Source organism: Pongo pygmaeus, chromosome 7, assembly GCF_028885625.2.
Source record: "Pongo pygmaeus isolate AG05252 chromosome 7, NHGRI_mPonPyg2-v2.0_pri, whole genome shotgun sequence".
Classification (NCBI taxonomy): domain Eukaryota; kingdom Metazoa; phylum Chordata; class Mammalia; order Primates; family Hominidae; genus Pongo; species Pongo pygmaeus.
The window spans coordinates 72,371,402-72,443,490 of NC_072380.2; the positions used below are offsets into that span (position 1 = coordinate 72,371,402).

At 41.9% G+C, this 72,089-nt stretch overlaps 1 pseudogene; it reads right to left on the reverse strand.

The window, feature by feature from the left end:
* Nucleotides 1-35,799: 35,799 nt before the first annotated feature.
* On the reverse strand, nt 35,800-36,886 carry LOC129042352 (uncharacterized; annotated as a pseudogene).
* Nucleotides 36,887-72,089: the final 35,203 nt, after the last annotated feature.

Sequence of the window (72,089 nt, forward strand, 5' to 3'; positions counted from 1 at the left end):
TCCAACACTATTCCAGGCCCTGGGCATACAGTGATGAGAAAAACAACCCAGGACCCTGCCCTGTGGATCTTACCATTGAGAGGGAGAGGCAGACATTGACCAAATTATCAAGTAAATCCTTAATTGCAATGTCTGAGAAGTGCTATGAAGGAAAAGTACAGGAGGAAATGACAGCACACATTGGGGTCCTGCTCTACAGGGAGGGTCACTAGGAAGTCTTTGAACTGAATTTTTCATCATGAGTCAGAGTTCACCAGACAAGGAAAGGGCAGGTTCCAGGCAGAGGGAGCAGCATGTTCCAGTACCCTGCAGCATGGAAGATTGGCCCTGGGGCATCTGGAACATCCCAGCCACATGCTGAAGTTTGAATCAGTTTGGAAAAACGATGAATGCAGTAGGGTTCATGCCAACATCTTTTATAGATTCTTTGTCTTTCTGACCAAAAATATATGTTTAAGTCTTATCTACATTTTTCTTCCCATCATAATTATAAATTCAAGGAGAAAGTAAGGGAGGATAAAAAAGAAGAAAAGACAAAGTCATGCATGTCTTGGATGTTAAAGGGTAAGTCATAATTTGTCTGCTTCCTGCCTGGTAGAAAGAAGTCCATACAGTTAATTGTGGTCATGTGATTTAGAGAGGTCAGAAGTGTCCATTTTTAATGACTTCTTAATATGTATAATTCTGGCATAGTCTGTAATCTTCCACAGTGGAATAATACTTAAGACTTCTATTTGTTTTCTTTCCATTAGTTGCAGCTGTTTTCTACTGTTATTTTATTCAAGTAATTAACACACTGATTTATTTTGTCTTGGCAGCCTGGAGCAACAATGCTAAGAGTACACATTTTTATGTCAAACAAACACACAGACCTTTTGAAAATGAATCACACTGGATTCCTTCTTTCCAGATTCTCCTGAAGTCAAGTAATAAGAATTCTGGGGAATTCATACACTATTGGCCAAAAAGGTTTTACAAACAACAATAATCTGCATAAACTCTTCACTCTTTAAGACCATTTGTCTTAGTCAGCTGATTTTCCTCAGAACACAGCCAGTGTTCTGAGGCACACATAAATGTGTGCATGTTCATATTTCAGCCAGTGAGGAAGCCTGAAAAGCCATGGTGCTGAAAGTGCATTTCCCATAGTTCCTTGTTGTGAGATCATAAGGGGAAGATGTTGTATTGTGGATAAAATGCTCTGGATCTTAGCTGAGACTAAGTTGCTAAGCAAGCCAGACTTTAAGGTTCAGAAAATTTACTCTGGACAGCAAATCTTAAACTTACAATGGTCTTAATTAAGGAGCAGTGAGTTAAATTGAGTGTTTAGAGGCCAATTTTTTTTAATTTTAAATAAAGAACATTTGTTCGGTGTGATACTGCCAACAGGACTTTATTCATTGTACTGGTCTGTCTTTACAAATCTGCCCAAGTAAACCAGCCAAATCCCCTTAGTCCATTCCAGAATCACACTGGGAACACCAGCATGAATTAATAGTAAGTCTGAGTTCCACAATAATTTGTGAATAGCACCCCCTTAACTGCCAATAAAAATTTGCAAAAACGCTAATGGCTAACCAGGTGTGGCCTAGAAAAAAAATGTTGATGACTTTTAATGCAAAAATTCAGGTCCAGCCAAACCAAAGGAACCTTTTTCAGGAGTCATGTGGCCTGGCTTCTCAACTCCGTTTTGTGGCTTATTCTGTGTGGGCTTGCATAAATCAGTTGACCTTTTTATTCCTCTATTTTCTCATCTTTAAAATGAGGGGGCTGTGCTAATCATCTATATTCTTTTTCACTCCAAAATTCTAATTTCACATCTCTACATCATTTCAAGTAGCACATGGTCTCTACATAAATGGATCCTGCTAAATTGATTCTCACAAAACGTTAAAAAGTTTACTTGTTTAAGTAGGTTAAACATCCCCACATTAGGAACTCTGAATCACATTCTCCCTATTAATTTTCTCATAAATAGCACAAAAGTAAGTTGCAACCCAGTTTTGCCTGCAATATCATAAAATCTAAATTAGTTGAATTTAAACCAGTGAAATGTTAAGTGTCATTTAAAATTGAAATTAATTGTGCATGTTCTGTCTTGGGTCCTTGTCTCTTTCTCTACACCATCTGCCCGGGAAATTGTAAATTGCCCAAGTTTCCACAGATATTCACAACTCCTGAGAGTCTAATTCCAGACAATTTCTCCCCTGAGCTCCAAACTAATATTTAATACTAATAGTTTCCACTCCTTGAGTGCCTGTTACAAGTACTGAGTGTGATTCTAACCACTTCGCCTCTACCTTTATAATACTCCCACTAAGTAAACATTGCTATCTCCATCGTCAAGATGGAGATCAGAGAGTGATCAAGGCACACTTTCATCCCTTGTCACTTGTCAAAGCCATCATTGTAATGCAAGTCTTCCTGGCTCAGACAGCCATGCTCTTTTTTTTTTTTTTTGATGGAGTCTCACTGTCACCTAGGCTGGAGTGCAGTGGTGTGATCTCAGCTCACTGCAACCTCCACCTCCTGGATTCAAGTGATTCTCCTGCCTCAGCCTCCCAAGTACCTGGGACTACAAGCGTGTGCCACCACACTCAGCTAACTTTTGTATTTTTAGTAGACATGGGGTTTCACTATGTTAGTCAGGCTGGTCTCGAACTCCAGACCCCATGATCCACCCGCCTCAGCCTCCCAAAGTGCTGGGATTACAGGCGTGAGCCACTGTGCCCACCCCAGACATCCATGCTCTTTCCACTGTTCCACAAAGGTGAACGACATCAGTAGAAAGGCAGGATATTAAACCAAGATTACTGTTCCCGAGGACAGTCTTCTTCTGGGCATAGAGAAGTGGGGGTTGGAGGAAAGCCACCGTCCAGTGGGGACGAGGTATGGAATCTGAGGTCAAGAGCCATGGCAGGCAGACTGGGAAGGCAGTTCTGAGCAGGGAGGGAACAGCTTTGTGGGCCAGGACAGGGAAAGTCAGCTGCCATAATACATCATGGGGTTGGCTGGTTGCAGCGGCTCACGCCTGTAATCCCAGCACTTTGGAAGGCCGAGGCAGGTAGATCACCTGAGGTCAGGAGTTCGAGACCAGCCTGACCAACATGGTGGAACCCTGTCTCTACTAAAAATACAAAATTAGCCAGGTGTGGTGGTGCATGCCTGTAATCCCAGCTACTCAGGAGGCTGAGGAAGGAGAATTGCGTGAACCCAGGAGGCGGAGATTGCAGTGAGCCGAGATCGTGCCACTGCACTCCAGTCTGAGGAACAAGAGTGAAACTCCATCTCAAAAAAAAAAAAAAAGAAATCATGTGGTTGTCAAGAATGAGCAGGAGGTGATGCCTATCATCTGATAAGAATCTATGGAATAGATTTCATATTTTAAGAGAAGCATTTTGGAAGTTACTTTAAAATTGTTTTGGGAGATTTTTTTAGGGGTCTTACTCTGTTGCCTAAGCTGGTGTGCAGTGACACTACAGCCTCAAACTCCTGGGCTCAAGCAATCCTCCCAACTCAGCCTTCGGAATAGCCAGGACTACAGGTGCATGCCACCACACCCAGCTAATTAAACAAAATTTTTTTTTGTAGAGATGGAGTCCCACCATGTTGCCCAGGCTGGTCTTGAACTCCTGGGCTCAAGCAATCCTCCCACCTCAGCCTCCCAAATTGCTGGGATTGCAGGTGTGGGGCACCATGCCACACCTGAAAAGCTTTTAATGCTGAAATTGGATTATCTCACTCTTCTGTGCCATACTACTCCCCGACTAGGGTCAAAGTCTTCCCAGTGGTGGTAAGACCCTGCCTGCCCCTGCTGCCCATGATCACTGACCTCATCTCCTAATAAGGCCTTCTTCTTACCCTGCTCCAGCCTCACCAGTCTCCTCCCCTCTCACATCCAGCAGGCACACTCTAACTCAAGGCCTTTGCACTGCTTTTCCCTCTGCCAAGAACACTCGTTCCCCAGGCATTTGTGAACCTCACTCCCTCGCCTCCCTCTGGATGTTGTTCAAATGTCTCCTCTGCAGTGAACCATATCCTAGACCACCTTATTGAAATCTGCAAACCTCCTCCTTTCCTGTGCCACACACAGATGCCCTCCTCAATACACTGTTGCTCTTTCATGTTTCTCCAAAGCCTCATTACACGCTCACAGACTGCTGTGGGTTGAATTGAGTCTCTCCAAAAAATGTTGCAGTCGTAACCCCCAGAGCCTGTGAAGGTGACATTATTTGGAAAGAGGATCTGCTATGGTTTGGTTGTTTGTCCCCTAAACCTCATGTTGAAGTTTGATCCCAGTATTGGGGACGAAGCCTGGCAGGAAACGTTTGTTTCGTGGGGACAGGTCCCTCATGAACGTTTGGTGCTGTCCTCCCAGTGTTGAGTTCTAGCTCTACTAGTTCCCATGAGCACTAATTGTTAAGAAGAGCCTGGCACCTCCTCCCCTCCCTCTCTTGCTTCCGCTCTGGCCATGTGACCTCTGCAAGGCTCCATTTTGCTTCCTGAGGCCTCACCAGAAGGAGATGCTGACACCAGGCTTCTTGCACAACCTGCAGAACTGTGAACCAAATAAATCTTTTTTCTTTATGAATTACCCAGCTCAGTATTCCTTGTAGCAACACAAAAGTGGACTAAGACAGGATCTTTGTAGATTATCAACTAAAGATAGGGTCATTAGATTGAGCCCTAATCCAATACAATTAGTGTCCTTATATAAAAAGAAATTTGGATACAGGGACACACAGGAAGAACACCACACAAAGATGAAGGCAGAGATCTAGGTGATGCTCCTACAAGCCAAGGAACACCAAAGATTGCCAGCAAACCACCAGCAGCTGGGGACAAGACCTGGAACAGATCCTCCCTCACCGCCCCCAGAAGGAACCAACCCTGCTGACACCTCAATCTTGGACTTTCAGCTTCGAGAATTATGAGACAATAAACTTCTGTTGCCTAAACAACACAGTTTGTGGTACTTTGTTATGGCAACCTTAGCAAACTGAAACATATACTAAATCATTTGCCTGGGTTTTTTATTTATTACCTGTCTTCATCCCACTCCACCTGCTGAGCTCTACATAGGTAGGGATTTGTTTGTTTCTTTTTGCTCTTATATCCCAGCAGTACATATGTGTTGAATGAACAAATAATTTGTTGAATGAACAGACAATTGCCCCTCAGACCACATTTCTAGTCTTTTCTCCCACCTTTCCCCAAGACAAAGTAATTTCAACTTTTACCCTAAATACCATGGACTTTGACACCTCCTTAACTTTGCTGAGATTTTCTCTGCCTCGGACGGCCACTTGCCCTTCTCTCCCTGTCAAGGTCTCCTTATCATTTAAGACACATCCATGTCATTCCTTCAGTGACAAACTCCCTTCCATCCCCTTTTCTGTTTTATTATCCACTGTGGATGTGGCTCTTTGCCTGTAAACAGTGGCCTCCTTGAGTTCTGGGACCATATCCTATTAATCTTTGTAGCCCCAGAACCTGGCCCTGGTCTGGCACACCAGAGGTGCTCAGTCAATGTTTGCTAGATTGAATTAAATCTGTATCCTGCAGCTTTCCCTCTTGCTGCCCTTCCCTAGACTGCTAGCCACAGCAGGGTACAAGAGGATTAGAAGGAACTTTGCAGAGCAGAACTCAGATTAGGGCATTCGAGAGCTACAGGGCTGCGCCTCTCTGCAGAGTCTTTGTCTTCGTGCAATCTCATGAGAGTTTCCTAAATTGGAACAGTCGGCAATGTTGTATCCAAATCACTCAGCTAAGCCTTCAGAGGCATTTGCCAGAAATCACACCAACATAAACAGCTCAATCAAAGATGGGGTGCAAATCCTCCTCCTTTTTATAAAGTGGAGCAAGTATCCTGTTGGAAAAAAAAAAAAAAAAAAAGAAAGAAAAGAAAAAGACGGTCATTTGAGACACCACTTCCCAGGTTGCTGGGCAAGAATATGCTGGCTTGGATTACAGGTAATAGTCCTGTCTGTTTTCCTTTCTGCCCTAGTTCTTTCTAGTTGGTGGGATAAAGACCCAGTGTTTTCACCCATCTTTGCAAAAAGGATAAACCTGAGCCACCTCCAGAAATGAAACAGGCATTGTGGGATTTTTTGGGTTTTGATTTTTTTTTAAAAGATGGGGTGTTGCTATGTTGCCCAGGCTGGAGTGCAGTGGCTATTCACAGCTTCTATCATGGTGCACTGCACCCTCAAACTCCTGGGTTCAAGCGATCCTCCTGCCTCAGCCTCCAGAGTAGCTGACATGACACTACAGGCACATGCCACCAAGAAGGTGAAGGGTGTGTTTGGTCAACATTCATTTAGACTATTTGAATATTCCTGTGGGTGTGATCTGAAAAGCCTAGAACAGGCTCAGCTTCCCAGAAATTCTAACTGAATGGGACTAAAATATTGAACATGCATTCTAAGGACTCACTATTTGTTGTCAGAGGGTTATCTGCCCCTGTCTGCTTTCCAAGAGGCATTAGCTCTCAGAGTCTTGCAGTCATTACTAGAACAACAGAATAGACCCTAAGAGACACAGAAAATGCCAAATAACATAATTTATATCTTCACTCCTTGTGGGTACTGTCATAGCTAGGTTAGCTTCAAATTCATAAGAATAAATAACTTCATTAACTCTCATTGTATGCATTTAATTGTAACCTGTTTTAAAATGCCCAGTTAATCATATTCAATGGGTCATTCAGTTATAGACACAAACTATGAGCATATTCAGTGCTCAGGTCTGTGCTTTTCTTTAAATCCATCAAAAAAGAGTGCCCCTGCCAAGCATGGTGGCTCATGCTTGTAATCTTAGCACTTAGGGAGGCCAAGGTGGGAGAATTCCTTGAGGCCAGGAGTTCAAGACCAGCCTGGGCAACATAACAAGACCCTGTCTCTACAAAAAATTTAAAAATTAGACAGACGTGGTGGTTCATGCTTGTAGTCCCAGGTACTCAGGAGGCTGAGGCAGAAACATCACTTGAGCCCACGAGTTCAAGGTTGCAATGAGCTGTGATCATGCTAGCCTGGGAGAGAGAGTGAGACCCTGTCTCAAAAAGGGTGGGGGAGTAACTCCTGTTTTTGACTTATTCAGTAGAAACTGTACTTTGAGTACACATACAACCATTCTATTTTTCACTTTCAATAAAAATTCAATAAATTACATGAGATCTTCAACACTTTATTTAAAATATGCTTTGTGTTAGATGAGTTTGCCCAACTGTAGGATAATATAAGCGCTCTGAGAGTGTTGAAGGCAGGCAAGGCTAAGCTGTGATGTTCAGTAGGTGAGGAGTATTAGATGCATTTTCAACTTAAACAGTGTGTTCAACATATGATGGGCTTATTGGGAGATAACCCATCAAAGATTGAGGAGCATCTGTATATTTTGTGTTTCTGGCTAAAGAACTGTCCTCAAATTCTTAATAATTCAATTCAGCCCTCCACTTGGTCCCCTAAATTCACTGTGGAGACAGATATTGGCATGCATGATCAATCTTTGTGTATTGGCCCCATAATACTTCAAGCTACTACTACTATTACCATTATTATTATTATTATTTCTACTATGGCATGGACAGGCCTTTGTCCAGTGGGACTGGTGGTTCTTAACAAGTAGTTAATCACAGTCACCTTTCAGATCAAAGAAAGGCAGTACCTTCTCCCCAGAAACGCTTCACATGCTTCACACACTATTTTATCTGTAATTTTAGGAGGTGCAAAAAGTTAATATCCTTCTAAAGCAGCTGTCAGCAAACTTTTTTCGTAAAAGCCAGAGAGTAACTATTTTAGACTCTGTAGGTCAAGAGGTAAAATCTTGGACATTATGTATGTACTTATATAATAAGAGAGAAAATAAATTCCCACACACTTTAATTGATAAAATTCAAAATATAGTAATAATAATTGAGTATAATCTTTCTGTAGTACAAATCTACTAATGGGAAGAATGGACGTGGCGGGGAAGGAAAAACAGTTCACCTAATTGTGATTGGAAGTTAGCATTCCCTATCCCCTAATCCATGGCAGATGTTTGCTTGTAGGAGTGATTCTTAGCTTGAGGGCCTTAGGAGTGCAGGCAGTGGGCTGGATTTGGCCTAAGGGCTGGTTTGCTAACCCCTGCTCTAAAGAGCTAGAGACCGAGATCTAGGCTATTTTCAGGAGACCCTGCTGTGACGGTGCTTAGGGCTGACCCTAACTAGATGCTGCTCTTGGCTCTGGACCCTGGTGACAGGAAACAGGCCTACACAGCAGCAGCCTCCAGAGCCAGCAAGGATTCCTGGTACAATGTTCTCGCAGCAGGGCTGGCTGGCTGCTAAATCGGGGCCACATTCCCACTGCTTGGAGCTGCAACCAGGAACGCGCGGTATACTAAACTCTATTAACCTACACTCTATGACCTCCATAAAACTTTCTCCATAATCAGCAAGAATAACAATGCATAGGGAAAGAAATTCCTTTGCCCGGTGTTTGAAAATTGAAATGTTAAAAGCACATCAATGGATAAGGCTTTTTAATGAATAAAATTGTTTTCTTAATCTTCAGTTATCTTTCGATCAATAGTCACTTTCAGAAAAAAAAGACCATCTTGAAAATTTTTTAAAGCTTAGAATAAATCACAATAAACTAATCAAGAGGCAGTGTTCAGCAAAAACGATTATGTGAAGATGTTAGTCTTGTCCTCACATAGTTCATCTCTTCCTACTTAAAATATTCCATGGTAAGTCAATCACAAGAGAAATGTATAATTCTGTATAATGTTTTCAGGCCTAAAATGTATGAAAAGCTTAGGCCACAAAGAAGAATCATAAATGCATTTCATTGTCGGCTGGAACCTATCATTTTATTTCAGTAATGGTTAAATAAATAAATAAATAAATAAATAAATAAATAAATAAATGCAACTCCCTTGATTGTAGATGGGCAGCACGGTTTGTGGCAAACTTGGTGCAAGTTCTCCACCTAGTGGATATTTTGAAAAGTGTAATAAAATGTAAATGTGCATGCCTGTTTGTGATAACAGACACAGAGATAAAGACACCAAGAATAGTGGCGACCAGACTCCATATCAGTCAGTGACATCCTATCAGGTGTTCATCTTTTTTCTTTCCTATTTTTTCTCTTCCACCCAGGCGCTACAGAGTTCAATGCGATCCACCTGCCCCAGGAGGTCGCTTAGAGGGATTGCGCCGTGCCGGAGTCTCCAGAATGGGTCCATGCCTTTCCTGGAATCCGGCACCAGGGCTATTCCATCTGCAGTGTTGCCATGCCACCAGCACTGGGATGGCCAATGACAAGGCTGGCTGGCTTCTGCGGAGTGAGCCCTTCTCTCTTCCTGCTTGTTCAGTGCCTCAGGCATGGTGGATGCTCTCTGGCAGGCTCCGATGAGAGAAACCAAGACCTTCATGCCAGTGCCCAGCCACTCGCTTCTACACCAGACCTGCTTGTCTCTGATGGTCCAGGCTTTCTCCTTGCAGGCCCAGCCGTCTGCCCCAGTTCAGGAATCCCTGCCACTCTCCTTAGCGCTCAGTTGATGATGAGGCTTGCTGCCCAACTCACCACCCCTTGGCGTTCCTATCACCTCTGTGTTTCAGGACCAGCCTGAGAGAAGCTGCTGTGCAGCAGCAGTCCAGTGTCGGCTTCCATCTTATCCCACGCTGACCCATCCACAAACTAAGCTTGGCATTTCTCCTCCTCCACCAGCGATCAAGAAGGACCCCCACCATGCAGACAGAGTAAAAAGAGGAAGAACCAGTATGCCTGTGGTGGAAGAATGGGGGTCCGAAATCCCGCCGTTGGGTTTTTTTTCCTGCTCTTTATTTTTCTCAAAACTTTAAAAATGAAATCTCAGCTTTTGTACCTCAAACTGATTCTAGTACTAGAACTCCTATTTTAGGTAATGAAATGGGGAAGAGCGTGAGTGTAGGAAGAACAGGAGAGGGATACGAAATGATTGAAAGGAAGAAATAGCTGCGTTGGAGGATGTGCGTGGGCCATATCTGGAGAGAGGATGAATGAGTAGAAAATCGAGAACTTTCTCCACTTGCCTTCCACGCTTCATGCTTTTTAATTTTTTTGTTTGTTTGTTTTTAGAGACAAAGCCTTGCTTTGTCACCCAGACTGGAGGGCAATGGCGCAATCATAGCTCACTACAGTCTCCACCTCCCAGGCTCAAGCCATCCTCCCGCCTCAGCCTCTTAGTAGCTGAGACTTCAGGTGCACGCCACCATGCCTGGCTATTTTAAAATATATATATATTACTTGCAGAGACAGAGTCTCACTGTATTGCCCAGGCTGGTCCTGAACTGCTAAGCTCAAGCAATCCTCCCACCTCTGCTTCCCAAAGTGTTGGGGTTATGTGTGAGAGCCACCGGGCTCGGCCCACCATGCTGTCCTTTTTTTTTTTTTTTTTTTTTTGAGAGTCTCACTCTCTGTCGCAATCTCCACCTCCTGGATTCAAGCAATTCTGCTGTCTCAGCCTCCCAAGTAGGTGGGACTACAGGTGCATGCCACCACGTCTGGCTAATTTTTTGTATTTTTAGTAGAGATGGGGTTTCACCATATTGGTCAGGCTGGTCTCAAACACCTGACCTCAGCTGATCCACCCACCTCGGCCTCCCAAAGTGCTGGGATTACAGGCGTGAGCCACCACGTCTGGCCTACACTGTGCTTTCTGATTTTCTACCTGCCCCTTCTTCTCAGATTCCTTTGGTTCCTCAGGACCCCAAGGGCTGGAGTATCCCAGAGCACAGTTCCCGGCACACTTCTCTTTCCTTTCCACACTTGGTGGTGTCACCCCATATCGTGGCTTTAAGTATCTTCTCTAGGCTTGTAAGTCCCAAATTTACATCTCCAGCTCAGACCTCCCCTGTCCCGCAGACTTGCATACCCCACTCCCTCCTCGTCATGTCATCTGGATGGCCTGCAGGCACCTCACAACGCAGTTGTCTACAACTAAGCTTCTGATGCCCCCAGTCTTCCACGTCTCAGTAATGACTTTATTTTTTCCAGTTGCTTAGGCCAAAAACGTGGAGTCATCCTTGACTCCTCTTTTCCTTTCACCCCCACATTTGATCAATAAGCAAATCCTGTCAACAGTGTCTTTAAAACACAGGCAGTATCCAACCATTTCTGCAGTGACTCTTGTGGTTCAAGCCACCATCCACTCCTGTGTGACTATTGCATCTGAACAGATCTTCTTGCCTCTCTCTTTGCCTTTTCTGTCTGTTCTTCACACAGCAGCCAGCACTGTGCTGTTAAGCAGAAGTCAGGTCATGTCAGCCTGGAGTGTTGGTGCATGCCTGTACTCTCAGCTACTCAGGAGGCTGAGGCAGGAGGGTCTCTTGAGCATGGGAGTTCAAGGCTAAATTAGCTGTGACTGCACTTTGAATAGCCACTGCAAGGCCGGGCCCAGTAGCTCACTCCTGTAATCCCAGCACTTGGGGAGGCCAAGGCAGGCAGATCACTTGAGGTCAGGAGTTTGAGACCAGCCTGGCCAACAAGATAAAACCCCGTCTCTATTAGAAATACAAAAAAAGAAAAAATAGCCACTGCACTCCAGCCTGGGCAACATAGCAAGACCCCATCTCTGAAATATAAAAGAAAAATAATGAAAATATATATATGACATTCAAAAAAAATTGTTGAGAGAGGGTCTCACTCTGTCATTCAGACTGGAGTGCAGTGGCACGATTATGGCTCAGGGCAGCCTCAACCTCCTAGGCTCCTAACCTCAACCTCCTAGTGATCTTCCTGCCTGAGCCTCCAGAGTAGCTGAGACTATGGTGCATACCACCACATTCAGCTAATTTTTTTATTTTTATTTTTTGTAGAGATGAGTTCTTGCTATGTTGCCAAGGCTGGTCTCAAACTCCTGAGCTCAAGCAATTCTCCTGCCTCGGCCTCCCAAAATGCTGGGATTATAGGTGTGAGCCACTGTGCCTGGTTTAAAATAATTTTTTTTTAATCCTATGTTGTTACCTGGGCCTGTGATGCACCCAACCTGACCTCTTTGTTCCTGAGCAACGCAGGCAAGTCCTTTACACCTGCCCTTCCTGCCACCTGCATGATCTGCCTCAGGAGCCTGCAGCTCCTTTGCTCCTTTCAGGTTTTTATTCAGATTTCACCTTCTCTGAAAGGCCTCCCCAATAATCTAATCTAATAAAATTAGATTGGATCTAATAAAATAACCTAATAAAATTAGACCCAATTAAGGTCTAATTTTAAATTGAAAAAAAAAATGTCCCATTGTTCTTCTTTGTAGTGGATTGGATGGTGGCTCCCGCAAAAATATATCTACATCTTAACACCTGGAATCTATGATTGTGCCCTTATTTGGGAAGATGGTCGTTGTAGATTAAATTAAGTTATGGGTCTTGAGATGAGATCATCTCAGATTATCCAGGTGGACCCTAAATCCGATGTGTCCCAATAAAAGACAGAAGAGAAGACACAGAGACCCAGAAGGAGACGCCATGTGAAGATATATCAGTATCCAATATAAAATTTATTTATCAAGTGTATTCACTTTCTACCCTACTAATCTATAAGCTAAAGAAAGCAGAAATGAACGGTTTTGGTCACTGCTGTATTCCCAGCATCTAGAACAATATCTGGGACCTGATAAGTGTTCCATAAATATTCATTGATTAAGAAAACAAATAGATGAACAAATGAATGAGTGACAGGTCCCCAAATATAGTGTCTGAGTAAATAGGAGAATTGTGGATCTATTGATAAACACATAGAAGGAAATCATAAACAGGATTGAGATGGGGCTAGCTACACAAGGTCCACTTGGTAGTTGGTCAGTTTGCTGTGACAGCAGTACCAGTCGAAATATATCTGCTTTCCCTAATTTAGGATTCATCTGTCCAGCCAGCTCTAAAAGAATTTTGAAAGATTTACACTGTTACCTTAATAAGGTAATTAATAAGACAAAAACAGAAGAAACATGACAGGTATTGGAAATATTGAACGGATGTTTGGGTGAAATGTCAGTGTCAAAGATACATAGATTAATAATTAAATTTCAAGTATAACTCCTTCAAAATCCTGTTTTAGCCAGCCTCTCCTGCACCAGACATTTTATTCTCTGAGTTCAAAATTGATTTGTTGATTGACTGATGGATTGATTTCACCTCCAGTGCTTTCCTCCTTCTATATGCCATGGCAATTCTTGTGTTCAGGAAGGCAGCAAAGACTCAAATTTTATAAAGGACAAGGGAAGTCCAATGGATCTAGAAGGTCAGCAAATCCAGAGGAGACACTGAAGCTGCAGAACTTCCCCCAGCAGCACTGGCCTTGGAGCACATGTCCTCATCAAGAGATGCCCTTAGCCTGAGCCCTGCAGCAGGAGGGAGACTCTGAGGGGCCTGCACACACTTCAGGACATATAAGACTGGATGTGGTGTCAGGATGCAATTCCAACCTTGGCCCACCTAAATTCCCCACCCTTTGCACTTCTATTTAATGAGGTACTTCTACTAGTGAGGATGCTTTCCAAAATAATTTTTTCCCATTTTATAAATGCTCCCCTCACTTGTTGAACAAAAAGAATCTCATAATAGTTCATAGGTCTTAAAGGTAGAATAGATCTCACCTGCCTGCATGTGTTTGAAGTTTTAGGACATCTTTCAAATGGTACAGTGGCAGTGAGAGAGATACATATGGGAGTTCATTTTCCTTGTTTACTTTGTGGGGTCTGTAGAGTCTCAGTGATCTTACAGAAGCCAAAAAGCCCTCATGGTTAGCATTTGGTCCTACCCCTTTCACAGAAGTGCAGTTATGCAGGAGGCACTGGCCTTGGGCTGGGCTCAGAACACCGCGTCTTCTTGCCAGCCAGTAGGAGGCAGCCCATCTTCACCACACAGCTTCCACCTGAGCCTCAAAGTGTTTTTGAAACCATCAAAGCTGAAAAACAGCCCTCATAAAATCTGAGAAAATATTAGCTTCATGGATGAAATCTGTATTTGGTATTGATTTTTTAATGGGCATTGAGTGATGAGATGAAACATTTTCTTGCAGTATCTGGTATATACTTTGTATCTCAATACTCTGACATGTAATAAAACAATTTTTTAATTTTTTTAATTTTGAGTTTATTTTAATTCCAAAGTTAAACCAAAACAAAAAAAACTTGAATTGCTCTTAATTACTGTATTTTTCACCATGAGTATTAGATTGTACTTGTATATTTCGCATAGCTTTAAGGTTATTAACATCTTTATGACAGAAACGTTTTTGCTTTATTTAAATAAAATGCCTAGCACTTATTATGGAAGGAAAGTGACTTCTGAATTCTCAAAACATTTACAGGTAAAAGCAGTCAGTGCAGACTGTTCCTGTACCCTTCTCGAAAGAAAGAAGCACTCCTTTATAAGACATTTAGCCACAGACCTGATGACACATTAAGACCCCCTTGAGACCAAATTGGAGGAGTAATTTTCCACAAAAAAAAGGAAATAGACGTATTTTATTATTATATTTTCCTTTCTGTGGAAAATATATTATTTATATATTACATAGTCGTATTAAACCTGACTTCTCAGACATTTTAAAAATAGATTGCGGTCGTTTTATTGCATGTGTTCTGTATTCACACAAGTCAGAATTTTGAGTATTTGCTTCTCATAAACATCATGCTTTGACCCACTGGAAAGCAAGACTGTGAAGTGACACATGACTCCTGAGCAGGGGCTGCATGCGAGGCATTGAGAAACTTCTCAGAGCTCCCCGTGAGCTGAGCTGGCTGCCTGCTCCAGGAGTAATCAGGACCTACCCTACGGAGCTAGAGTTTCATCCCTCTGGGCATGTGCTAAATCACACTAATTCACACAATGCTCCTAAGGGGTGACAATGCACTGTCTCTTCGGGGGGGGGGGGGTGGGCATTTGTATTGCTTACAATGAGTGGATCTCTAACTGGCATGACAAGAATCCTAGGGCTATCCCTAAGCCTAGAGGAGAAATTCATAGACAGGACATCTCTAGCTCTTGTTGAGGGTTTTCTTGCCTGACTTCAAAACTGCATCTGACCACAGAATCATTACTCACCACCCTGAGAGCTGGAGCCATGAGCTAATCTCAATCGAGGGCAACCACAATGTAGCTACTTTTTTTTTTTTTTTTGAGATGGAGTCTGTCTTTGTTGCCCAGGCTGGAGTGCAGTGGAACCATCACAGCTCACAGCAGCCTCGACCTCCTAGGCTCAAGCAATCCTCCCATCTCTCAGCCTCCCGAGTAGCTGGAACTACAGGCAGACACCACCTCACCTGGCTAATTTTTGTATTTTTCGTAGATACAGGTTTCACCATGTTGCCCAAGTTGCTCTCAAACTCCTGGGCTTAAGGGACATGCCTGGCTTCCCAAAGTGCTAGGATTACAGGCATGAGCCACAGCAAGCAGCCCTAAATTTCATTCTGGTTAAATTGCAGGTTTAGAGTGTCAAATTAGAATAATCTGTAATCCATTTCCACGTGGCCATCAGTTGCTAAATCTTAAATCTGTGTCACTGGACAAGTTTTTGATTTCCCTAAACCCATTTGTTCTTGTGTAAAATGAGGATAATATTGGCAGAGATTTTGTAATTAGAGTAATGTTAAGATCTTAGCACAGAGCCTGGAACACAGAAAAAGCCCACCAAATGGTAGCTAGTATCATTTCATGTTATGAGATGAAACTAATTAGTTCTAGAGTCATAACATCTCAGACTAGAAGGGACCTTCCTGGTCTTCCAGTCCAACCACGACTCTCCAACACGCAGCCAAGCAGTCGTGTCTGTGCAGGACAGCTTCCAAGATACTCAACATTTGACATAAAACTCTTCCATTGGGACTACTGCCAATAGTGGTGAGGAGGAGGGAAAGTGGTGTGAAGGCATATTTGCCAAAATGGGCTGTATGAAAATATAACCTGACTTTTCTTGCACAGTTGGATTTCTGAGCACAGAAGTGTTGCAAGTTATCCTACTGGAATGGAATGTAAACTACAATCTAAGGTGTTACTTTGTGAAAGGCACTTTGAAAACAAACTCCCTCTCAAATCTCTTATAAACCACAGCTGTTAAAATCCAGAGGTACCCAGTTAGGTAGTACAGATTTCTTTCCAACACAACTAATAAATGAGAGACTGCTCTGAAAACCTCGGCATGCATCACTTAAGCCTGGGAGCTGCACAGTGACACTCAGCTGGTGCCTGGCACCAGCAGAGATTATCATTGAAGCGTTGAAGGTTACGCCAGGAATCACAACATTGCCACCTGCATTCTGGCTGGGAATCACAAGCCTGCCAGGAAAAGTCGATGCAAGCCCTCCATGTCCTTCCTCAGTGCCAGGGGCTGGAGGACGCTGTTAGGGATCAGCTTCACCCCCTACCTGCAATTCGACCTTGTTCCTGAGTCATTGCCCTCCCCGAGCCTCAGTGTGTTCACTCACCAAGAGGTGACAATTGTGAGCACCTGCCTTCCCTAACTGATTATTAAGGGCTTTAATGAATTTCATTTTCATAAAGTGCTTTCATATCCTTGACAGAACATTTCTATCCCAGTGTAGGGGAAAAACCATTATCATTATTGACCTCAGAGTCAAAAGAGAGATATTTTTTCAGGCTTCCTTCCTAATAAAATGGTAGTATCAAATGTTTATATAATACTTTTCACCATAGACACACAGAATTTTAAAGTTCACAATTTTGGAATATGAATTTGCTGCATTATTCAATGTTGCCAGTTACAGTAGAGTTGCTCTAATGATTCTAAGTGCAGATGGCCAGAGCTGGCCTCAGATTCTCAGTTCATTAAACAGTCCTTCCTTTGACCAACAGGCCTCTCATTGTAAGGCCGCCTGGGTCTCAGCTGATGTCAAAAGCCCCATTCTACCCTGGGTGGATTGTTCACATAAAGGATTCCCGTACGTATTCTGCTGCAGATAGGGATGGGGCTGGCTCTGCAGATGTCACTGCCACTAGCACTGTCACTTTTGCTCATCACACGATCTTGGGTCTCTTTCCAGAGACTTGCACAAAGCTCAATTCAGAGTTTGCCTGTGACTGATGCACACTTGGCCTGCAGATGGACAGAGGAAGAGGAAAAGGCATCCCAGTGTTCTTCCCCGCTTGCCTGGGAAAGCTTGGGAATTCTTGGCCTCTTTACCAGCTTTGACTCAGGCTGAAAAACAAATCAAAAAGTTGCCAATGGTTTCATTCAGTCTACAAAACTGGGTTAATGTGACTCTGTGAGTGAAGCCATCAATGCACAAAAGTCAGGAAACCCAAGATTGCCATTCCCACCGCCCACGGAGGCTGTCTGCACAGGTGACCCTGTGTCCCTGCTGGGGCCGCCAAACAGAATCCTTGGCAAAGCACAGAGCCACGGGGCCAGTCATCCTAGGAGTACATCAGCCTTTGGGGACTTAGTCATGGGGAAAACGGTCTCTGCATTTATGGTACTATAATTTCAACTCTTAAATATATTCATTTGTTTTTAAATTGACTTTTAAATGCAGTATCATATATTTACTGAAAACTGCACAAATGCTCAATGAGCACCTCACTGAATTTTTAAAACATGAATACACCCATGGAATCAATAACCAGGCAAGAAATCAAGCATTGCCAACACCCAAGGAGGCCCCCATCAGCCTCTTCCCCATCTCTAATATGATGATAAAACCTGACTATAAACATTAACAAAGGAATGGGATGTAAACAGACTCTGGAACTCTAGAAGAGATTAGAAAATCTTATTTGAAAGTATCTTCTGAAATTGAGATTCCTGGGAACACTGACAGACGTTGCTATCATTAGAATTCTCACCCAGCTAGCAGAATAAAGGGTGTGGTTACCCTGAAAAATTCCACAGGCACTATCTCCAGAGATGGTTGTATAGCACCTGTGCCCTTTCTTCCGATAGGCAGATACTCCCAGTAGAGGAAACACACGTGACACGTGTTCCCAACCAAGGACACCATGAAAAGCTCTGCAGAGCTGGTCAGTGCTGGCTCCACCCTGGGCCTCTGAGTCAGATGTCAGGCCTGGCCATGTAAATTTCAAAAACTTCCCAAAGAGATTCTGAAGTGCATCCCTGGGTGAGAACAACTCTCTCAAAGTGTTATTCATTTTGTTCTTCCATTACACACTTTTGAAGCCCATTCCCTCTGACAACAAAAGAATGAAACCCAGCAAAGGCACAGGAAGGGGGTTAGGTGAGTTTCTTCTCCCCCTTCCTTACTTCATCTGGGCTGATTTTGCCTAATCAAAATGGCTCCAATTACCTAAAGAACTGGTCAAAATCCCAACCTCCAGGGATCAGCTCCTTTTTGTATGCAACTCCAGGCCTTTGCCTGCGTCTAAAATGCTCTCTTCCTCTTCTACACATAGCAAACTCCTACATGTTCTGCAAAATCCAGGCTAATTGTCTCCACTCTGTGTTTCCTGACTTAGTCCTTCTGTGCTCCCTAATATCCCATTAAAGTCCTCTTTACAGTTATCAATGGCTTTTTTTTTTTTTTTTTTTTTTGAGACAGAGTCTCACTCTGTCACCCAGGCTGGAGTGCAGTGGTGCGATCTCGGCTCACTGCAACCTCCTCAGCCTCCCGAGTAGCTGGAGTTACAGGCTAGCACCACCACGCCCGGCTAATTTTTGTATTTTTAGTGGAGACAGGGTTTCACCATGTTGGTCAGGCTGGTCTCAAACACCTGACCTCATGATCCAACTGCCTTGGCCTCCCAAAGTGGTGGGATTACAGGCATGAGCCACTGTGCCCAGCCATCAATGGCCTCTTTACGATTCTTGGCATATCACATTGTAATGACCTTTTGTGCTGCTTGTACCACCAAATAGACTGAGATTTTCTTCTTTCCACCTCTGCATTCCCATGGCCTAGAATGAACCCTGGAATATGCTAAATAAATAAATGATGGATGTATGCATGGATGGATGGATACTTAGAAGTGCTTTGTAAAGTGCAAACCATTCCATGTCCATCCACTCTATAACTCTCATACAAAAATGGCTATCTGGAACTCAAACATCCCTTCTTCCCTAGACTCCATCCTTCTCACCCTCCAAGTAGAGATACAATTCTTTTCTATTTCAACAGGAACTAGAAACTCTACACCTTCACTATGTATTATAATTGTCAGCAAAATTTTATCTTTCTTTTCAGCATCATTATTCTCTGAGACTTACTTCCAAAGTCTAATATTACCATGGGCTTTTTGCCTCTCTCTTTTACCCTAAAAAGCAAACATGGAGCAAATAGGCCCCTTGGGTTGGGGGTGGGAGGGGGTGGGGTTCCACCTAGGGAACAATGGCATCAAGGCCAATGCAAGCCTGCATTGTGGCTCAGCAGGTGGTTCAGCGGCTGCAGGGTGTATATACACAGCAGTGGATTTCTTGGGAAGACTAAGCTACAGCCAGCCCCAGAGGTGACAGTGAGCTGAGAGTTCTACACATAGAACTGCCCCACAGTGGCTGGTGGTTTCCTTTATGGAGGAAATGTTTTGGAATCCCAGTCCTAGCATGTGATGGTTTTGCTACATTCCAAGAGCAGCCATGTGGCAGAAGCATGCTCAGAATAAGGCATTCGAGTAAAAATGGAGTAAAAACTGTAAAGTTAGAGGGAGAGGGAATTGAACAGCTGGAGATACGGGATATCAACTAAGATGTGTCTTAAAGTGATATGAATTAGGGTGTTCCTTACCATGGGAAACCAGTGTGGGAAGGTTTAAACAGCCATGGTGGCTCACACCTGTAATCCCAGCACTTTGGGAGGCTGAGGCAGGTGGATCACTTGAGATCAGGAGTTCAAGAGTAGAATGGCCAACATGGCAAAACCCTGTCTCTACTAAAAACAAAAAATTAGCTGGGCATGTTGGTGGGTGCCTGTAATCCCAGCTTCTTGGGAGGCTGAGGCAGAAGAATCGCTTGAACCCAGGAGGAGGAGAGTGCAGTGAGCCAAAATCGTGCCACTGCCCTCCAGCCCAGGTGACAGAGACTCTGTCTCAAAAACATAAAAAATAAAACGAACAAACAAACAAAAAAGAAAGCATGTAAACAGCATCATTAACAATATGTCAGAATTTCACATTAGAATAATGCCAGAGCTTGACAAAATATTAGAGACCACATACATGAAACCCATAATTTTATATAAGGCAACTGAATTACCAAGACAAAACATGAACAACTTTCATAGCAGGGTCAATCATGATATCCATTTTATAGTCCAATTTGAATGTTATTCAGACCTACCCAACCTCAAAAATTCCCACCTGGTATCTGTTATGATGTCTTATGTATTTGCAACATTTTATTCATTTCTTTGAGGAACAATATCGTGTTTCCAGAAAGTGCACATTAAAAATAAATCTGTTGTCAAATTGAATGGCAGTCCACAAAGTAAATGTCCTGTACTCTAAAAGTCAAGGTCATAAAAGTTAAAAACAAAAAGGCTGATGAATTGTTCCAGACAGAAGAAAGACAGAGAGACATGACAGCAAAATGAAATGTGAAACCCCAGGTTGGATATTGGCTCCTGGACCAGGAAAAGAACCATTTTCTTTTCCTAAAAAGTACATAAGAGAAACAGTTAATACAATTCAAATAAGATCTATAGATTAAATGCATCAATTTCCTGATTTTATCATTATAGAGGAGAATGACCTTGTTTTTGGAGAAGACACACTGAAGTACCGGGGGTAAGAGCGTGGGCCACACTTTTTTTTTTTTTTTTTTTTTTTTTTTGAGACAGAGTCTTGTTCTGTCGCCCAGGCTGGAGTGCAGTGGCACAATCGTGACTCACTGCAACCTCCATCTACTGGGCTCAAGCAATTCTCCTGCCTCAGCTTCCCAAGTAGCTGGGATTACAGGCACCTGCTGCCATGCTCAGTTAATTTTTGTATTTTTAGTAGAGACAAGGTTTCACCATATTGGTCAGGCTGTCTTGAACTCCTGACCTTAGGTGATCCACCTGCCTCGGCCTCCCAAAGTGCTGGGATTACAGGCATGAGCCACCACCGCACCCAGCCGGGCCGTGCATATTAAAGTCATCTTCATGCATCTCAGCAGGAATAAGGAGACAAGTACCTGCAAAGATAGCAAGCCCAACAGGGAGGCGGTGCAGAGCCTCAGTGATGCAGCCTCTTGTGCTGCCAGATTCCCCCCTCGTGATGGCATAGAAGTGGTTACACACATTGCTTAACACCTCCACTGCCCTTCATTTCCTCAGCTGAGGGTGTGAAGAAAAATACTAGTGGTCAACACTTACGAAAACCTTCGTCAGTGCCAGGCACTGCTTCAAGCGCCTCACCTGCATTACCAACAACCTTTTACAAATGAGAAGACCGAGGCACAGAGAGTGAAGCAATTTGCTCAAGGTCACATAGCTGAGTGTAACCAAAACTGAACCACTCCCTTATACCATGTCTCAGGTCCTAGCATTTCTGTGAAACATAAATGAAATATGTCAAGCACTGAATTTAGAGCCCATGGGCAGGAAGTGCTTGGTAGAGGTTAGCTTAATCATCAGTGTCAACTTCACCACCACCGTGAGTGAAAGATATGCTGCAGTACCCAGGCCATCGGCTGGACCCTCAGCGCTAAGGTTCCTTTCCTCCCTAACTGTTGTGTAGAGTTTCATCAAATCATGCAATCCACAAGCTAAACTCCAGATATATCAGAAGAGCGAAAACAAAACTAGGAGTAACGGAAGTGAATATCTTCTTTCTTCTTTCTTGTAACAATCGATAACTTTGTATGTTGGTTTCATAAAACTTGGCTGCATTATTCATTTAGACTTGAGGATATTTTCCAAACTATCTGGATTCCTTTTTAGGACACCACAAAACTGGGGTGTGGGGGGGAAGATTTATATTCAGTCATAACTGTGGTATAGATATTTCAGACATGTATTTGGGCTTTTCTCTAGAAATCATGCTAATATATCTTGTCTAGTAAAAGATACTGGATGCCATTCACACAAGTCGCTTTTCTGTTTTTTAAGATTTTTGGTTCCTTACAGAGTGGACTTTAATGTTGTATTAGTCCATTTTCACACTGCTATAAAGAACTATCTGGGACTGGGCAATTTATGAAGAAGAGGTTTAACTGACTCACTGTTCCAAAGGCTTAACAGCAAGCATGACTGGGCGGCCTCAGGAAGCTTACAATCATGGTGGAAGATGAGGGGGAAGCAAGCACATCTCACAGGGCAGAGCAGGAGAGAGAGGAAAAGCAAAGAGGAAACTGCCACACACTTTCAAACTACCAGATCTCATGAGAACTCACTCACTATCATGAGAACAGAAAGGGGAAAGTCCACCCCCAGGATCCAATCACTTCCCACCCGGTCCCTCCCCCAACACATGGGGATTAAAATTTAAGATGAGATTTGGGTGGGGATACAGAGCCAAACCATATCAGATGGGTTTTTTGGTTGTTTTTGTTTGTTTGGTTGGTTTGGGGTTTGGGTTTGTTGTTTGTTTTTTGTTTTCTTGAGACAGGATCTGACTCTGTCACCCAGGCTGGAGTGCAATGATACAGTCTGGGCTCACTGCAACCTCCACCTCCCAGGCTCAAAACATCCTCCCATCTCAGCCTCCTGAGTAGCTGAGACTACAGGCACGCCCCACCACATCCAGCTAATTTGTGTGTGTGTGTATTTTTGGTAGAGACGGGGTTTTGCCATATTGCCCAGCCTTGTCTCTAACTCCTGGGCTCAATCAACCATCAGCCTCAGCCTCCCAAAGTGCTGGGATTACAGGCATGAGCCATTGCCCCCACCTGTTTTTGTTTTTTGAGGCAGGATCTCACTCTGTGGCCCAGGTTGGAGTGCAGTAGCAGTGGTCTTGGCTCACTGCAACCTCGACCTCTTAGGTTCAAGCAATTCTCCCACCTCAGCCTCCCAAGTAGCTGAGACAACAGGTGCATGCCACCACACCCAGCTAATTTTTAAATTTTTTTAGAGACAGGGTCTCCCTATGTTGCCCAGGCTGGTCTCAAACTCCTGGGCTCAAGTGATCCTCCCACCTTGGTCTCCCAAAGTGCTGGGATTAGAGGCCTGAGCCACTGTGCCCAGTTGCTTTGATGGTTTCTACTTGGTTGGTGCTGATACTGAATGGATGGGTCATCCAGTCATGCTCCTCAAATTCAAAATGACACTGGATTCATCAGCTAGGGCTACTGTAACAAAGCTCCACAGATCAGGTGGCTTAAACAACAGAAATATATATTCTCCAAGTTTTGGAGGCTAGATACCAAAAATCAAGGCATCAGCCGGGTTGTTTCTTCTGAGGCCTCTCTGCTTGGGTCTTCATATGATCTTTCCCCCTCCGTGTGTGTCTGTGTTCTTATCTCCTCTCCGTATAAAGACACCAGTCATGTGGGATTGCAGCCTACCCTAACAGCCTCATTTCAAATTAATCACCTTTGTAAAAACATCTCTAAATGCAATAAACATTCTGAGGTACTGGGGTTAGGACTTCAACATGTGGATTTGGGGTGGGGACCCAATTTCCCCCAAAACAGAGACTGAGACAGCGGGGAAGACAGAATCCATACACATGTGTCTTCAATTCTAGGAATGAATATTCCCTGGAAGCTCATAGTTTGTGAAACACTATTTCTAGCTTCTGATGCCACCTGTCTCCTCCAAATCAGCCTCCCTGGGAACTAATTCAACAAAGGGTCCATCCTAGCAAAGTTTTCAGAACCTTCTCTTGCATCTCCATAAACTCCTTCTTGAAGTCCACTGTACACCCCTTGACATCCCCACCCAGCTGACCCTGTGCCACCATCTTCTAGGGAACTTCCAGTATCCAGGAATACAAGATTCTTCTGCTTAATATGTTGGCACCATTGCTGCATTCAACGCTCAACCAATATGGCTAAGCAACTTGGAAATAATCCATCCTCTTAATAGCTGATATAATTTTAGTACTTTATTTACTACAAACATTGAATTTTTCCTTCAGGCCTCATAGAGAACAGCACTGACAACTTCCAGAAACATATTTGAAATGCCTGACATAGTGTACACAGCTGATGAGAAATGTTCTGAGTGTGCTGTGACAAAAACGAGGAAAAGTCGACAGGAAATCACTAATCCAAAATGAAAGCTCTCCAAAGCTCCCTGCCTCACATCCCGCTTCTGATTGAGGGACCCGTAGCCTGCACACCTGCGTCGGCCACTAATCCCCCAAGGGACCGCAGGCCTCTGTCTCCACTTCAGTTACACAGGAGTGAAAAATAGACTGTTCTCTGCTCCCCAAACTATGTAAGGAGGGAAAAATGAGATGGAACTGTAAGAAAAACTTGGGTAAAAGTCAAAATAGATTAAATAAATTTAATTTTAATTCCTCACTGTCGAAACCGACTTAAATACATTGAATTTTTTATTTTTATTCTGGCATTGTTTACCAGGTTATAAAGATGAGATGGCTCTCACAGTCAAACGTCTGTCTTCAACTCCATGAAAAGATTTAGAGCTGTGATTTCATTGCCCTTATCCTATCCTTACCGAATTTCCGTGGCTCGGGACTTCCTCCTACACGACAGAAGATAACCGGGCCACTGATGAGAAACTCATTTTACTTGTGGGCCGCGTGTAGTAAAATCTGTGACCACCAGGGGGCAGCACAGACCTGGCGCTGCTGTAGACCTGGTCGCTGGGTGTTCGCTGCGGGATTTCTCCAACCACAGGGTCCTCCCTTCCCTCAGGAAAACCTCTCTGCGCTGCAGGAATCTGAAAGTGCTCAGGAGCTGCGGGCTCTGGATCTGGTCTGCTGATGGCAGACCCTTGCCCTGAGGATGCCCTCCTCCTGCCCAGTGCTGGGCAAGGGACTCCGCCCTGGGAGCTGAGTCAAAGCCGGACTGGGCTGCCTTTGGTGCTCAGGGTGGTCCCAGAACACGGGCCTGGGGACAGAGACCAGACCCAGGATCCACAGGCCACGCAAGGCATCTGAACCTGAACTCACAGTCTCCAGGCCCAGGGATCTTTCTGAAGACTCGGTGTGCAGGAACCAGGCAGCCCAGGGCAGGGGCATCAAAGCCCCTGGTCAGGAGGGAAGAGGAAGCCCATCGGCCTTGGGAAGATTCTAAGAGCAAACTAGGCTCCATATTGACCTTCCGCTGCACTCGCAGAGCGTTTTCTCCTTCTCATTCACTGTTAGCGCGTAAGCCTGGACCAGCACCTCACGCCACAGACGAACGAAGGCACTGCAAGACGCCAGCGACCCAAGCAGAAAGCGCTGAGGGAAGGGGCAGCCCCGCAGGGTGGTCTCCCTGGCTCCCTGTTTGTTGTGAAACACACGCAGCTCCCCGACAGCAGTCAACGTTCGTGGTAAACACAAAACCCCAGCCGGGAACCGAGACACCATCAGAACCAGGGGATAAGATCCTGTCACAAGGAAAACAGAAGCTCAGCCTGGCTTGCGTTGGTGGGGTGTTAGGGCTGATGCTACCACAGCTCTCTCTTAACTTACCTGGTAACTGGCCTAACTCGTCCTGTCACCCAAAACTGGGGGTAGATAGGGGTCCAAGGAAGCATGGCAGGGACAGCCGCGGGGTGACAGCGCTGAGGTGGCTCTCCACCCAGCTCCCCCTGCAGTTCCCACACAGGGGCTTCCCATTCATCCCGGTGATTGATGCTCCTGGAAGCGCCTGGAAACTCTGCCTGTGAGCTAATTATTATGGGGAATGACCTGCGTCCTGGTCAGCAGTGAGCAGGGAGATCATTAGGTGAGAGCTGGCTATTCACAAGAGGGCAGCCTTTGATGCGAGCCGAGCAGAAAGTTTGGCCGAAACTCAACACCTCTTAGAAGTACAGATTAGTGGAGAGGAAGAAAGGAGAACGCATTGTGGAAGTTTTCAAGAAGGAGACAAAGATGCCTGTGTTTTGTATAGCTCAGCTGCCTCAGGAAAATGTCCATTTGTTTTCTTTACACTCCTTTTACATTTTAAGTGGAATCTAGTGAATGTGTCTTTTCAGCGTTCCCAATTTCACCATTTTCACTACACCTCGTGTTGCCATTTTAATGAAGCATCATTTTTCCAGAGGGTGTGGGAACAAAACCTATTTAATGACCTCTCTGAGCAAACACTGAGTTCTTCAAATATTTCCCTGAATTAAAATCCCCACCTCACAATTCACTTCCTTTTTTAAATGTCAGTTTGCCAACTGCTGCAAACCAATAAACAGGGCTTTCCTTTACCCGCAAGCCAGAGGGCTCCTGTGGAGCCTTATGGCCCGGAGGTGCCTGAGAAACCCCTGCTTTCTGCGTCTGGCTGCTGCCCTCGGAGGGCTCAGTGGACGCAGCAATCCCCCTGGAAGCATACCATGTGCCTTACATCTGCAGCACACGTGTTTAGGGGACTCAGCCAAAACCTGGGAGGACCTGGGAGATTCTCTGGTCCAGCCCCTCACTCTACAGACAGGGAAACTAAGGCCAGCAAGGAGAGGCATGCACCAGCCACACAGGGCGTCACAGGTAGAACAGCAAGGCCATAAAGAATAAGCAGGGTTGGGGCCGAGCGCGGTGGCTCACATCTGTAATCCCAGCACTTTGGGAGGCCGAGATGGGCGGATCACGAGGTCAGGAGATGGAGACCATCCTGGCTAACACGGTGAAACCCCGTCTCTACTAGAAATACAAAAAAATTAGCCGGGCACGGTGGCAGGTGCCTGTAATCCCTACTCGGGAGGCTGAGGCAGGAGAATGGCATGAACCCAGGAGGTGGAGCTTGCAGTGAGCCGAGATCGTGCCACTGCACTCCAGCCTGGGCAACAGAGCAAGACTCTGTATCAAAAAAAAAAAAAAAGAGTAAGCAGGGTTGGCCCCATGGGGCCTCAGCATCACTTAGGGCAGTTGTGCAAAATGCATATTATACCCCTCCCAAATCTACCGAATTGGAGGTACTGGAGTGGGAACTGGGAATGTACATTTCAACTACATTCCACTTAGTGATAAACATTAACTTTTGGGAAGAACTACTAGTAGTAGAAAGAATAGGTTTGGGCCGGGTTCGGTGCCGCATGCCTGTAATCCCAGCACTGTATAGGCCGAGACCCAAGCAGCCAGGTCAACAGAGGCCAGGCATTGGAGACCAGCCTGGCCAACATGTGAAACCCCGTCTCTACTAAAAATACGAAAATTAGCCGGGCATGGTGGTGCGTGCCTGTAATCCCAGCTACTCAGGAGGCTGAGGCACGAGAATCTCTAGAACCTGGGAGGCGGAGCTTGCAGTGAGCCTAGATTGCGCCACTGCACTCCAGCCTGGGTGACAGAGTAAGACTCCATCTGAAAAAAAAAAGAAAAGAAAAATAGGTTTGAATCCCATCTGTGCTGCCTACCAATTCACCTACTTTGGCAAGGTAATGTCTCTGAGCTCCATTTCCTCATCGGTCACTGGGGAGATTGCTGTGGAGACATCGTGAGATGGTGCATGTAGGCACACTCAGGTCCTGGGGCCTGGCACAAGGAAACACTTGCTCAATGTCACCTGTCCTCTAGACGCAAGCACAACACACAATTTCTGGAGTCCCAGAGCCCCCACTTATAGACTATATGAGCTTGGGCACATTACTTGTCTCTTTCAAGCCTCAGCTTCCTTATCCGTAAATGGAGATAATAATATTACCTCCTCCCAGGAATGCTGTGAAGGCGAAAAGTAATATCAAGTTGTAGCAGTACAGTCTAATCATGAAATAAAACCACTGTAGGTCTTTCAAGAGACAGATTTCAAGGCAGGGATTTAGTTCCACAGGGGATAGAAGAGCTAAGTTGCCAAACAGAACAGAGGCCATCTAGAGATAGGCTGCTGGAAGGACAAAGGAAGATGGCTGTTTTGTAGAGCCGGGGAGTCAAGCCAGGCACCCCAGTAGGTGCTGGAGCATGGTGGGGCAGGGGAGCTAATGCCACGGAGAATTGACTGCTGCTGGATGTGGAGATACCACACAAGGAAGATGGGAAGGAGAGAAAGGCCCAGGCTTTGCTTTTCCCCCAACTCTGTAGTCTCCTACTAGTGCCTCTCCTTGCCCAGAGGAGGTAGAAGTCAGAAGATACAGGAGCCTGGGCAGTGTATCCAGAGACACAGAGCAGAGAGAAAGGGCAGACATTGGGCCTGAAAGCAAACAAGTAAATGCCTAGCACACACACAGAAAAGCACTTACACATTCTCAAACACAGAGGGAGCATCCTGTTAGTGCTTGACATTGTCACCGTTAACAACAAAATACAACAGCCTGAAGGAATAGGCACTTAGCAAGAAAAGTGTGTCTGTGGGAAGCCTGCCTTTTATTAGTCACGCACAAGCATCATTTCTCCAGGAGTGGCTACCACATGGAAGGAAAGTCCTGAAATTAGAGTCCCAGATGTGCTTCTTATAAAGGGAACTTCTTTGTCTATGAAAACATGAGTTTCACATGCATCCTAAGGCTGTAATGAGATCAGAGACATGAAGGTGTTTAAAAGTGCTATGCCAATACAGGGCATGCTTGTATTCTCCAAAGGGGGCATTTTCAAAAAAATAGTTGTTTCATAAGTTCTTGATTACTTAACAGAGTTCTGATAACAAAAGTGTTATTGTTTGGGGATTATATTTGTTCACAGTAACTGCATTTTATATCTTTACGATGAAAATCAATTCACTTTCACAATACTGGTTTCTTGTTTGCTAGCTCCCTGGTCTACTAGGTCATTGCACTAGGCACTGTGAAATATTCTGAAATTTACTATTTTTAATATACTGCTAAAATGTTTAAGTTTCCCCCCAGAGTACTACATTATATGTTCAGGAATATTTTACTTTGTCGGTTTCAGCAAAGAGTGTTCCGGGATGTGGTCAAATAGCCAGTGCACCCGAGTGTCCACAATCATGCAGCAGCTGGCAGAGCTTGTTCGGCATTGATGAGCCAGGTGTGCAGCCTGGATCCAGGCCCACACGACAGGAGCAACCAGGGTGGCCCAAGAGGGAGACCAGGACAGACCAGGGATACAGTTGGGATGCAGCATTTGGGGGCTCAAGTAGCTCCACAGACAGGTCTGGGCCCTTTGCTTCAGCTCAGGAGGGTTCATGTGGGACTTTTGCAGGGGGAGAAGCAAGCCCCAAATTGGTGTGGTTTGACATTTGCCAAAAAAGAGAGGTGTAGGCCAAGCGTCTTAAGATATTTATCTTAAGGAACATTCCCAAGAGGGGGCAAACAGGAGATGCCAGGAATTAAGGGTATTTCGACTTGAACACAGGGATGGAAACCCCTCGTTTTCCCTGTACCATATGCAGAGAGCCAAAAGCGGTAGCATGGAGGGAACTCCCAACCAAGAACTTGGAGAAAAGCTTGTCCTCAAAGAGCTAAATCAGCAAGTCTATATGTGATATCAGATAGGGGATCTATGATTCTAGTTCTTCATGGTCTGGTCTCACCAAGACTGTTGAAATGTGTTTGAAAACACCCAAGATGCAGTAAAGTGGACCCAAGGATCACCACTGGAAAGGACTTAAATTGTGACTGCAATCAGGTAAGTAGGAACTTGGTCAACTCTGTTGAATTCTGTTAGGAGAAAAGTTGTTTGAACTTGAAAGCACAGGCAACCTCACACACAGAATACATAAACTTGAAGACCCAGGCGGGCTAGTACCCACACAAACTCAACGAAGGGAGGAGGCAGGGTGGCCTATAGAGCCTAGCACTATAATCAGTGGACATAAATATATATGGCCTCTGAAACACACTGATTTATTATCTAAATTAGACAACTCCTTCACTTTGCTCCGATTCTATATTCATCAGGGAGCCTCCTGAGTATAATTTTGACTCCCCTAGGAAAGCTGCTGAGAGAGATAATAGGCTCATCATATTGCCTGAAATATCTCAGTCAAAAGGATGCTCAAGGTTCTTATTGCAAAATGATACTGGTACTTTGATTTATACATCAGTCTCTTGTCATGTTGGTTAATGGGAGTTTGCCCCCAGAGAACCAGATTCACACCAAGTATTCTTAAAATTTATAATGTTTGAAGCTGCAAAGCTGAAAAGCTGACCTGCTATAGTGTAGAATCTGCAGAAGGTAAATGCCAACTGAGGAGCTATGTAAGCATTCACACAGCCAACCTCCCTTGATAACATCCCAACATTGCCACATGCCACGTTTTAAATTTAAACAAATAACAGTATAACAGTGTTAGGTGTGTATGTGCCAGTTCATTTCCAATGTTCCACACTGTAAAACAGCTTGAAGCCTATAAAACTGGAGATATTATTGTCTTGGGCCAGATCTGTGCTGCAGGAAAGGATTCAGGGTCTCTGAAATATAAATAAATTCAGTTAACACTGGGCATTAAATTGTGAACTGCTACAGCATAGTTTAGATATGGTAAGTCACAGAGCAATAAGTACAGTTTTCTATGTATCTCCAACTACATTTCCTTCAGAGCCTTTTAGACACTTCTGGGACTTTTATAGTTTCTTAATAATTTAAAACTTTTGTACCAAAAATCAAATAGTATTCTGGCCATTAAACAAATGACCCACAATATGTGATAACATTTTAAAAGTCAAGAAATAGGAGACATTATAACTAAAGAGACAAACGAATTTGGCCTATGAAAGTTTCAAATTTCCATGAAGGTAACTATCAAAATTAGAATTTAAAAGGCAAACATATTGGAAATATATTAGCAGCAAATACGGCAATAAACAAGCAAAAATTTTATTGAAAAGTATTTGAATTGCCTAATAAATAAATGAAAATTAAAAAGAGAAATCCTATTATACGCCTATTAAAAAGTAAGCAAATATACCTAACAAAAATTAAGAGATTAATATCCATTGCAAGCACAGTTGGGAAGCGTTAGATTCTTGCATGCAGCTGTTAGTGGCCCACATTTACATGATTATTTCTATTATACATCAAGAGTAATGGAATCATTTACATTCTTTTACAACTACTCTGACTTTAAGATATTTATGCTAAGGAAAATATTTATTTATTTATTTGTTTGTTTATTTATTTCTGAAAGGGTCTTTGTCACCCAGGCTGGAGTGCAGTGGTAAGATCACCACTCACTGCAGCCTCAACCTCCTAGGCTCAAGTGATCTTCCCACCTCAGCCTCCCAAGTAGCCGGACTACAGGCATGCACCACCACACCTGGCTAATTTTTTATTTTTTGTAGAGACAGTGTCTCACTATGTTGCCCAGACTGATCTCAAACTCCTGGGCTCAAGCAATCCTCCCACCTCAGCCTTCCAAAGTGCTGAGATTGTAGACATAAGCCACTGTACTTGGCCTGAACATACTTACTTTTTTTTTTTTTTTTTTTTTTTTGCAGTTGCAAGATTTAATAGTATGAAAACAGAGCTCCCATACAATGGGAGGGGACCCAAAGGGGGTTGTCGCTCCCTGCTTGAATGCCTGGGTTTATATCCTGATCATTGTCCCTCCCCCTGTGCTCTCAGGCGATATATGATTTGACTATTTCTTTACCTCCTGCTTTTAGCCTTATTTGTATTTTAGTGAGCCCTCTTTACTACCTGATTGGTCAGGTGTGAGCTGAGTTATAAGCCCCGTGTTTAAAGGTAGGTGCAGTCACCTTCTCCAGCTAGGCTTAGGAATTCTTAGTCAGCCTAGGAAATCCAGCTAGTCCTGTCTCTCAGTGCCCCCTCTCAACAGGAAAACCCAAATGCTGTTGGGGAGGTTGGCCGATGACCGCTCTAACTGCTTCCTGCTGAATTGGGGCATAGTAGGGGTCGTGCAGTTGAGATTTCCTCGGGAGGGGTGCCTTCAATGTCATCAACATTGGAGAATGGGCTAGCGGGCTGGTCCAGGGGTCCACGGTAGATCTTAGTCATGGACTGCATCTGGGGCTCCATTTGAAGAACTGTTTGTAGTTTTACAGCTTTGATTCTGGAAGAGACAAACTTAAGAAGGAGGTTAAAGATACAGGGATTGAAATGTATGGCCTGAAGTGCAGGGGCATATGGGGTTTTCTAAAGGAAACCTCTAAAGTGAGGTTAGAAAAACTCCTATATGATGGGGCATCAATATTTCCGGGAAGCTGCATTCTCCATAGAAGCTCTTGGTAAGGGGAGCTACTAGTAGTACAGCGGCATGGAGGGGGTGCAGTGAGAGTGAAACAGGGTAAGAGAACAGTAAAAAGAAAAATATGACAAAGGAGGGCCATGGGGATCTACGATTCTAGTTACTTTCTTCACAGTTGTCACTTGAAGAACAGGCGCAGATCCTCTAGAGGTTCACAGGAATAGCTAGTGTTGTCTCCTGGATTTTCAGGTTCCTTTGGCAGTATCCAGGGTTTGACTTGAGTGTGATGTATCCAAGACTCCCCTCCAGCCACTTTAACCACTAAGCTAAGTCCCGCTTTTTGGGGAGAGTTTCAGGTTCTTAGTAAGGCTATAGGCAACAGAGCAGGCCATGTGAGGTGGGTTTCTTGGGTTAGCTTTTTCAGATGTCGTTTGAGTGTTTCATTCATTTTCTCGACTTTTCCTGAGGATTGTGGCCTCCGGGTGCAGTGTAAGTGATATTGTATGCCTAACGCCTGGGATACTCCCTGGATTACTGCATCATTGAAAGCAAGGCCTTTGTCACTGTCATGCTGTAAGCCTTGGGGAAGTCTGAATCTGGGAATTATTTCATGAATTAGTGCCTTTATTACCTCTTGGGCCTTTTCTGTCCTACAAGGGAAGGCCTCCGCCCAACCAGTGAAAGTATGTACCCAGATTAGTAGATACTGAAATCCCTGAGATTTGCACATGTGGGTAAAATCAGTTGCCAGGGTTCTCCTGGGTAATGGCCTGTTCTTTGTTCTCCTTAAGGAGCTTGGTGATAAGGCAGGGGATTATTTCTTTGACACACTTCACAGGCCCTGACTATCTGCTTGATAGTTTTGAAAAGGCCTGGTCCAGTAAATAATGATTTGGTCATCTGATGGGTGCTATCAATGCCTAAGTGAAAGGTTTGGTGAACAGTTTTAAGTAATTTCCATTGGTTAGCTGCAGGCAAAAGTATTTTTCCTTCTTCAGTGGCTAGCCATCCTGAGGGGAGGAAACTATGTCCTCGTGAGGTTCCTCATTCTATTTCTTCTGCTGAGTACTGGGGCTTGGTTTCCTGGAGGGGATTACCCCATACTAGGGGTCCTTCTATAAGCATTTCTGATGGAGGGTCCCGCCTTGTGGCTCTTTTGGCTTCAATATATGCTTGGTGGTTCCCTTCTATTTCCCTTTCCTTTCCTTTCCGATGACCCTGGCAGTGTAAGACTGCCACTTCTTTAGATTTCTGTACAGCCAATAATAATCTCCTAATGGCTTCCTGATGTTTGATAGGTGTTCCCTCGGAGGTTAGGAATTCCTTTTCTCTCCATATTGCTGCTCGGGCATGGAGGACTAGATAAGCATACTTAGAGTCTGTATATATATTTACCCTTTTTCCTTCTCCTAATTCTAGTGCCCGAGTGAGGGCTATTAGTTCTGCCAGCTGAGCACTGGTCCCTGGAGTGAGGGGATTACTTTCAAGTATTCCATTATCACTGACCACTGCATACTCTGCTTTTTGAAGTCCTTTTTCTACAAAGGAGCTTCCATCAGTATACAAGTTGAGGTCGGGATCAGTCAAGGGAACCTCTAGAAGGTCCCCTCAAGTAGCATAGGTTTGAGCAATTATTTGTTGACAGTTATGTTCTATCTTTTCTTCATTGTCTGGAAGAAATGTGGCTGGGTTAAGAGTTGCACAAGTGTGCAGTCACAGCACTGGTTCTTCAAGTAATAGAGCCTGATATTTAAGCAAATGGTTGTCTGACAGCCACAAGTCTCCTTTAGCAGTGAGTATGCCATTCACATTATGAGATGTCCACATGATAAGATCTCTTCCCTGTGTTATTTTAACAGCTTCAGATACTAAGACTGCTACTGCTGCCACTACCCATAAACAATGAGGCCAACCCTTTGCCACTACATCAATTTCCTTACTCAGATATGCCACAGGTTGCAAGCTGGTCCCTCAGACCTGTGTAAGGACTCCTAGAGCTATTCCTGTTTTTTCTGTGACATATAAAGAAAAGTCTTGTCCCGTGGGCAAACTTAACACTGGGGCTTGGGTTAGGCCCTTCTTTAGGGCATGGAAAGCCACTTCTGCTTCAGGTGTCCATTCTACTAAATGGGTATTGGCTTTCTGAGTTTCCTTAATTAGTGTGTATAATGGCCTGGCTATTTCGCCATACCTGGGAATCCATATTCTGCAGAAACCTGTTGTGCCAAGGAACCCTATTAATTGCTTCAGGGTTTTGGGATGAGGATAAGCTAGTATAGGCTGGACACATTCCTCACTGAGGGCCCTGGTGCCTTTGGATAATTTTAGCCCTAAGTATTTAACCTGTTGTAAGCAGAACTGAGTCTTTGGTTTGGAAACCTTGTAGCCACAGGTGGCAAGCTCTTGGGTGGCTTGATGGCACAAGGTTTCTGAACAGGCTGCTAGAAGTAAATCATCCACATACCAAAGGACACAGGTGTCCAAGTATGAGAACTGGCTCAAGTCTTGGGCTAATGCCTAGCCAAATAGATGGGGGCTATCCCTGAACCCTTGGGGTAAAATAGTCCAGGTGAGTTGAGACATTGGGTTCAAAGGATCTTCAAAGGCAAACAAGAATTGAGAGTCAGGATGTACAGGGATGCAGAAAAAGGCATCCTTAAGTCCCAAGACTGTAAACCACTCTGCTTCCTCTGGTATTTGGGAAAGCAGGGTATAAGGGTTAGGTAGAGCTGGGTGTAGAGGGACAACAGCCTCACTGATAATCCTGAGATCTTGCACCAGCCTCTGCTGCCCATTGGGTTTCTGTACTCCTAAAATTGGAGTATTGCAGGGGCTATTGCATGGTTTTACTAGGCCTTGGGCTTTTAGGTCCTTAACAATCTTCTGGAGTCCTTGTTGGGCCTCAGGTCTAAGGGGGTACTGCCTTTGGTAGGGAAAGGAGGTGAAATCTTTTAGTTTAACAGGATGGGCATTCTTCACTCGTCCATATTGTCCTTCTGTTGCCCAGACTTCAGGATTAATTCCTTCCTCAAGTAAGGGACAACGAACATGTGTTCCTTCTCCTATGTTCAGGTGTATAATGGCCCCTGCTTTTGCTAGAATGTCTCTCCCTAACAAAGGAGTGGGGCTTTCAGGCATAATTAGAAAGGCATATGAAAAGAGTAAAGTTCCCCAGTCACAACTTAGTGGCTGGGAGAAGTAGCTAGTGACTGCCTGTCCTAGGACCCCTTGGATAGTGACAGATTTGGAGAACAGTTGTCCGGCACAAGAGGGTAAGACTGAGAAGGCTGCACCAGTGTCCAGGAGACAGTTAACCTCCTGGCCCTCAATGGTCAAGCATACCCGGGGCTCTGTGAAGGTGATGGCATGGGCTGCCGCTTGTCCCAGGCACCCTCAGTCCTGCTGCTCGATCATCTGGTTAGTGGCTTCTGACTCAGAGGACCTTCATCCCCTGGGGCAGTGGGCCTTCCAGTGATTCCCTTGACATAAGGGGCATGGATGAGGGAGTGGCTTATTTCTACTTGCACAATCTTTTTTAAAGTGTCCTTGTAGACCACACTGGAAGCAAGCCCTATTAAGCATTCAATTTGCCCAGCCTTTCCCTTTTCCAGAGCCTCCAAAGTCCACTTGACTGAGGGCCATGACTAAAGTGGTGGCCTTCTTTTTTTATCCCGTTTGTCCCATTCGGCCTGTTCCTCCTGATCTCTATTATAAAAAACCGAGGTTGCCAAGTTCATTAGGGTTTCTAAGTTTTGCTCCAGGCCTAAGGTGGACTTTTGAAGTTTTTTCTAATGTCTGCAGCTGACTGAGTGATAAACTTATCCTTTAAGATTAGTTGGCCTTCAATAGAGTCAGGTGACAGAGAGGTATGCTTCCTCAATGCCTCCCTTAGTCTTTCCAGAAAGGCAGTAGGATTTTCTTCCTTTCCCTGTGTTATAGCGGACATCATTTAATAATTTATAGTCTTCTTCCTAGTTTTCCTTAGCCCTTTTAGCACGCAAGTTAGCAAATGTCTGCGGCACCAATCTCCATATTCTGATTCTGTGTCCCAATGAGGGTGTACACTGGGAACTGCCTGCTGGCCTGTGGGGAATTGCTCTCTTTCCTCTGTTGTCATCCTATCATTGACCTGACTGAGATACCAGAGATCGCTAAACTCTCGGAGCTGCAGTTATGGCGGCACTTCTCTCATCTGGGGCTAGTGTCTGATTTAGCAGTAACATTATGTCTCTCCACATCAGATCAAAGGATTGTCCTAACCCTTGTAAAACATCAATATAGCCATGGGTGTTATCTGAGAATTTACCTAGGTCTATTTTAATTAGCTTCAAGTCTGAAAGGGAAAAAGGTACACACACTCTGGGCCAAAGTCTCCCCCTCCCATCACTTGGAGGGGGCATAATCGGGGAATATTGGCATTCTTGGGTTCATTGTTTACCCCTTTGTCTATCTCTTTTTGGACCATTTGGGTTGAAGGGGGTCCTTATTAGTTGGGGAAGGAGCCAGGGGAATGTTGGGGCAGGGAGGTAGACTCTGAGGGCTTCCTGTAGGGCATAAATTACACTTTTTTACATAATTGAGTTGTCTCCTAATGAAAAGAAAGTTTGTACATATGGCACTTCACTACATTTGCCCTCCTTTCTAGAAAAGAGGTCTAGCTGTAAGATGGTGTTATAATTTATACTTCCCTCAGGGGGCCAGGTTTCTCCTCCTTGAAGAGGATATTGTGGCCAGGCAGTACTGCAGAAGAATATAATCTGCTTCTTTCTTAGTGTCTGAGGGTCAAATTGGTCCCAATTCTCCAGAATACATCTTAGGAGCTTTTTTGCCTCGGGGGAAATATTTCCCATCACTTTGGAGAATCCCCGTATGGGCCACCAAATATTAATGGAGGGTCTTTGCTCTTAGAGCTCCCAAGATGGTGGTGGGCCACTCCCAAGATGGCAGCAAGCCTTTTGTTCTCTGACCTGGGGTTCTTGGCCTCATGGATTCCATGGAATGGAACCGTGGGCCATGCGATAAGGTTATAGCTCTATTAGAAGCTGTGGGTCACAAAATAGAACTGTGGAACCCAGCAACTAGTGTTCAGCTCGATTAGGACAAACCCAGGCACTTAGCCATGCAGGAATAATGGTGAGCCTTTAGCCCATTGGGAGCAGCAATGGGCACCTCACTGGATCAGGAGTGCAGTGGACACCCTGCTGGATCCCGAGGGGTGGAAGTCAGTGATGGGTCTGTGACAGTGGCAAACAGCAGTGGTGAACAGTGAGCGAAAGCTCAGCTTGAGCTGTAACAAACACGGACCAGAAGAGTGTGCAGTTGCAAGATTTAATAGAGTGAAAACAGAGCTTCCATACAATGAGAGGGGACCCAAAGAGGGTTGCCCACATACTCAAATTTTAAAAAGCTATGTATATTGACATGAACATTTTAGTATTATGCATAATAGAAAAAAATTAATGACAACCCAAATTGCAACAATTATGAAACAATAAAACTGATTATTCTACTAAGCCCAGCTTAGTAGAATGTGATGCAGTCATTTAAAATTGAAATGCTTAGACATCTGTAACACTTTGGGAAAGTGTTTAGAATGCACTAAACAAAAATCTAAGTACCTGCTTATAAAGTGTGATGTATTTGAATCCCAGCTCTACCATTTACCAGCTGTAAGGTGTTGCAAATATTACTTAATCTCTGTGCCTCAGTTTTTCAGTTTGAAAAATAGAAAAAGTGATAATACCTACCTAGTAATGTTGGTGTACAGATTAAATGAGACATTGTACATAAAACTGCTTAGAAAACTCGCACATAATAAGTGCTATGTGAATGTTTCTGATTCTTTGTCATTAGAATATTTCCCATCATATCATTATCATAACCTTTATAATAAATAAAAATTAGAATTTAAAAATCCCCTTCTTAGATATTGTTGCTAAAACATATTTCATATTCTTTAAGAATAACCCACAGTAAGCTGGTGGTGAAGGGTGGCTCATGCTTGTAATCCCAGCACTTTGAAAGGCCAAGGTGGGTGAATCACCTGAGGTCAAGAGTTCGAGACCAGCCTGGCCAACATGGTGAAACCCTGTCTCTACTAAAAATACAAAAATTAGCCAGACATGGTGGCAGGTGCCTATAATCCCAGCTACTCAGGAGGCTGAGGCAGGAAAATCTCTTGAACCCAGGAGGTGGAAGTTGCAGTGAGCTGAGATTGCACCACTGCACTCCAGCCTGGGCAACAGAGTGAGACTCTGTCTCAAAAAAAAAAAAAAAAAAACTCACAGTATCCTCAAGAACATTTTAGTTCAATGATACATATTATGCACTTGCTAGGTATCAAGCCCCATGTGACCCCTGCCCTAAGGGAGCTTACAGTCAGTTAAAGCAGAAGAAATCACACAATCTCAACAGTCCCGATGGCCTCAGCTTTGCACATCACCCTCCCATCCTAAATTGCAAATGCCATTTCATCATTTTATCATTTTTGGCCACTGTTAATGCACCCTGAAGATTTGTTTTACATTATATTTATATAAGGAGTCCTAAGGTACATAAAGTGTTCCTCTGTTTTGAGTAGGCTTCTATTTTTGCTAGATTTGAACAAGTGTAGTAATTTCAATTTCCTGTCGTTATTTACCTAATGCGAGATGACGAGTTGGTGGGTGCAGCGCACCAGCATGGCACATGTATACATATGTAACTTACCTGCACATTGCGCACATGTACCATAAAACCTAAAGTATAATAATAATAATAATAATAATAATAAAAGAAAAAAAAAGAGTTCCCATTTCTCTACATCCCCACGAAAAAAAAAAAAAAAAAAAACAATTCTCATTTCACACAGGTATCATTTAGGTGTTAACACAAAAAAGTGGGTTTTTCAAAACTTGTTTAAATCTCCATATTTTTTAGCATCTTGACCTTCTAAATCAACACAAAATCTTCAATTCTGCAAAGATACAATGCATTCCATTCCTGTTTCCATATTCCCAATCATTCAACAAATGTTTATTGAGTACGTGTTATGTACCAGACACATTCAGTTCTAGGCACCGGGGATGAGAAGACAGTTCCTGTCTCAAGGTTTGCTCCTTCTAAATGGGGGGAAGCTCCCATCACAATGTGAAGAATGAGAATAATAATAAGAGTGTGTACTGGAACTATGGAGCAAGGAGTTGGAAACCAAAGGAAAGCATCCTGATCCATTCTGAAAACAGACCTTTTAAAGAATAAGGCATTTGAAGCCAGTCCTAGAGGCCATCTGATGATAACTAGGCAGAAAAATCCTTCCAGGATAATAATGTAGACTAAGCAAAACTAAGAAAGCATAAGAGAGCATCATGTGTTTTAAAAACACTTAGGTTCAGCTAGGCATGGTGGCTCATACCTGTAATCCCAGCACCTTGGGAGGCTGAGGTGGGTAGATCACTTGAGGCCAGGAGTTTGAGACCAGCCTGGCCAACATAGAGAAACTCCGTCTCTACTAAAAAATACAAAAATTAGCTGGGTATGGTGGTGGCTTGTAATTCCAGCTACTCAGGAGGCTGAGGCTCAAGAATCACTTGAGCCTGGGAGGCAGAGGCTGCATTAAGCTGAGACTGCACCACTGCACTCCAGCCTGGGTGACAGAGTGATACTCTATCTCAAAAATAAAACAAAAACAAAAAAAAACACTTAGGTTAAATGGAGCAAAACCATGGGTAGAGAGTGTTAAATAAAAGAGGAAGCAAAGATCCCTTACAACCCCTACTGAAGACATTGAGACTTATCTTTCTCGGAAGAGAAAGTCAAAAAAAAAAAAAAAAACACAGCAACAAAAAAACAACCAACCTGTAGGCCAGGGAATAGAATCTTCAGATTTGCATCACAAAAAATCCATCTGATGAAAACACGAAAGAAGAGAGACTGGCAAAAAGAGTTCAGCCAGGAGGCTTGTGAAGTAGTAAAACAATAAATTAAGAGGGCCTGCACTACGACAGTGACCACAGCAAAGATTGGATAGTGGGTATACTTAAGGCTATACAGAAGACTAAATTTAAAAGAAAATCCCATGCACAAATACTGCATGGAGTATAACAATCCCTTGAATGCACAGAATAGCTCACGAGAAAGGAGAAGGCTCCTACACCTCAGGAAAAGTAAAGGTGGGGGATGCGGGGAGGGAGAGCATCAAGATAAATAGCTAATACATGCAGGGCTTAATACCTAGGTGATGGGTTGACAGGTGCAGCAAACCACCATGGCACACATTTACTTATGTAACAAATCTGTACATCCTGCACATGCATCCCGGGATTTAAAATAAAATAAAATTAAATTTTAAAAATTCAAAAAGAAAAGGTGTTGAACAACAACAACAGCAAGAAAAGTAAAGACTAGAAAAACCTGTCCACAAACACAAGGAGATGACAAGGAAGCTGGTCTATCCTAACACAAGCTCTGATGGAAAAAAACCCTCCCTGATAATTTGAAACAATAGGTCTGCCCTCACCTAAGCTTGTGGTTGAAATTTACACCATGTGAGGATTCTGGAGCATGGAGCCTAAGAAAATAACATAAACATGGAACAGTATAAAATAAGATCTATGGTGAGGAAAAAAAAAAGTAAGATACAAAACAGTGCAGGTAATAGAATGCCACTAATGTAAAAGGTAATAATAGCCACGTACATATATGTTGCATGTGCACAGACCATCTTACCTAAAAATGTGTTCCAGGCTCAGTCTTTGATCCTCATCTCTCCTCTAGTGATACTCACTCTATTAGTGATCTCACCCAGTCTCAAGGCTTGTTGATCACTTTAAACTGGTTGCTCTCAAATTTATACTTCTGGCCCAGACCTCTCTTCCACATCCCAGATTCGGATATTCAACAGCCAACCCAAAATCTCTACTTAGATGCATGAGACATCTGAAATCCAAAACTTTTCTTATATCCTGTCAAGCCTGTTCCTCCACATCCTTCCCCATTTTCACTGACAGTAAATCCATCCTTCCAGCTGCTTGGTTCTAAACCCTTAGAGTCATCCTTGAGTCTGTGCTGGCTCTCACATCCCACATCCAATTCATTAGGAAAGACCATTGGATCTATCTTCAAGATATGTCTGGAATCCTACTGCATTACACCTTCTCCATGGCCACCACCCTGGACAAAATAATCATCATAAGAATTCCTGTGTATTGTAAATTTTGAAACATCATATTTTCCTGCTGTCTCAACATTCCCATGAATAGACTGGGAGCATTCCACCCAGGCAACCACATGAGCTTATGTGATAATATTGATGCAAGACGTAAGTTCTACTTCTTGCTCTTCCCAGACTGTGACCAGTGATATTCAAATACACCAGTGAAATCACCTTGCAACTTTTCTTATATACCCTACCCTAACCCCGAATTACTTGGCCCAGTGTCCTCATTCTTTCACTTCTTCCCACTGCTTGGCTGAGCTTATTCCTTTGGTGCCCTTCCTGTGTGACCCTCTTGTGGTGTGCAGTGACTCTATCTCTCTAGGACCTGTGAGGATAACAAACTATGTTTTCCTATGCCTCTTTTGTGTCTCTTTTTGTGGCCTCCTCAAACTGATCATCTCATGAAAGAATATAAGACAACCTGCATCACTGCACCAACTTCTCACAGGTCTCTCTGCTTCTACCTTTTTTCCTCCACCACACTCACACACTGTAATTTAAATTTAGAAGCCAGAGTGAGCCTTTAAAAATAGAAGATCATGGCTGGGGGAGGTGGCTCACACCTGTAATCTCAGCACTTTGGGAGGCCGAGGCAGGCAGATCACTTGAGGTTATGAGTTTGAGACCAGCCTGGCCAACATGGTGAAACCCTGTCTCTACTAATAATACAAAAATTAGCTGGGCATGGTGGTGCATGCCTGTAATCCCAGCTACTTGGGAGGCTGAGGCAGGAGAATCACTTGAACCCAGGAGGCGGAGGTTGCAGTGAGCCGAGATCACGCCACTGCACTCTAGCCTGGGTAATACAGCAAGACTCCATCTCAAAAAAAAAAAAAAAAAATATATATATATATATATATATATATATATATATATATATATAATCATGCCACTGTTTGGCTCAAATTCCTGCAATGGCTTCCAGTGTCACCCAAAGTAAGAGCCAAGGTCCTCCCAATGGCTTACAAGAGTTTGTCTGATCTGTGCTCCTGTACCTCTAGATATTTCACTACTCCCCATTCCTGCCCTCCACTGCAGCGCATTAGGCTCCTTGCTATTTTGTGAGCATGCCAGGCATGTTCCTTCCTTATACTCCTTGGTCTAACTGTTCCCTTGGCCTGGAACATGCATCCCCACTTATCCACTTGCTAATGAGTTGCCTTTTAAAGTCTTTGATCAAGTCTCATCAAGTCAAGGAGACTTACCATGAGGATATCATGTATCAAGGCAGCTGGTCCCTGGCCCCAGCACTCTTATTCTTCTAACACTGCTTTACTTGTCCCATTCACCTATCACTCTGACTGTCAATCGTATTATACAATTTACTTATTGGTTGTGTTTGCTATTTATTTTCTGCCCCCCTCCCCAGTATATATACACACACACACACTCCCCTAGAAGGTAAACTTTCTGGAAGCAGGAATTTTTGTCTGTTTTTTTCATTGATGTATCCCAACTTCCTAGAACAAGGCCTGGAACATAGACACTCAGCATTTGTTAAATAAATGAAGAAAAGAATAAGAAACTGCCAACAGCACTTCCATCTGGGAGGGTAAACTGTGTGAATGGAGTACAGAGATGGAAAGAAACCTCTTTCACATTGCAACTTACATTAACTATTCAAAAGAATCAATAAAAAATCAAAATATCTAAAACACACACAAAAAATAAATGTAGTCCTAGGTTGGTGATACTTCCTTGAAATCTAGTATAAGTAAAGAAAGCCTCTCTTAGGGATGACTTGATCTGGATCTCACAGTACTCCCATAGGTAAAAGCCTGCTGAAGATAAGCTCGCAATCCAACATTACAGAACACAAAACCAAAAGTCTGCCATAAGTAAATTTTATGATTAAATAGTCCCCATGAACTTCAGATAACATATAATCACATAGAAACCACTATATATGACTATAGATATTTTCAAAAGAATTGAGATATGAGAAGAAAATAAGACACTGAAAAAATATTTTAAAGGTTAAAAATGGAAACTTTTAGAAATGTAAAATGGTGTTATCAAAATTTCAAGCACTCAATGATATGTTAAACAACAAATTTGACACTCTTTCCAGACACTCTGTAAACACATCTGAAGAACTAATCAAGGCAGCATAAAGTGACAAAGATATAGAAAATGTGAACATTCCAAAAGTAGAAAATGGAAAACATGAAAAAGAAAATTTTTTCAAGTAGATAATTGTTGAGAATTGTACAAAATTAATGAAATCCAATAATTCAGATTTTAAAAGTATAAAAATTCCTGAGCAAGATAAGCAAAAATAAATTCATATCTAGATATATCATAGTTACTCTGTAGAACACCAGTTAAAAAGAAATTTTAAAAGCAAACAATAAGTAAATATAAATTACTAACAAAGGAGTAACAAATCAATAGCAGATTTCTTAACAATAACAGAAGATAGAAGGCTACTGAATAATATGTTCAAAAGTCAAAAAACAAAAAACCACTTACATCCAACTCTCATTCAAAAATTAGGGTGAGGCTAGGTGTCATGGCTCACACCTATAATCCCAGCACTTTAGGAGACCAAGGCAGGAGAATCACTTGAGAAATTAAGAAATTTCTCAATTTCTTAATTGAGAAATTAAAGATTGTCCTGGGCCATATGGCAAGACTCCATCTCTACAAAAACTTTACAAAAAAAATTTATCTGAGCATAGTGGTGCTCACCTGTAGTCCCAGCTACTTGGGAGGCTGAAGTGGGAGGACATTTGAGCCTGAGAGGTTGAAGCTGCAGGGAACCAAGATTGCACCACTACACTCCAGCCTGGGTGACAGAGCGAGACTCTACCTCAAAATAAAAATTAGAATGAAATAAAGACATTTTTGGAAAAGTAAAGACAAAAGTGTTTAGCTAATAGATCTTTAAAGAAAACATTAATAGTGGATATCTTAGGAAAGAAGGAACTGGAAAGCAAAACAAATTAAATGTAAAAAGAAATGATGAGTACAGAAATTCATAAATATCTAATGAAAACTTTGTCTAATACAATAATTATAAGTAATGAGAATTATAAAACTAAGATGGAACTAACCAACTGGACAATAATAATATGTAAATTTATGGTGGACAGTAATTGAAGTTAAAGCATTCCTAGAACCTTGTATTGTTTCACAGGAAGGTATGTCGAGATATTAATAAACATGATTTTATTAAGTTAATAAATGATAAAAAATGAACTACTGAAAAATGGAAATAGGATTCTGATTAATGAAATTTACAAACCTCTCAGAGGAAAAGAAAGACAAGAAAGGAGCAAAATAAAGTAGAATAGAAAAAGGAACAATGTGGTTTTTAAAATTTCTAGCTGAAATTTGCATTGTACAAAAAAAGTTTAACTGTATTTTTTTATTTTTTAGTTTTAGATTCAGGGGGTACATGTGCAGGTTTGTTACATAGGCTTATTGCATGATGTTGAGGTTTGAGCTTCTAGTGATCTCGTCCCCTAAGTAGTGAACATAGTACCCAATAAGCAGTTTTTTATCCCATGCACCTCTCCCAACTCTCCCCACTTTTGGAATCCCCTGTGTTTATTGTTCCGATCCTTGTGTCCATATGTACCCAGTGTTTAGCTCTCACTTATAAGTGATAACATGCAGTATTTGGTTTTCTGTTTCTGCATTAATTTGCCTAGGATAATGGCCTCCAACTGCATCCATGTTGCTGCAAAGGACATGATTTCATTCTTTTTTATGGTGGCTGTGTGGTGTTCCAGAGTGTACACGTACCACATTTTCTTTATCCAATCCACCATTGAAGAGAACCTGTCTTTGTTATGGTAAATGGTGCTGCAATAAACATACAAGTGCAAATTTCTTTTTGGTAGAACAATTTTATTTTCCTTTGGGTATATACCCAGTAATGTGATTGCTGGGGTAAATGGTAATTCCATTTTTAGTTCTTTGAGAAATCTCCAAACTGCTTTCCACAAAGGCTAAACTAATTTGCATTCCCACCAACAGTGTATAAGCTTTCCCTTTTCTCTGTAACCTCACCAGCATCTGTTATTTTTTGACTTTTTAATAATAGCCATTCTGACTGGTATTGGGGAACCTGCCCTGATAGTCACGTAGGTTCTTTTCTATTTTCCCTAAGTGTCAGCTGGCCTGAGAAATAAAGGAACAGAGTACAAAAGAGAGAAATTTTAAAGCTGGGTGTCCAGGAGAGACATCACATGTTGGCAGGTTCCGTGATGCCCTCTGAGCCATAAAACCAGCAAGTTTTTATTAGTGAATTTAAAAAGGGGAGGGAGTGTACAAATAAGGTGAGGGTCACAGAGATCCCACGCTTCACAAGGTAATAAGATATCACAAGGCAAATGGAGGCAGGGCGAGATCACAGGACCACAGGACCAGGGCGAAATTAAAATTGCTATTGAAGTTTCGGGCACGCATTGTCATTGATAACATCTTATCAGGAGACAGGGTTTGAGAGCAGACAACTGGTCTGACCAAAATTTTTTAGGTGGGAATTTCCTCATCCTAATAAGCCTGGGAGTGCTATGGGAGACTGGGGCTTATTTCATCCCTACAGCTTCAACCATAACAGACAGCTGCCCCCCGAAGTGGCCATTTTAGGGGCCTACCCTCAGGGACGCATTCTCTTTCTCAGGGACGTTCCTTGCTGACAAAAAGAATTCAGCGATATTTCTCCCATTTGCTTTTGAAAGAAGAGAAATATGGCTCTGTTCTGCCCGGGTCACCGGCATTCAGAGTTTAAGGTTATCTCTCTTGTTCCCTGAACATTGCTGTTATCCTGTTCTTTTTTCAAGGTGCCCAGATTTCATATTGTTCAAACACACATGCTCTACAAACAATTTGTGCATTAATGCAATCATCACAGGGTCCTGAGGCAAAATACATCCTCCTCAGCTTATGAAGATGACAGGATTAAGAGATTAAAGTAAAGACAGGCATAGGAAATCATAAGGGTATTGATTGAGGAAGTGGTAAGTGTCCATGAAATCTTCACAATTTATGTTCAGAGATTGCAGTAAAGACAGGTGTAAGAAATTATAAAAGTATTAATTTGGGGAACTAATAAATGTCCATGAAATCTTCACAATTTATATTCTTCTGCCATGGCTTCAGCTGGTCCCTCCATTCAGGGTTCCTGACTTCCTGCAACAGACTGGTATGAGATGGTATCTCATTGAGGTTTTGATTTGCATTTCTCTAATGATTAGTGATGTTGAGCATTTTTTCATATGTTTGTTGGTCACTTATAGGTCTTCTTTTGAGAGGTGTCTGTTCTTGTCCTTTGTCTACTTTGTAATGGGGTTATTTGGCTTTTCCTTGTTTATTTTTTGAGTTCTCTATAGATTCTGGATATTAGTCCTTTGTCAGATTTATAGTTTGCAAATATTTTCTCCTGTTCTATAGGTTGTCTCTTTACTGTGTTGATAGTTTCTTCTGCTGTGCAGTAGCTCTTTAGTTTAATTAGGTCCCAATTGTCAATTTTTTGTTTTGTTGCATTGGCTTTTGAAGACTTAGTCATAAATTCTTTGCCTAGGCCAATGTCTAGAAGAGTATTTCCTAGGTTGTCTTCTAGGATTTTTTATAGCTTGAGATCTTACATTTAAGTCTTTAATCCATCCTAACTTTTGTATAAGGTGAGAGGTAGGAGCACAATTTCATTGCTCTGCATATAGTTAGACAGTAATATTATATTTTATCAATTCTAACATGATTATTTTTAAACAGAATAGTATAATGAATTCATGTGTCATATTTTCCAGCTTCAACAATAATCACATTTTGCCATCTTTGTTTCATCTAATTCCTCTGTCACCTTTTTTGAAAAATTTTGTGAAATTGTTTTAAGGCAAACACGGGCATCATATTATGTCATTTATCGATACTTCAGAATGTAACACCAACAATGCTAACAAAAGGACTTTTCAAAACAAACCACTACATCATTATCTCAAATAGCAAAATTAACAAAAATCCTTCAATATTTTTAAATACTCAATCTGTGTTCAATTCTCCCTAAATTCTCAAAACGTTTTTCATGCCAGGTGTGGTGATGCATGCCTGTAATCCCAGCTATTTGGGAGGCTGAGGCAGGAGGATGGCTTGAGCCCAGGAGTTCAAGGCTGTAGTGAGCTAGGATCACACCAGTGCACTCCAGCCTGGGTGACAGAGTGAGACATTGCCTCTAAAATAAATAAATAAATATTCTGCCTGACTGTCTGGGGGCTTAAAAAAACAAAAAACAAAAACAAAAATAAATAAAACTTAAATGTAAAACCTTAAAATTATTTTTAAAAAATCCTTGAAGCAAACCTATGAAATACCATTCTAGACATAGGCCCTGGCAAACATTTCATGATGAAAATGCAAAAACTAGTTGCAACAAAAACAAAATTTGACAAATATTACCTAATTAAAGAGCCTTTGCACAGGAAAAGAAACTATGAACAAAGTAAACAGACAACCCACAGAATGGGAGAAAATATTTGCAAACTTGCATCTGATACAGGTCTAATATCCAGAATCTATAAGGGACTTAGTCAAATTAACAAGCCAAAAACAAACCATAACATCATTAAAACAAGTAGCTGGTATTAAAAGTGTGTACCACCACACCCAGTATAAAAAATGTTTTGAGATATTTAGGTAAAATTGAACACAGATTGGGTATTAAAAACATTGAAGCATTTTTGATAATTTTGCTATTTGAAATAATGATGTTGTAGTCTGTGCTTGTTAATTTGCTTAACCCCATTAATAATTGGGCAAAGGACATGAATAGACACTTTTCAAAAGAAGACATACAAGCAACCAAAAAGCATGTGAAAAAATGTTCAACATTACTAATCATTAGAGAAATGGAAATCAAAACCACAATGAGATACCATCTCACACCAGTCAGAATGGCAATTATTAAAAAGTTGAAAAAATAACAGATGATGGCAGGGTTGCAGAGAAAAGGGAAAGTTTATACAGTGCTGGTGGGAATGTAAATTCATTCAGCCAGTGTGAAAAGCAGTTTAGCAATTTCTCAAAGACATTAAAACTATCATTCGAACCAGCAATTATTGAGTATATACCCAAAGGAATATAAATTGTTCTGCCATAAAGACACATGCACATGTATGTTCATTGCAACACTATCCACAACAGCAAAGACATGGAATCAACCTACATGCCCATCATTGGTAGACTGGAATAAGAAAATGTGGTACATATACACCATGGAATACTATGCAGCCATAAAAAAGAACGAGATCATGTCCTTTGCAGGAACATGGATGCAGCTGGAGGCAATCATCCTGAGCAAACTAATGCAGGATCAGAAAACCAAAAATCACATGTTCTCACTTATAATTGGGAGCTAAACATTGAGTACACATGAATACAAAAAAAAGGGAACAATACACACTGGACCTACTTGAAGGTCAAGGGTGGGAGGAGGGTGAGGATCAAAAAACTACCTATTGGGTAATATGCTTACCTGGGTGATGAAATAATCTGTAAACCAAACCCTGGTGACACATAATTTACCTATATAACAAACCTGCACATGTAACCCTGAACCTAAAAAAAAGTTTAAAAATAAATTTATTAAATTAAACTTTTCATACACATGGTTTGTTCAAATCAGGATTTTGTTAAATTCATGCATTGCATTCTATTCATGTCTTTATAATCTCTTTATACCCATCACAGTTCCCTCCACTCTCTTTATTGTTTTTATTTTGTATTTTGTGTTCATTTCATGGTGCATTGTAGTGCTATTTATTTGTTGGAGAAACGTATAGAATTTTTCATTTTTTGGATTCAGCTGGTTGCATTCATGTGGTATTGGTTAGCATGTTATTCTATCTCCTGTATATCCTGTCAATTCTCATTAGATTTAAAGGTTTAATCAGATTTAGATGAAATGTTTTCTTTTTCTTCCTTTTTTTTTTGCAGGAGTACTTAATAGATGATATTGTGTACTTCCTAATTAATCTCAGCAAAAGGCATATAATATCTGATTGTCCCATTATTAAAGAAGTAAAGATTGATCAGTCTGATTCATCCCTTATAAAGTGTCCAATCGACTGTATGCATGAGAGTGTTAGTAGCCATTGATGACCATTGCCTAGATCCATTATTCCAACAAAGCTGTAAAACAACGCTTTGAAAGATATACCATTTCCTCAACATTTATTAGTTGAAGCTTTTCCATAAGGAATTTTCTCTCATCAACTATTTGCTTACCCTGAAACGGAGGTAACCTACAAAAGACAGTATACGTGCTTAATTCTTTTCATGCATCTGTGTTTAAAATACTAATTTGGTCTCCTAGCAAGTTCAAAAAAATTATAAATAAAATGTCACTTTCAATTTCATATTGAATTCACAGATTTATATATTCGAATTATATCAATTCATTGAAGACTTTTTTTAACTCTCGATTAGTCCGCTTTCTGACCATTTGCTCTTGTGTGCTTTTAACACTACCCCAGTAGTATTTGAGCACTTCCCTGCCATCTCACATGAATAGATATCCTAGGCTTATTTTATGTTTCTTGTTCCATACTTGGCATCAGCAATTTCTCAAAAGAGTGCTGTTTCCTTTTACTAAAAAATGTTATTTAGGGAACACAATCTCAACACTAGAGGCACTCATCACTACTGGGTTGTCATTGCTTTTAGAGCTTTTAGTTGACAAAGCTAGGAAATACAAAGTTTTTTTTTCTTTCTTTTTGAGACGGAGTCTCACTCTGTCACCCAGGCTGGAGTGCAGTGGCGTGATCTCCGCTCACTGCAAGCTCTGCCACCCAGGCTCACACCATTCTCTTGCCTCAGCCTCCCAAGTAGCTGGGACTACAGGCACCTGCCACCACACCGAACTAATTTTTTATATTTTTAGTAGAGACGGTGTTTCTCCGTCTTAGCCAGGATGGTCTTGATCTCCTGACCTTGTGATCTGCCAAAGTGCTGGGATTATAGGTGTGAGCCACTGCAACTGGCCCAGAGTTTTTAGAAAGAGAAAGCTGAGGCTGGATGTGGTGGCTCATGCCTGTATTCCCAGTGATTCAGGAGGCTGAGGCAGGAGGATCACTTAAGGCCAGGAGTTCAAAACCAGCCTGGGAAACAAAGCAAGACACAATCTCTTAAAAAAAAATAAAAAACTATTCCATATTGATATTCCCAGTTGCATGACTTTTACTTAAATTCTTTTTTTTTTAAATTATACTTTAAGTTCTAGGGTACATGTGCACAATGTGCAGCTTTGTTACATATGTATACATGTGCCATGTTGGTTTGCTGCACCCATTAACTCATCATTTACATTAGGTATTTCTCGTAATGCTATCCCTCCCCCATCCCTCCAACCCATGACAGGCCCTGGTGTGTGATGTTCCCTGCCCTGTGTCCAAGTGTTCTTATTGTTCAATTCCCACCTATGAGTGAGAACATACAGTGTTTGGTTTTCTGTCCTTGTAATAGTTTGCCAAGAATGATGGTTTCCAGTTTCATCCATGTCCCTACAAAGGACATGAACTCATCTTTTTTATGGCTGCATGGTATTCTATGGTGTATATGTGCCACATTTTCTTAAGCCAGTCTATCATTGATGGACATTTGGGTTGGTTCCAAGTCTTTGCTATTGTGAATAGTGCTGCAATAAACATACGTGTGCATGTATTTTTATAGTAGCATGATTTATAATCCTTTGGGGATATACCCAATAATGGGATCTCTGGGTCAAAAGATATTTCTAGTTCTAGATCCTTGAGGAATTGCCACACTGCCTTCCACAATGGTTGAACTAGTTTACATTTCCACCAACTGTGTAAAAGTGTTCCTATTTCTCCACATGCTCTCCAGCACCTGTTGTTTCCTGACTTTTTAATGATCACCATTTTAACTGGTGTGAGATGGTATCTCTCTGTGGTTTTGATTTGCATTTCTCTGATGACCAGTGATGATGAGCACTTTTTCATGTGTCTGTTGGCTGCATAAATGCCTTCTTTTGAAAAATGTCTGTTCATATCCCTTGCCCAATTTTTGATGGGGTTGTTTGATTTTTTCTTGTAAATTTGTTAAAGTTCTTTGTAGATTCTGGATATTAGTCCTTTGTCAGATGGGTATATTGCAAAAGTTTTCTCCCATTCTGTAGGTTGCGTGTTCACTCTGATGGCTGTTCCTTTTGCTGTGCAGAATCGCTTTAATTTAATTAGATCCCATTTGTCAATTTTGGCTTTTGTTGCCCTTGCTTTGGGTGTTTTAGTTATGAAGTCCTTGCCCATGCCTATGTCCTGAATGGTATTGCCTAGGTTTTCTTCTAGGCTCTTTATGGTTTTAGGTCTAACATTTAAGTATTTAATCCATCTTGAATTAATTTTTGTATAAGGTGTAAGGAAGGGATCCAGTTTCAGCTTTCTACATATGGCTAGCCAGTTTTCCCAGCACCATTTATTAAATAGGGAATCCTTTCCCCAGTTGCTTGTTTTTGTCAGGTTTGTTAAAGATCAGATGGTTGTAGATGTGTGGCGTTATTTCTGAGGCCTCTGTTCTGTTCCATTGGTCTATGTGTCTGTTTTGGTACCAGTACCTACTGTTTTGGTTACTGTAGCCTTGTAGTATAGTTTGAAGTCAGGTAGCATAATGCCTCCAGCTTTGTTCTTTTTGCTTAGGATTGTATTGGCAGTGTGGGCTCATTTTTGGTTCCATGTGAACTTTAAAGTAGTTTTTTCCAATAATGTGAAAAAAGTCATTGGTAGCTTGATGGGGATGGCATTGAATCTATAAATTACCTTGGGCAGTATGGCCATTTTAATGATATTGATTCTTCTTATCCATGAGCATGGAATGTCTATTTTTTTGTGTCCTCTTTTATTTTGTTGAGCAGTGATTTGTAGTTCTCCTTGTAGAGGTCCTTCACATCCCTTGTAAGTTGGATTGCTAGGTATTTTATTCTTTTTGTAGCAATCATGAATGGGAGTTCACTCATGATTTGGCTCTCTATTTGTCTGTTATTGGTGTATAGGAATGCTTGTGATTTTTGCACATTGATTTTGTATCCTGAGACTTTGTTGAAGTTGCTTATCAGCTTAAGGAGATTTGGGGCTGAGATGATGGGGTTTTCTAAATATACAATCATGTCATCTGCAAACAGGGACAATTTGACTTCCTCTTTTCCTAATTGAATACCCTTTATTTCTTTCTGTTGCCTGGTTGCCCTGACCAGAACTTCCAACAGTATGTGGAATAGGAGTGGTGAGAGAGGGCATCTCTGTCTTGTGCCAGTTTTCAAAGGGAATGCTTCCAGTTTTTGCCCATTCAGGATGGTATTGGCTGTGAGTGTGTCCAAAATAACTCTTATTATTTTGAGATATGGTCCATCAATACCTAGTTTATTGAGAGTTTTTAGCATGAATGTTGTTAAATATTGTCGAACTCCTTTTCTGCATCTATTGAGATGATCATGTGGTTTTTGTCTTTGGTTCTGTTTATGTGATGGATTACATTTATCGATTTGTGTATGTTGAACCAGTCTTGCATCCCAGGGAGGAAGCCAACTTGATCTTGGTGGATAAGCTTTTTGATGTGCTGCTGGATTCAGTTTGCTAGTATTTTATTGAGGATTTTTGCATCGATGTTCATCAGGGATATTGGTCTAAAAATTCTCTTTTTTTATTGTGTCTCAGCCAGGCTTTGGTATCAGAATGATGCTGGCCTCATAAAATGAGTTAGGGAGGATTCCCCCTTTTTCTATTGATTGGAATAGTTTCCGAAGGAATGGTACCAGCTCCTCCTTGTACCTCTGGTAGAATTCAGCTGTGAATCTGTTTGGTCCTGGACTTTTTTTGGTTGGTAGGCTATTAATTATTGCCTCAATTTCAGAGCCCTGTTATTGGTCTATTCAGGGATTCAACATCTTCCTAGTTTAGTCTCGGGAGGGTGTACTTGTCCAGGAATTTATCCATTTCTTCTAGATTTTCTAGTTTATTTGTGTAGAGGTGTTTACAGTATTCTCTGATGGTAGTTTGTATTTCTCTGGGATCGGTGGTGATATCCCCTTTATCATTTTTTATTGCTTCTATTTGAGTCTTCTCTCTTTTCTTCTTTATTAATCTTGCTAGCAGACCATCTATTTTGTTGATCTTTTCAAAAAACCAGCTCCTAGATTCACTGATTTTTTTAAGGGTTTTTTGTGTCTCTATCTCCTTCAGTTCTGCTGTGATCTTAGTTATTTCTTGCCTTCTGCTAGCTTTTGAATTTGTTTGCTCTTGCTTCTCTAGTTCTTTTAATTGTGATGTTATGGTGTCAATTTTAGATCTTTCCTGCTTTCTGTTGTGGGCATTTAGTGCTATAAATTTCCCTCTACACACTGCTTTAAATGTGTCCCAGAGATTCTGGTATATTGTGTCTTCGTTCTCACTGGTTTCAAAGAACATCTTTATTTCTGCCTTCATTTCATTATTTACCCAGTAGTCATTCAGGAACAGGTGGTTCAGTTTCCATGTAGTTGTGCAGTTTTGAGTGAGTTTCTTTTTTCTTTTTTTTTTGAGATGGAGTTTCACTCTTGTTACCCAGGCTGGAGTGCAATGGCGCAATCTCGGCTCACCGCAACCTCCGCCTCCCAGGTTCAAGCAATTCTCCTGCCTCAGCCTCCCTAGTAGCTGGGATTATAGGCATGTGCCACCACGCCTGGCTAATCTTTTTGTATTTTTAGTAGAGACAGGGTTTCTCCATGTTGGTCAGGCTGGTCTCGAACTCCCGACCTCCGGTGATCCACACACATAGGCCTCCCAAAGTGCTGGGATTAGAGGCAGTGAGCCACTGCACCCAGCCTTGAGTGAGTTTCTTAATCCTGAGGTCTAATTTGATTGCACTGTGGTCTGAGAGACTGTTTGTTGTGATTTCTGTTCTTTTACATTTGCTGAGGAGTGCTTTACTTCCAACTATGTGGTCAATTGTGGAATAAGTGTGATATGGTGCTGAGAAGAGTGTATATTCTGTTGAAATGGGGTGGAGAGTTCTGTAGATGTCTATTAGGTCTGCTTGGTGCAGAGCTGAGTTCAAGTCCTGGATATCGTTGTTAACATTCTACCTCGTTGATCTGTCTAATATTGACAGTGGGGTTTTAAAGTCTCCCATTATTATTATGTAGGAGTCTAAGTCTCTTTGTAGGTCTCTAAGGACTTGCTTTATGAATCTGGGTGCTCCTGTATTGGGTGCATATATATTTAGGATACTTAGCTCTTCTTATTGAATTGATCCCTTTACCATTATGTAATGCCCTTCCTTGTCTCTTTTGGTCTTTGTTAGTTTAAAGTCTGTTTTATCAGAGAATAGGATTGCAACCCCTGCTTTTTATTTTACTTTCCATTTGCCTGGTAAATTTTCCTCCATCCCTTTAGTTTCAGCCTATGTGTGTCTCTGCATGTGAGTTGGGTCTCCTGAATACAACACACTGATGGGTCTTAACTCTTTGTTTAATTTGCCAGTCTGTGTCTTTAATTGGGGCATTTAGCCCATTTACATTTAAGGTTAATATTGTTATGTGTGAATTTGATCCTGTCATTATGATGCTAGCTGGTTATTTTGCTCATTAGTTGATGCAGTTTCTTCCTAGCATCAATGGTCTTTACAATTTGGCATGTTTTTGCAGTGGCTGGTACTGGTTTTTCCTTTCCATGTTTAGTGCTTCCTTCAGGAGCTCTTGTAAGGCAGGCCTGGTGGTGACAAAATCTCTCAGCATTTTCTTGTCTGTAAAGGATTTTATTTCTCCTTCATTTATGAAGCTTAGTTTGGCTGGATATGAAATTCTGGATTGAAAATTCTTTTCTTTAAGAATTTTGAATATTGGCCCCCACTCTCTTCTGGCTTGTAGAGTTTCTGCAGAGAGATCCGCTGTTAATCTCATGGGCTTCCCTTTGTGGGTAACCCAACCTTTCTCTCTGGCTGCCCTTAATATTTTTTCCTTCATTTCAACCTTGGTGAACCTGATAATTATGTGTCTTGGAGTTGCTCTTCTCAAGGAGTATCTTTGTGGTTTTCTCTATATTTCCTGAATTTGAATGTTGGCCTGCCTTGCTAGGTTGGGGAAGTTCTCTTGGATAATATCCTGAAGAGTGTTTTCCAGCTTGGTTCCATCCTCCCCGTCACTTTCAGGTACACCAATCAGACATAGATTTGGTCTTTTCATATAGTCCCATATTTCTTGGAGGTTTTGTTCATTTCTTTTTATTCTTTCTTCTCTAAATTTCTCTTCTCACTTCATTTCATTCATTTGATCTTCAATCACTAATACCCTTTCTTCCAGTTGATGGCATTTCCTTACCCAAGTACAGCAAATAATGTACACTCTTTTGCACTTAGCTCTTTTCATGCATATATATGTGTGTGTGTGTGTGTGAGAGAGAGAGAGAGAGAGAGAGAGATCTTCTACATTATTTTCTTATTTTTTTGTTTCGTTTTGTTTTGTTTTGTGATGGAGCCTTGCTCTGTTGCCCAGGCTGGAGTGCAGTGGCACAGTTTTGGCTCACTGCAACCTCCGCCTCCTGGGTTCAAACAGCTCTCCCTGCCTCAGCCTCCCAAGTAGCTGGGATTACAGGTATGTGCCACCATGCCCGGCTAATTTTTGTATTTTTAGTAGAGATGGGGTTTTGCGATGTTGGCCAGGCTGGTCCCAAACTCCTGATCTCAGGTGATCCACCTGCCTCACCCTCCCAAAGTGCTGGGATTACAGGTATGAGCCACTGCGCCCAGCCATTTTCTTATAGTTTTATTATATTTTACTAGATAGATGCACCCTTGTTTATCAACAGGAACACTGTTGATAGGCATTTGGTTTGCCTCCAGTATTTTACTGTTACAAATAGCACTGCAATTAATAGCCTATTAGTAATTTTGTATTTTTGCAAGTATATTTGTACTAGTCCATTTTCACACTGCTATAAAGAACTTTCCAAGACCAGGTAATTTATAAACGAAAGAGATTTAATTGACTCACAGTTCTGCATGGCTGGGGGGCCTCAGGAAACTTACAATCATGGCAGAAGGCCAAAGGGAAGAAAGGACCTTCATCACATGGTGGCAGGAGAGAGAAGAGTGAGGAGTGAAAGGGCAAGAGCTCCTTATAAAACCATCAGATCTCCTGAGAACTCACTCATTATCACAAGAACAGCATGGGGGAAACTGCTCCCATGATCCAATCACCTCCCACTAGGTCTCTCCCTAGACACATGGGTTTTATAGGAATTGCAATTCAAGATGATACTTGGGTGGGAACACAGCCAAGCCATATCAGTATCTTTAGACTAAATTCCTATAGGTGGGATATCTGAGTCAAAGAGTAAATCAATATGGAATTTTGCTTGAAACCACCAAATTCTCCTCCATAGGGATTGTGTCTGTTTGTATTCTCACCAGGAATATATGGCACTACCTGTTCCCCATAGCTTCCCTAACAGGTGCATTGTCAAACTTCTGATATTATGCCAAAATAATTACTTTTTAAAATAGTAAATTTGTGTCAGCGCACGGTGGCTCACACCTGCAATCCCAGGACTTTGGGAGGCTGAGGCAGGTGGATCACAAGAGGTCAGAAGTTTGAGACCATCCTAGCCAACATGGCAAAACCCCATCTCTACTACAAATACAAAAATTAGCCAGGTGTGGTGGCACACACCTGTAATCCCAGCTACTCAGGAGGCTGAGGCAGGAGAATCACTTGAACCCTGGTGGCAGAGGTTGCAGTGAGCTGAGATCACGCCACTGCACTCCAGCCTGGGAGACAGAGCAAGACTCCATCTCAAAAAAAAAAAAGAATAGTAAAAATAGTAAATGTGTATAGTTACTTTTCTAAATGCTTTTTTTACATATTGATGTCTTTGATAATCTCAACAGATATACAAGAGATATTTCAAGAAACTGAGAGCGGAAAATTGTAATTACTTATAAAAAGTTAGGAGCACTTATTACCATCAACAAGAAAGGCATGCCCTGCCCTATATCACTTCATCTATTTCATATTAAAATGGATATACTAGCCTGTACAGTAACACCATAAACAAAACTATTATATTGGCAAAAAATATAACTGACTGTAGAAAATCCAAGAATATCTGCAGATAAATTCCCACAAATAATAATAACATTCAACAAGCTTCCTGATCATAAGGTCAATATATAAAAAGTAATTGTGTTATTTATCATCTGCAACAAACAACTAAAAATGTAATTTAAAAAATATATGTTGCTACTATTTTCTATGTTTCATATTTGATTTTTAGACAATACTTTAAGGAGATAGCAATCCTGAACGGGTATCTCAGGACAAAGGAAAACGTCCCAGACAGGATGTCTCCATGAGGGCAGGAAACTCAGGAGAGAAGGGATGAAAACACAGCACCACTCCCTCTGCCACCAAATGTAGACTGAGAGATAGAAAAGATAGAATATGAAGAACCCAAAGTGGGTAAGGGAAGGGGCCACATCTGCAAGTGAAGAGGAAAAGGACTAATTTGGGGACCAAAGGGAAAGCTTCAAAAACAAACTTGGTCAAAGAAGAGATAAGGAACAGAAGGTTTTAAAGGAAGCACAGCTTCCATGGTCTTCCTTCTCCAGCAAGAAATTGCATGGGAGTTCTTTGCCACTGATCCTGACAGTTAAAAAGTTCATGGATATATCGTGACTTCCCTGAGCCTTTGTGTCTTGTTCTGTAAGTAAAGAATAATACTATTTACCATAGAGGATTGTCATGAGGATGAAATGGCATTACAGATGTGAAGGACTTAACACAGCATGTTTCTGACATGAGGTATTTGGTATATGTCCATCCACTCTTTACCTAGACCTCTGTATTTCCTCAACACCACTTGACAGAAAAGTAACCTGATGTTGGTAAGTCATACAGCTGGAAAATGTTGGAGCCAAAATGCATATACTAGTTTTCTGATTATAAATCTCACATTCTTTCCACTGAACCATGAAAATCTTGCATTTTAATTCCATATTTTTCAAAGCTTGAAAAAGAGGGTGCTATGGGAGTACGTGAAGCATTTTGAGTCACAGTTCACAGATAATATTTTGGAAGTTCAGTTGGAGTGATTCTGAGTGGTCAGTTTGGTGGTAGGAAGTGACAGAAAAACTAATGCAAAAATTGGTACATGTGGTCCCAAAATATATTAGATATTTGCAAAGACTTTTATTGTTTTGCTTATATGCTAGGAATAAATAAAGACAGCTTATTTTTCACATTCACAGATGAACACTCAAGCAACATGCAATCAATCACGTGCTTTTTCTTATGCAAATATCATTTCAATATAAAATCATTTTCATAAGTGCATCTGTGAAGTCCTTTAGGAAATTAACCAGAACACAATTCAACCATTACGAGTGTGCCTTACTTTATAGACAGGTTCCCGAAAAGATAGCTGAGAGGGATTCCTGGGCAAGATGGCCGAATAGGTACAGTTCCGGTCTGCAGCTCCCAGTGAGACCAATGCAGAAGGCAGGTGATTTCTGCATTTCCAACTGAGGTACGTGGTTCATCTAATTGGGACTGGTTAGACAGTAGGTGCAGCCCACGGAGGGTAAGCAGAAGCAGGGTGGGGTGTCACCTCATCTGGGAAGTGCAAGGGGTTGGGGAATTCCCTCCCCTAGCCAAGGGAAACTGTGAGGGGCCATGAGGGATGGAGCTATCTGGCCCAGATATTATGCTTTTCCCACAATCTTCGCAACCCACAGAACAGGAGATTCTATCAGGTGCTACACCACCAGGGCCCTGGGTTTCAAGCACAAAACCAGGCAGCTGTTTGGGCAGACACTGAGCTAACTGAAGGAGTTTTTTTTTCATACTTCAGTGGCGCCTGGAATGCCAGCAAGACAAAACCATTCACTCCCCTGTAAAGGGGGCTGAAACCAGGGAACCAAGTGGCCTAGCTCATGGATCCCACCTCCACAGAGCCCAGCAAGCTAAGATCCACTGGCTTGAAATTCTCACTGGCAGCACAGCAGTCTGAAGTCAACCTGAGACGCTCAAGCTTGGTGCGGGGAGGGGCATCCGCCATTACTGAGGCTTGAGTAGGTGGTTTTCCCCTCACAGTGTAAACAAAGCCTCAGGGAAATTTGGACTGCATGGAGCCCACCACAGCTCAGCAAAGCCACTGTAGCCAAACTGCCTCTCTGTATTCCTCCTCGCTGAGCAGGGCATCTCTGAAAGAAAGGCAGCAGCCCCAGTCAGGGGCTTATAGGTAAAACTCCCAACTGCCTGGGACAGAGCATCTGGGGAAAGGAACAGCTGTGGGCACAGCTTCAGCAGACATTCCTGCCTGCCAGCTCTGAAGATGTGGATCTCTCAGCACAGTGCTTGAGCTCTGCTAAAAGACAGACTACCACCTCAATTGGGTCCCTGACCCCCATGACTCCTGACAGGGAGACACGTCCCAGCAGGGGTCGATAAACACCTCAAAAAGGAGAGCTCTGGATGGCCTCTGGCAGGTGCCCCTCTGGGACAAAGTTTCCAGAGGAAGGAGCAGGCAGCAATCTTTGCTGTTCTGCAACCTCCACCTGGTGAAACCCAGACAAACAGGGTCTAGCATGGACCTGCAGGAAACTCCAGCAGACCAGCAGCAGAGGTGCCTGTTAGAAGGAAAACTAACAAATAGAAAACAACAGTATCAACAACAACAAAAAGGATGACACGCAAAAACTCCATCCCAAGGTCACCAACAGCAAAGATGAAAGGTAAATAAATCCATGAAGATAAGGAAAAAAGTGCAAAAAGGCTGAAAATTCCAAAAACCAGAATGCCTCTTCTCCTCCAAAGGATCAAACTGCTTGCCAGTGAGGGAACAAAACTGGATGGAGAATGAGTTTGACAAACTGACAGAAGTAGGCTTCAGAAGGTAGATAATAACAAACTCTTCCAGGCTAAAGGAGCATGTTCTAACCCAATGCAATGAAGCTAAGAACCTTGATAAAAGGTTAGAGGAATTGCTAACTAGAATAACCAGCTTATAGAAGAACATAAATGACCCAATGGAGCTGAAAAACACAGCCTGAGAACTTCGTGAAGCATACACAAGTATCAATAGCCGAATCAATCAAGCAGAAGAAAGGATATCAGAGATTGAAGATCAACTTAATGAAATAAAGTGTGAAGACAAAATTAGAGAAAAAAGAATGAAAAGGAACAAACAAAGCTTCCAAGAAATATGGGATTATGTATAAAGACCAAAGCTACATTTGATTGGTGTGCCTGAAAGTGATGAGGAGAATGGAATCAAGTTGGAAAACACACTTCAGGATATTATCCAGGAGAACTTCCTCAACCTAGCAAGACAGGTCGACATTCACATTCAGGAAATACAGAGAACACCACAAAGATATTCCTCGAGAAGAGCAACCCCAATACATATAATTGTCAGATTCACCAAGGTTGAAATGAAGGAAAAAATGTTAAGGGTAGCCAGAGAGAAAGGTAGTGTTATCCACAAAGGGAAGCCCATGAGACTAACAGTGTATCTCTCTGCAGAAACCCTGCAAGCCAGAAGAGAGTGGGGGCCAATATTCAAAATTCTTAAAGAAAAGAATTTTGAACCCAGAATTTCATATCGAGCCAAACACAGCCTCATAAGTGAAGGAGAAATAAAATCCTTTACAAAGAAGCAAATGCTGAGAGATTTTGTCACCACCAGACCTGCCTTACAAGAGCTCTTGAAGAAAGCACTAAACATGGAAAGGAACAACCGGTACCAGCCACTGCAAAAACATATCAAAATGTAAAGATCATTGACACTATGAAGAAATTGCATCAACTAATGAGCAAAATAACCAGCCAGCATCATAATGACAGGATCAAATTCACAAATAACAATTTTAACCTTAAACATAAACAGGCTAAATGCCTGCAATTAAAAGGCATAGACAGGCAAATTGGGTAAAGAGTCAAGACCCATCAGTGTGCTGTATTCAAGAGACCCATCTCATGTGCAAAGACACTCATAGGCTCAAAATAAATGGCTGGAGGAAAATTTACTGAGCAAATGGAAAGCAAAAAAAAAAAAGCAGGGGTTGCAATCCTAGTCTCTGATAAAACAGACTTTAAACCAACAAAGATCAAAAAAGACAAAGAAGGACATTACATAATGGTAAAGGGATCAATTCAACAAGAAGAGCTAACTATCCTAAATATATATGCACCCAATACAGGAGCACCCAGATTCATAAAGCAAGTCCTTAGAGACCTACAAAGAGACTTAGATTCCCACACAATAATAGTGGGAGACTTGAACACCCCACTGTCAATATTAGACAGATCAACAAGACAGAAAATTAACAATGATATTGAGGACCTGAACTCAGCTCTGGACCATGCAGACCTAATAGACATCTACAGAACTCTCCACCCCAAATCAACAGACTACACAATCTTCTCAGCACCACATAGCACTTATTCTAAAACCAACCACATAACTGGAAGTAAAACACTCCTCAGCAAATGCAAAAGAATGGAAATCAGAACAGTTTCTGAAACTACAGTGCAATCAAATTAGAACTCAAGATTAAGAAACTCACTCAAAACAACTACATGGAAACTGAACAACCTGCTACTGAATGACTACTGGGTAAATAATGAAATTAAGGCAGAAATAAATAATGTCTTTGAAATCAATGAGAACAAAGATACAACATACCAGAATCTCTGGGACACAGCTAAAGCTAAAGCAGTGTTTAGACAGAAATTTAGAGCACTACATGCCCACAGGAGAAAGTGGGGAAAATCTAAAATCAACACCCTAACATCACAATTAAAAAAACTAGAGAAGCAAGAACAAACAAATTCAAAAGATAGCAGAAGACAAGAAATGACTAATATCAGAGCAGAACTGAAAGATAGAGACATGAAAAGCCTTTCAAAAAATCAATGAATCCAGGAGCTTGTTTTTTGAAAAGATTAACAAAATAGACCACTAGCCAGACTAAGAAGAAGAAAAGACAGAAGAATCAAATAGACACAATAAAAAATGATAAAGAGGATATCACCACTGATCCCACAGAAATACAAACTACCATCAGAGAATACTATAAACACCTCTATGCAAATAAACTAGAAAATCTAGAAGAAATGGATAAATTCCTGGACACATACACCCTCCCAAGACTAAACCAGGAAGACGTTGAATCCCTGAATAGACCAATAACAAGTTTTGAAATTGAGGCAGTAATTAATAGCCTACCAACGAAAAAAAGCCCAGGACCAGACAGATTCACAGCCAAATTCTATCAGAGGTACAAAGAGGAGCTGGTACCATTCCTTCTGAAACAATTCCAAACAATAGAAAAAGAGAGACTCCTCCCTAACTCATTTTATGGGGCTAGCATCATCCTGATACCAAAACCTGGCAGAGACACAACAAAAAAAGAAAATTTCAGGCCAATATCCCTGATGAACATCAATGCAAAAATCCTCAATAAAATACTGGCAAACTAAATCCAGCAGCACATTAAAAAGTTTATCCACCACAATCAAGTCAGCTTCATCCCTGGGATGCAAGGCTGGTTCAACATAGGCAAATCAATAAACATAATCCATCACATAAACAGAACCAATGACGAAAACCACACGATTATCTCAATAGATGCAGAAAAGGCCTTTGATAAAATTCAGCACTCCTTCATGCTAAAAACACTCAATAAACTAGGTATTGATGGAACATATCTCAAAATAATAAGAGCTATTTATGAAAAACCCACAGCCAATATTATGCTAAATAAGCAAAAGTTGGAAGTATTCCCTTTGAAAACTGGCACAAGGAAAGGATGCCCTGTCTCACCACTCCTATTCTCACCACTCCTATTCAAAGGGTATAAAGAGAATAAAATACCTAGGAATACAACTTACAAGGGATGTGAAGGACCTCTTCAAGGAGAACTACAAACCACTGCTCAAGGAAATAAGAGAGGACACAAACAAATGGAAAAATATTCTGTGTTCATGGATAGGAAGAATCAATATCGTGAAAATGGCCATACTGCCCAAAGTAATTTATAGATTCAATGCTATTCCCATCAAGTTACCATTGACTTTCTTCACAGAATTAAAAAAAAATACTTTAAATTTCATATGAAACCAAAAAAGAGCCTGTATAGCCAAGACAATCCTAAGCAAAAAGAACAAAGCTGGAGGCATCATCCTACCTGACTTCAAACTATACTACAAGGCTACAGTAACTGAAACAGCATGGTACTGGTACCAAAACAGGTATATAGACCAATGAACAGAACAGAGGGTTCAGAAATAACACCACACATCTACAACCATCTGATCTTTAACAAACCTGACAAAAACAAGCAACTGGGAAAGGATTCCCTATTTAATAAATGGTGTTGGGAAAACTGGCTAGCCATATGCTGAAAAGTGAAACTGGACCCTTTCCTTACACCTTATACAAAAATTAACTCAAAATGGATTAAAGATTTAAATGTAAGACCTAAAACCATAAAAACCCTAGAAGAAAACCTAGGCAATACCATTCAGGACATAGGCATGGGAAAAGACTTTATGACTAAAACACCAAAAGCAATGGCAACAAAAGCCAAAATTGACAAATGGGATCTAATTAAACTAAAGAGCTTCTGCACAGCAAAAGAAATTATCATCAGTGTGAACAGGCAACCTACAGAATGGGAGAAAATTTTAACAATCTATCCATCTGACAACGGGCTAATATCCAGAATCTACAAAGAACTTAAACAAATTTACAAGAGAAACACAGACAACCCCATCAAAAAGTGGGCAAAGGATATGAACAGACACTTCTCAAAAGAAGACATTTATGCAGCCAACAAATATATGTAAAAAAGCTCAACATCACTGGTCATTAGAGAAATGCAAATCAAAACCACAATGGGATACCATCTCACAACAGTTAGAATGGCGATCATTAAAAAGTCAGAAAACAACAGATGCTGGAGAGGATGTGGAGAAATAGGAATGCTTTTACATTGTTGGTGGGAGGGTAAATTAGTTCAACCATAGTGGAAGACAGTGTGGTGATTCCTCAAGGATCTAGAACCAGAAATACCATTTGACCCAGCAATCCCATTACTGGGTATATACCTGAAGGATTATAAATCGTTCTACTATAAAGACACATGCACATGTATGCTTATTGCAGCACTATTCACAATAGCAAAGACTTGGAACCAACCCAAATGCCCATTAATGATAGACTAGATAAAGAAAATGTAGCACATATATACCATGGAATACTGTGCAGCCATGAAAAAGGATCAGTTCATGTCCTTTGCGGGGACATGGATGAAGCCAGAAACCATCATTCTCAGCAAACTAACACAGTAACAGAAAACCAAACACTGCATGTTCTCACTCGTAAGTGGGAGTTGAACAATAAGAACATATGGGCACAGGGAGGGGAACATCACATACCAGGGCCTGTCGGGGTCGGGGGCAAGGGGAGGGATAGCCTTAGGAGAAATACCTAATGTAGATGACGGGTTGATGGGTGCAGCAAACCACCATGGCACATGTATAAATATGTAACAAACCTGCACTTTCTGCACATATATCCCAGAACTTAGAGTATAATGAAAAAAAAAACAGATAGCTAAATTTTCAAATATATTTTCTCACTGACTTTCATTATAGATTTGAAGATGTTTTCCCAATATGAAGATGTTTTCCAACTAAAGTACATATTTTCAGTTGCAGACTGTGCTAGAGTGTGTGTGGCATTATTTATCACTATATTCAAAAGCCAAAATATGTGGAAGTGGCATTATTTATCACTATATTCAAAAGCCAAAATATGTTGCTTTGTAACAGCAACATTCTATTATGATGATTAAATATATGGCTTTAGGATTGACCACCATTTTCTAGCTGAGTGACTTTAAGTTACTTAAAGTCCTTAAGCCTCATTTTCTTTACAGTAACATGGAGATAATATCTACTTGATGGAATTTTTGTAAGGATTAGATGAAATGAGAGACTTTAAGTGCTTTGTCCAGTAAGTGTTCAGTAAGTAGTAGTAGTAACAGGAGGAGGAGGAGTAACAATAGCAGCGGTAATACATAGCAGAGCAGTAGCAGTAACAAAAGTAATCTGTTTACATGGATAACTAATATTATAGGTATCCCCATACTTGAGAATATCTATGAATGATATGGGGAGAACAAGAAAGCTCATTACTCATAATCCTCCTCAACAGCCTGGATTTCCCACCATCACAATCAAGGGGCTGTCGTTCCAAGAGATCACTGGTAAAAGGTGAGCCCCTGAGCACTTGGAAAATGAGAGGAGTTTTGAGGATTTGTCCCTGAGAGGAAGTAGGGAGAAGAAATGAAAGAATGAGAAAAAGGGTGGAGGATGGAGTCATTCAAGGGATAAGAGAAAGTGAGAACCTCCCGGAAGCGAATGAGCAAAGGACTTTGAAGAAAAAAAATCTCTAATTTATTTTTCTGCTGAATTTGACTGAGCAGGGTGTGCAGTGGGATCCCTCCTGGTGACCCCGAAAGGCTGAAGAAAGTTTCATTTATAAGTAAATTCCTTGTGTGAGAGAATTTTTGTGGTAATCAAGGAAAGGGCAGAATGCTACAGGCGTAGCAGGCACAAACCCATGAATCAGCCTCTGAGATCTTGAGGTAGGCTTTGAACTTCTGCAGAATGTGGGTTGGGCGTTAGAGTCTATCCTAACTAGATCTTAGTAGAAGGGAGACACCAATGATGTCTTTTAGACGTTTGCTACCTAGATTATTTTCACTGCCTGTTTATCATCACCATCACCACCAAATCTAACACCCCGGCTCACTCCTATTCACTGCTCAGACCTCAATTTCAAAGTTAATTTCAACTGCTTTGGTGAAATTAAAATAAATAAATAGATAGATAAAGTTACTGAGATTAAGTGTGGTGGCTCACACCTGTAATTCCAGAGCTTTTACAGACCAAGATGGGCAGATCACTTCAGCCCAGGAGTTCAAGACCCAGCCTGGACTATATAGTGAGACCCCATCCCTATGAAAATCTTTAAAAGTTAGCCAGGCATGGTGGCACACCTGTTGTCCCAGCCACTCAGGATACTGAGGTAGGAGAATCATTTGAACCCAGGAGTTCGAGGATGCAGTGAGCCATGATCACACCACTGCACTCCTGCCTGGGCAACACAATGAGACCCTGCCACCAAAAAAAAAAAAAAAAAAAAAAAGACAAGAAAAGAAAATGAAAAAAAAAAAAGTTACTGACGGTCTTCCCTGGCCCTTGCATGTCCACAATAGGCAGCCCTGCTCCGCTCTACAATATACATTCTTCCTCTCTCAAAGTACTTTCCACAATGATTATATGTGATTCATCAATTGTCCCCCTGCACTAGGCTTTGAGCTCTCTGAAGACAGAAACAATATCTGTTTGTGTACACCATTCCATTCCTACCACAGAGCACTACACTCAGCACAGAACAGGAACTCAGGAGATGTTCTTCGAAGGAGAAAGCAAGCTGAAGAGGGAAGGAGAGGGAGAGGGATCTAGGAGATAGGCCAAAGCATGAGACACTCAACTTTCTTACAAAGGACAGCCCCACTTGGTTACCCATGGTAGGGGGAAAACTGGATTTCAGTTTTCCCTCTACCCAAAGCAACGTTTTTTCATGACACCCTCACTTCTGGTCCAGGACTGTTTTTCAGAGCCATGACCATTGAGAGGAAAGTGTCAGAGGACTCTCCACTGTCTCTGAGGAATATGCTTTCTTCTAACTTTAGTCTCTGAATTAGTCAGTTGCTCCAGGAACAAATAATCTAGAAAATGTAGTTAAAAACAAAGAAGGCAGGCCAGGCACAATGTCTCATACCTATAATCTCAGCACTTTGGGAGGCCAAGGAGGGAGGATTTCTTGAACCCAGGAGTTTAAGATCAGCCTGGACAACATGGCAAAACCCCATCTCCATAAAAAAAAAAAATACAAAAAACTTATCTGGGTGTGGCAGTGCGCTCACATAGTACCAGCTACTTGGGAGGCTGAGGATTGCTTGAGTGAGGGAGGTCAAGGCTGCAGTGAGCTATGATCACACCACTGCACCCCAGCCTGGTGACAGAAGGAGACCCCTGTCTAGAAAAAAAAAGACACAGAAGGAAAAAAGTCTCCCCCACTGTGAAGTATCCCCTGCCCTTGTAAAGGATCTTTTGGGTTCCAGGACTAGAGTAAGATCAAAGGTTAAGGGAGGGTTCTAAGACTGGAGCAGCAGGCAAATATGAAATGCATAGTAGCTTCACACGTTCAAACTACCAAGAAGGGAGTCCAAGGGTAGTAGGGCGACAAAGGATTAATTCTGAGCATGGGACTAAGAGTTCAACATGGAAAACTAGAGAGTAAGTGCAAGCAGAGTTTTGGATGGAGGAAAGAAGCACATTATTTAAATATTATTCAACAGTATTTCATAGTGGATATTATTTAAAATATGCAACTACTTCCATCAATAGCATGTGCAGCTTGCTTTTGCAAGCCAGGTTGTGTTGTGTGTGGGTGAGTCTGTCCAGCTTCAAGTGCTAGGAAATGGAGTGAATAATTACTGTTCTTTGCACTGCTTTTCATTCCCAACATCTGGATAGGCTCTCCTGAAGACATCCTTTGGGTAGAGGGACCCTAACTAAACTCTCTCATGGCAGACAAAGGGGACAGCACTTCCAGTAGAGGCTGGGGCAACATTCCAGGGCAGATTAGGGAAGAAAACTCAACTCTTCAGCTGAGAGCCCATGGCAAGGGAGAGGAAACCTAGGCCCAATATTAAGAAACAGATACACAGAATTTTTGGTGGCAGTTATTAGCAAAGGGAGTCCCCACAAATGAAACTAAGATTTAAGGAAGTTGCATTGTCAGGAAAAACAAAACAAACCAAGCCTCATGAAAAGGAGCTCAAAATTTCTTAACGTCTAAAGCAATCTCAAGGCCCAAGTATTTGCACCAACAGGAAGTAGACTCTTTGTTTGTACAGACCCCACATCATTTCAAGTGCCACTTTCAGATAGCCCTGAAAAGCACTAGACAAGAGCAATCCAGCAGTCAGAACCCGAGACAGCAAAATCAGTTGGCCAAGGAACTCACTCCACTACCAGCAATCAGATGACCCATGGATGCCTTTGAGATTTTGAGATCCTATAATTTATTAACAATAGAAAGCATGAACTCTAGATCTATTACCAAGGTGGCTCTTCCCCTTTTTCTGCTTTCTAAGAGGTCTTTATTCGACTTATTCCAATTTTCCCTCTCCCATTTCATATCAGATGTATTAGAAGTGTGTATCTTTTTTATTTTATTTTATTTTAAGACATGGTCTTGCTCTGTTGCCCAGGCTGGAGTACAGTGGCGTGATCATAGCTCACTGCAGCTTCGACCTCCAGGGCTCAAATGATCCTCCCACCTCAGCCTTCTGCATAGCTGGGACCACAGGCGTCCACCACCACACCTGGCTAATTTTTTCTTTTTTTTGAGATGGGGTCTCACTCTGTAGCCCAGGCTGTAATGCCAGCTAATTTTTAATTTTTTGTAGAGACGAGGTCTCACTATGTTTTCCATGCTGGTCTCAAACTCCTGAGCTCAAGCAATCCTCCTGCCTTGGTCTACCAAAATGCTAGGATTACAGCTGTGAGCCACCACCCCCGGCAAGAAGTGTGTATCTTTAAATAGTCTATGGGTTGCAAGACAGTGAGATATCATGTGTAGACAGAAAGAAGACTTAAATGGAAAAGGTATGGAATTCATCAAGAAATCCTGAACTCTAATCCTGAATAATTACTCCATAAAAGCTCTTGGCCAGGAATGGTGGCCCATATCTGTAATCTCAGCTACTTGGAAGGCAGAGTGGGGAGGATCACTTGAGTCCAGGAGTTCAAATCCAGCCTGGGCAACATAGCAAGACCCTATCACAAAAACAACAACAACAACAACAAAAACACCTTTTGAATGCAGTGGCAGAACATAAATTTGGTATATCCTGCCTGAGGAAGAGGTGTATAATGAATAAATTGATATTTATATCAATTGTATCAGTTAGATCATGTTAGTGGGGAATCTTTAAACACATAAGGAAAAAAACAAGGTGTCTGTTTGTGCAAGGCAAAGAGGGTAGTCTTGTAGTTTGCCCAATTCAAACTCATTTACCCAGCTCTGGGAATCCCCTATCTGTACCCCTAATCCCATTGCCATCCGCATGGCCAGCAGGACTCCTAGCAGCCATTTTTGTAGTGTGATCCCTCCCCCAAACTATGTTTGATTAGATCAAGAGTGCACATGTGTCCCAAGCTCAGCTAAAACACCCCTTCTCAGAAGAAACTGGAAATGCAGTTTATATCTATATCTATATCTATATCTATATCTATATCTATATCTATATCTAAATCTATCTCACTTCAATGTGGCTCTCTCCTGAATGCAGGAAACAAAACCCCAGGACTATGGCCATATTTTCCCATACAGAGAATGAGAAGCAACGGAAATCAGTGTGAGAGCGAGGAAAGAGCAAGACTAGCAGGGGCCAACACAGAGAGATCAGCCGTGGATTTCCCCTCCCTGCTTCCAGCTTGAGCATAGCTTGCATTTCTGCACTTGTATTTCCAGAGACACTCCCTTACCTTTAAAACAAACATCCCCCTTTTTGCTTAAGCCAGCTCAGATCAGTTTCTGTTTTTTGCAACTAGTGGACTCCTGCCTCATAAAGAGATCCATCCCAGGATTTGCGATGTTCCTTTTCTTCTTATAGGTAACCTCTGTTTTGAGACTTTTCTGCCCACAGGAATGATTTGGTGATTGTAAACACAGATGAACTGAAGAGACTGAATGAGCACATGGATCATTAATTAGATTATTTCTCATTCTGGCCATGTCTATAGCAATCTATTTCTGTCAGGGAATCATAATTTCCTCACATAGTCAGCCACTGTAAAAGCAGATCTCACTTTTCCCCAAAACAGTTTTCCTTAGTGCTGGCATGAGAGAGGGGTGAGATTTTGGCGATGGGGAATAGATAGGTTTGGTCGCACACAGCCCGGCGCTTAGTTCAACTCTTCAGCGACGTCCCAAGCAAGGTTGCCGGGCTTCAGGGTGGGTTTTCAGTAGCTGTACTTCTCAGGAAGTGTGGGCACAGGAGGGAGCAGTTCAAGTTCATTCTGGGAAGGCTGAAGATGCAATCTGTGAGCAGCGTGAAACACAGAAACGCAGAGCCTTTGCAAGGCTATGCACAGAGCAGGAAAAAGCAGAGGCCTCCAAACACATGAGGAGCAGAGAGATCCCCTTATTGCCTGCCTTGGAAGGTGTTTCATTTTAGAAGGCTGGGAAGCAAAAGGAATCATCTGACCTGGAAAATCGCAGGGAGCCCAAGTGAGGAAGAGTCCAATGCACAGCATCTATGGAGAAGCACAAGGTAAACTGGGAAGGTGCAGATCCTTAGAGAGGACTCAGTCTCTCAGCAGTTTGTCCCAAGGAGCATTCTAGGGAAAATTTAGTCACACTTGGAGGGTGTCTTCCTTACTTCCTTCCTTCCTTCCTTCCTTTTCCTTACTTTGGCTCAAGAACCAATTTAAACAAGAAAAATGTAAGGAATTCCCTTTCTCCTGCCCAAATGAAGTCAGCATCTATTGACTGCTCACCACGGCAAAAAACCTGTTTGATCAAGTAATGAGATAAACATTTGTATAGAATCCATGTGTTTTATTAATTTTTTTAAAATAGAGACAGGGTCTCTGTCACCTGGGTTGGGTGCTGTGGCATGGATCATAGCTCACTGCAGCCTTGAACTCCTGGGCTCAAGCAATCCTCCCACCTCAGCCTCCCGAGTAGCTGGGACTGCAGGTGCGCACCACTATGCCTGGCTAATCCTTTTTTTTTTAAGAGACAGGGTCTTGTCATCTTGCCCAGGCTAGTCTTGAGCTCCTGGGCTCAAGCGATCCTCTCACCTTAGCCTCTTAAATTGCTGGGATTACAGGCAAGAGCCATCATACTCAGCCTCTTTTTAAATTATTTTAATGAAGTAATTATGTATTTAAGGAACTGATAAAGCTTAGTTGTTGAAAAAAAGAGGTTGTTGTGTTTTATTTTCCATAATTTTGATTAGGTGAATTTGAGGTGCTGATGAAGAGTAGCTGTTGAAGTGTTACATAACAACTTCTCCTTAGTTCAAAGTGAAAATGAACTCAATAAATAGGAATCAACGTTAATCTAGGGAATTAAAATTCAATTTGTTTTTAAACATTGCCTATAATTATTATCATACTGAAATTTACACAGAAATATGCATGAACCTTAAATTATTTCCATCCACTTACCTAGTAAATACTGACTCAAGAAATGCTATGCTGAATTCAATTATCTCTAGGTCATCTAGTGAGCGCTTAATTATATTTGAGGGGCTTTGACTTTTCAGCACAAACACCATACTCATTTTCCCACATACATTATACCAAGAACATATGGTACAGTATGTGATTCACTAGCAGAGAGCTGCTTGCAATTGAGATCTGTCAAATGAGGACTTCTCAGACAGCTATGAGGATTCTTTGACTCCTGTTGTTAAAACACATTTTGTAGATTTAAAATATATTCATAGAACCAAGTCTTCTGAGTTTTCATCTTCTAGGACTAGCTTTCGCTGTGTGCCAAGTATTTTTTTTTTATGCTGCTCATTTCAGTAAGCCTTCTTGCGTCCCCTAAGTTCTCAATGGAATAACACCCATCCCATCTGTTCCTCTGTCTATCTCCTCTGTAAGTCCCCTGCTAGGTTGCCATGGCAACAGTACCTGCTACAACATCATAACGAGTGATTATCCCTTTACTATACTTCTGCTAGCAAATGCAATACTTGGCTTTCAA